This window comes from Gossypium arboreum, chromosome 8, assembly GCF_025698485.1.
Source record: "Gossypium arboreum isolate Shixiya-1 chromosome 8, ASM2569848v2, whole genome shotgun sequence".
Classification (NCBI taxonomy): domain Eukaryota; kingdom Viridiplantae; phylum Streptophyta; class Magnoliopsida; order Malvales; family Malvaceae; genus Gossypium; species Gossypium arboreum.
In genome coordinates, this window is record NC_069077.1 from 30,054,787 (window position 1) to 30,126,875 (window position 72,089).

Sequence of the window (72,089 nt, forward strand, 5' to 3'; positions counted from 1 at the left end):
TGTCCGACAATCGCGATGGTCTCGGGTTCGGGTGTTACAATTTTATTGGTATCGAGCCACGGTTTAGTCGATTCTAGGACTACCGTGATGTGTTTGGGGTCTAGCTATACATGCCATTAAATGATGAATCGATAGTGTGGTGATTTACGACAATTTGACTTTGTGTTGTTTATAGTAATGGATCCCGATCCCAACCGAAGCGATAGCTGATGATGTGGAGAGTGTGGCGCTGCTCCGCGCAAGGGACAGCGCCATGACTCTCAACCTATGGCCAGAATCCGAATGATGAGGCTAGGCAAGCCTTTTATAGTGTGATGAATGAATGGTTTAACCAATACATTCGAACTAACACTACTGTTCCACAACCTCCATTCCCGACAAATGCAACCCCGCACCTACAATACCTCCTCAGAATCGACCAAATAAGGTCAAGTAAGCCCCATCGATAGGATTCAAAACATGGGGCCACTGAATTCAAAGCTACGGATGATGATGATGCCGAAGCGAGCTGAATTTTGGTTGGACAACACTATCCGGTGCTCGATGAGCTATCTTGTACACCGATGAGTGCCTAAAGTGTACTGTCTCCTTGCTACGCGATTCCGCCTACTATTGGTGGAGTACTCGACTTGTGGTGCCTAGAGAGCAAGTGACTTGGGAATTCTTTCAAACCGAGTTCAAAAAAGTATATCGATCGAGATTCATCGACCAAAAGCGAAGGAATTTCTTGATCTTAAGCAAGGTTCTATGTCGCCATCGACTACTGAACGAAAATTTGTGAGGCTTAGCCGACGCGCGAGAATGCATTTCGTCCGGCTATTATGTGTAAACGCTTCGAGGATGGGCTGAATGATGATATAAGGATGTTCGTTGGCATTCTCAAATACGAGAGTTCGAGTACTTGTTGAGCGAGCTTGTAAAGTCAAGAGCTTAGAAAGGAGAAACAAAAGCTGATGTGGAACCGGAGAATTCGAAGAGGTCCTTGGGAAAGTCTCTTCAACAGCATCAAGAGATTTCGAGATGATGTGAGCCGGTCTAGAGCGCTTCGGCTTTTCTAGACGAGGACGCGATCGACCTCCTGTGACCACACGAGTCACTTCGATCGCCAATGGTGGAAATGATCGCGAGAGGGTGGAGTGTCTGCATTGTGGCAAATGGCATTTGGGGAGCTGTTGGTTCCGTGATCGCTCTGCTATAAGTGTGGATCGGTGACCACTTTATGAAGGATTGCCCGAGGATGCTTGAACAAAATGTAAGTCGATTGAAACCCGGTGCTACCATCGCCGAGGTAGGCCACCTAGAAATGTGGGCAATGTTAGTGGCGGTCGAGAGGATCTAGAGATGCTACCATCGATCCGAGGCTCAGGCTCTGCTAGGACTTATGCCACGCTGCACGCCGAGGATGCCGCCTCTCCGGATGTCATTACCAGGTACTTTCACTCTTTTCAATACTAATGTGATTGCTTTGATTGACCTCGGTTCTACTCATTCTTATATATGTGAAACCTTAGCATCCAAGAAGACTTTGCCTATTGAGTCTCTTCGAGTTTGTAATTCGGTGTCAAACCCTTGGGTCATTATGTGCTTGTCAACAAAGTGTGCAAGAAAAGTCCCCTAGTGTTCCGAGGTTCTTGTTTTCCGCCGGACTTGATGCTTTTGCCGCTCGATGAATTCGACGTTATTCTTGGTTTGGATTGGTTGACCATGCACGATGCGGTTGTAAATTGCAAAAGCAAGACTATCGATTTGAGGTGCGCGAATAACGAGATAATTCGAGTTGAGTCTACGGACTTAAAGGGTTGCCACCGTAATATCGCAATGTTGGCCCAAAATATGTAAGAAAAGGGTGCGGCGCACCTTGCGACGTGCTTTCGATGACAAGGAATCGAAAAGAAACCCAAATCTGCGCGTGGTTTGTGAATACCCGGATGTTTTCCTCAAGAATTGCCGGTTTACCACATTGCTCGGAAATAGATTTTGGCATCGAATTGGTACCGGTACCACTCCAATTTCGATAGCTCCGTATCGTATGGCACCAACGGAATTAAAGGAGTTGAAAACTCGCTTGCAAGAATTGGTGGATAGAGGTTTTGCTCGCCGAGTTGTTCACCTTGGGTGCGCCGTGTTGTTTGTGAAAAGAAGGATGGAACCATGAGGTCAGTAGATCGACTATCGCCGACTTAATAAAGCGACGATAAAGAACAAATATCCGCTACCACGTATCGATGACTTGTTCGATCAATCAAGGAGCCTCGGTGTTCTCGAAAATAGATTTGAGATCGGGCTATTATCAATTGCGAATCCGAGATTCGGACGTGCCCAAGACCGCCTTGAGCGAGATATGGTCACTATGAGTTCCTAGTGATGCCGTTTGGGCTTACTAATGCCCTACGGTATTTATGGATTTAATGAATCGGATCTTCGCACCATATTTGGATCGATTCGTAGTCGTTTTCATTGATGACATCTTGGTCTATTCAAGAAATGAGACCGAACATGCTGAACACTTGAGGTTAGTGCTGCAAATTTTACGGGATAAGCAATTATATGCTAAGTTCAAGAAGTGTGAGTTCGGTTAAGAGAGGTTAGCTTCTTGGGTCATGTGGTATCTGCGACGGTATTCGAGTCGACCAAAAAATTTCAGCCATACTTAATTGGAAGCCTCCAGAAATATTACGAGGTTCGAGCTTTTTGGGGCTTCTTAGGTTATTACCGACGATTTGTAAAAGGTTTCTCAACGATAGCCACGCCGATGATGAAGCTACTCCAAAAGGATGTTAAATTGAATGGATGGAGAAATGTCGAAAAGTTTCGATCAATGAAAACTTATTTGATGAAGCCCCAATTCTAGTGCAACCCGAATCCGACAAAGAGTTTGTCATCTATAGTGACGCCTCCCTACTTGGGTTAGGTTGTGTATTGATGCAAGAAGGTCGAGTTGTGGCCTGTCGTCCGAGGCAATTAAAGCCACACGAGAAAAATTATCCGACCCATGATCTCGAATTAGCTGCCATCGTATTCGCCTTAAAGATTTGGCGACATTACTTATTTGGTGAGAAGTGCCATGTGTACTCGGATCATAAAAGTCTCAAATATTTTATGACCCAAAGAGACTTAAATCTGTGACAAAGACGTTGGCTCAAGCTGTTAAAGGATTATGAGCTGGTCATTGACTATCACCCCGGAAAGGCGAATGTGGTTGCGGATGCCTTGAGTCGTAAATCATTATTCACTTTACGAGCAATGAATGTGCACTTGTCTGTTCGATCCGACAGTGTGTTAGTAGCTGAATTGAAAGCCAAACCACTATTGATGCATCAAATTCGAGAAGCTCAGAAAGTCGACGATGAGTTGGCCGCAAAACGGTTTGAGTGTGTTCGAACAAGGACTCGGAGTTTCAAATCGATGATGACGATTGTTTGAGGTTCAAAAGTCGTCTGTGTTCCAAAGAATTGAACTCATTTCGATAATTCGAATGAAGCCCATTGTAGCCGAATGGCAATCCACCGGGAGTACGAAGATGTACAATGATTTGAAACATCGGTTTTGGTGGCATGGTATGAAACGAGACATCTCCGACTTTGTTTTGAGATGTTTAATATGTCAACAAGTGAAAGCGGAACATCAAGTGCCTTCAGATTACTTCACCAATCACGATACCCGAGTGGAAATGGGATCGAGTCACAATGGACTTTGTATCCGGACCGCCATTGTCGTGAGTAAGAAGGATGCGGTTTGGGTCGTGGTAGATAGATTGACTAAGTCGGCTCACTTTGTCCCCGTGACGTCACGGATTTTTCAATGGACAAATTAGCCAATTGTACGCTTCTCGATTGTGAGATTGCACGGGTGCCTATTTCCATCGTGTCGGATAGAGATCCGAGATTTACCTCGCGATTTTGGAAAAAGTTGCAAGAAGCTTTGGGTACCAAGTTGCATTTCAACACCGCCTTTCACCCCCAAACCGATGGTCAATCCGAGCGGATAATTCAGATACTTGAGGATATGTTGAGATGTTGCGTCCTCGAGTTTAGTGGTTCATGGGAACGGTATTTGCCGTTGATTGAATTCGCTTACAACAACAACTTTCAATCAAGTATTAAGATGGCACCCTACGAGGCTTTGTACGGTCGTAAATGCCGTACACCATTGTTTTGGACTGAGCTCGGTGAAAGCAAGATTTTCGGGGTGGATTTGATTAGAGATGCTGAATGAAAGTGAAAGTAATCCGTGAAAGTCTCAAGATAGCCTCCGATCGTCGAAGTCGTCGCGCGATCTGAAGCGTAAGGATATCGAGTATCGATGGGTGATAAAGTGTTTCTCAAGGTATCGCCTTGGAAAAGATACTCGATTCGGTAGTAAGGGCAAGTTGAGCCCGAGGTTTATTGGGCCATATGAGATATTCGAGCGAGTCGGTCCAGTGGCATATCGTTTGATTTTGCCCCCTGAACTCGAAAAGGTTCACGATGTCTTTCATGTTTCGATGCTTCGACGCTATAGATCCGATCCATCGCACGTGATTAGTCCATCAGAAATTGAAATTCAAGCTAATATGAGTTATGAGGAAGAACCGATTCGTATCCTATCACGGGAAGTGAAAGAGTTGCGAAACAAGCGGGTTCCGCTAGTGAAGGTGTTATGGCTCAAGCACGGGATAGAAGAAGCTACTTGGGAAACCGAGAACTCTATGAAAGAGCGATACCCAACCCTATTTACGGTAAGATTTTCGGGACGAAAATTTCTTAAGTGGGGAGAGTTGTGACACCCAAAATTGACCGTAGTCGGAATGTGGTTTCGGGACCACAAAACCGAGGCATAAAAATAATTTAAAATTTATTTTGATGCCTATAATATGTGTATGCTCATGTATGACATTTTTTGATGATTGATTTAGTGTTATAAAGGTGAATTTCACTAGAAAGGACTTAGTAGTGAACTTTGAAAGTACGATAGGGAAATGTGTGATGACTAATTAAAGCATGCATGCAAAACAATGGACTTGCATGTCAAATTCCCCTTTTTATAGGTGGTGGGCGGCCATGACCAAGAAATATGGGCTAAACATGTCATGAAACATGTTTTGTTGGGCATTAGGGAGAAATAATAAACAAATAAGCATGGGTAAGAAAAGAATGAAAAAAAAATGTGTGTGTGAGTGTGGTATCTCCCCCATTGCCATGAGTTGTAAAGGAAAAAAGAAAAAAAATTGTTCATCCTTTCTTTGAGCCAAAACTAAGGGGGAAGAAGAGATTTTTGCTTCATTTTATTTGTTTAGAAGAGATCTAGAAGGAGATTTGGCTAAACTTGCACCAAGATTAAGCTCAAGAGCTTAGAGGGCCACAATTGGACAAGGGGAAGGAAAAAGTGATCGAATAGCCGTAAAAGCCGTTCGACAACATCCGAGGTAAGTCCTCAAGAAGTGACCCTACTTGAATTATGTGAAACGAAATATGGATGTGTAATGATTATCGATTTATGTGTGTATAAGTATTTGAATGATACCCGGGCTAAGTCCCGAAGGCGATTATGCTAGTGATTACCTTTGTGTTTGAGCCTTAGTAACGAAAATGAAACATGAATGTCTAATGATTATTGATGTATGTGTGCATGAGCAATTGAATGATATCCGGCTAAGTCCCAAGACATTTATGCTGAAATTATATCCGGGTTAAGACCAAGGCAATTGCGCTTAGTGGCTACATCCGGGCTAAGACCAAGGCATTCGTATGCGAGTCGTTCTATCCGGCTAAGACCAAAGGCATTCGTGCACGTGGTTATATCCGGTTGTATTCAAGAAGCTTGGGCTGGAGGTGAGTGTTGGCTGCTGTAATAAATTCCATTAGTACGCTCGAAAAGCTCAAAGAATAAGGTATGATTATATGTGCATTGGAAAAGTCAACATGCTTGAGCAACATTCGCTCAATCGACTAACGAATTTCAGCTATTGAATTGGTTGATACCCTGTGAAAGTATATAATGATGAAGTGTGAAGTAAGAATGATTATGTGAATGTGTACTAATGAAATGATGCATTTGGCTATGTGAATGTATTGCTTTAATTAAAGCTGATTTTATTCCTTGAGACTTACTAAGCATAAAAATGCTTACCCCGTTGCTTTGGCTCTCTGTTTTATAGATTTTGCTCGATAGCAATCGGATTCGGGATCATTAAAGTCGAAGTCATCTACACTATCAAAGCCTCCATTTTGGTATAATTTTTGGTTGAACTTTGAAATGGCATGTATAGGACTACCCCTTGTCGGTTCAATTGTGTTGTGATGTATATGTGTACGGCCATGCGAAAATGGCTCGTAAAAGTGAAGTACGAACTTAGACTATTTGCGGTTTGTATATATATATATATGGTGTCATGATGTGATTATGGATTGGAAATGGGAGTGTTGGTCACATGATCAGCCATTGGTATGGTTAAAATGATCATATGTGAACCTATGTATGGCAAGACTAGTTGGTTCATGGAGACTACAAAATAGGTAAGACCTACCTTAAAAACAGATGCTGCCAGCTGCAGTGACGTGAATGTGAAAAATCACCAAAATTTGTAGGAATGGTATTAAATAGTGAATAAGCTATTTAAATGAACCTTGATGAGTCTACTTTCATATGGAAGAAACGAAACAGTCATAGGAGTCACATGTTAAGAGATATTAAAGCTTTCGTGAGACAGGGCCAGAACGGTTTCTGGGTCCCCTGTCGCAACTTTAAAAATTTACTATAAATTATCCAGAAAAAATTAGGAGTCATGCCTTATATGTACAGATTCCATTTTGAGTCTAGTTTCATTAGAAACAAACGGTACCAGTATTAAAGCCCTGTACAGAGAGATATTCAAGTTGTAACGCACAAAGGTCAGAGCAGTCGATCTCTGTAACATGGGTGACTTTAACTAATAAACTGTACCAATTGGCCCGACCAAAAATTATAGAAATAAATCCATGGATGGATATATGAGTCTAAATTCAGGGAAAATTTACGAAAACAGTTTCTGAGTTTTGAAACTCGAGATATGATTTTTAAGGCGACAGTGATGCAGTTTTCCAGCCTGACTGGAAATGTCAAATTGATGGGCGAAACATGTGGATTTGGCTTGTTAACCCCTCGTGTCCGACACCGGCGATGGTCTCAGGTTCGGGGTGTTACAGGATTTAAGCCAGATGCGAGACAAAGGAGAAAGGAGCTGGAAAAAAAGCAAGAAAGAAGGAGAGTACAATTAACGGGGGAGGAAATCAAATGGGAGCCAATGATATTCCCCCATGTATCAAAAACTTTTGTGTCTGGAGGAATCATTCATCCCGAGAGAGGAACACCAATGAAGGGAGCCATAAAAGAAAGGTTGGAAAGCTTGGACATCAACGCCACATACAACGAAGAGACTGGAAGAGAAAATTTGTCGGGCATTTGCCCCTACATACCTAGAAGTGTTCTGGATAACTGGACTGTGGAAGAGATTCCTGTAGTTTTTAGAACTGATTCCGAGTAATGTCCAAAACACACTTATTGCTCTAGGCCTAGGAGTAATAAGAATCTTTTGTGAAATAGTCTGATGTTTAAAAACCTTATTTCAATGAAATGCACGGTTATTATAATTTTGAGCAGATGTTCTTTCATTCTTTCAATTTCATTCATAATCATATTATACAAACGATTACTTTCGGATTCTTTTGTTCTTCGAACATTCTTCTAAATATTCTTTCATTCTTCATTCATAATTATTCCATAAGATAAGTGTTCTTGACTTCTTTTGATTCTTTGTATCTTCCTTCATCCTCATAACAGGTCCGCAGATATCAATGATACGAGTGACACTGCTAGTGGCTCAGAATCTCCTTTTGAGCGAGATATGTGTATGGAGGATTCACAGGATTTTGAAAATGACCAAGGCTGTAACCTATCTCCTGATTTGTTGAGGATGGTAGAACAAGACAAGAAACAAATCCTACCTCACAAAGAATCAGTAGAAATTGTGAGCCTAGGAGAGGGACAAGAGGTGAAGATCGGAACTTGTATAACCATGGAGATGAAGCGAGACCTTATTGAATTACTTCAAGAATTAAAAGATGTCTTCGCATGGTCAACCAAGATATGCCCGGGTTGGACACTGATATCATGGTGCACCGACTCCCTATAAAGGAAGAATGTAAGCCAGTTCAGTAAAAACTCTAAAGAATGAGGCCCGACGACCTGCTAAAAATAAAAGAAGAGGTAAAATACTCAGATTGGGTAGCCAACATCGTCCCCATCCCTAAGAAAGATGGAAAAGTGCAAATGTGTGTGGACTACAGAGATTTGAACCAAGCCAGCCGAAGGATAATTTTCCACTGCCTCATAACGACATGCCACTCACTGTTTTCATTTATAGATGGTTTCTCCGGATATAACCAGATCAAGATGCATCCTGAAGACATGGAGAAAACCACATTTGTAACCATGTGGGGCACGTTCTGCTACAAGGTGATGCCGTTTGGGATGAAGAATGCGGGGGCAACATATCAAAGGGCCATAGTAACCCTGTTTCACGACATGATGCACAAAGAAATTAAAGTTTATGTTGATGATATGATCGTAAAGTCCCGAACTAAGAAGGAGCACGTACAAGTCCTGAGGAAGTTGTTCTTAAGGTTAAGGAAGTTCCAGCTAAAACTCAATCCAGCCAAATGTACTTTCGGAGCCAAGTCTGGAAAGCTTCTCAGATTCGTGGTTAGTGAAAAAGGGATTGAGATTGATCCTGACAAAGTCAAAGCCATACAAGAGCTATCTCCGCCGTGTACCCAGAAAGAGGTTCAAGGTTTTCTAAGAAGATTAAATTACATTGCTCGGTTTATTTCACAATTAACCGAGAAATGTGATCCTGTCTTCCGCCTCCTCAAGAAACACAACCCAGGTGAATGGGATAAAGAATTCCAAAAGGCTTTCGACAAGGTTAAATAGTACTTATCCAACGCTCCGGTGCTGATTCCACCTAACCCCGATAAGTCATTGATACTGTATTTAGCAGTATTTGAGAATTCCATGGGGTGCGTACTGGGTCAGCATGATGAGTCAGGAAGGAAAGAAAAAGCTGTTTACTATCTTAGTAAAAAGTTCACGGAATGTGAGACAAGGTACCCGCCGATAGAAAAGTTGTGTTGTGCCCTAATTTGGACAACCCGAAGGTTGAGGCAGTACATGTTGTATCACACTACTTGGCTCATCTCAAAACTGGACCCTTTGAAGTACATGATGGAGTCGACGGCTTTAAATGGAAGGATGGCCCGATGGCAGATTCTGCTCTCTATATTCGACATAATTTATGTGAACCAGAAAGAAGTAAAAGGGAGTGCAATAGCAGATTTTCTAGCCAGTAGAGCTTTGGAAGACTACGAGCCTTTGAACTTCGATTTCCCAAATGAAGACCTGATGTGTGTTGCGACCACTGAAGAAGGTGCTCTGGAAGAACTTTCTTGGAAACTAAACTTCGGTGGGGCATCAAATGCCGTGGGTAATGGAATCGGGGCAGTCTTAGTATCTCCAAATGGAGATCATTATCCATTCACCAGTAAATTGGATTTTGATTGTACGAATAACATGGCAGAATATGAAGCATGCATAATGGGTATCCGTGCAGCCATAGAACACAAGAGTAAAGTGTTAGAGGTGTATGGAGATTCTGCGCTAGTGATTTATCAACTCAAGGGAGAATGGGAGACTAGAGACCCCAAGTTAATAGATTATCAGAAACTGGTCCTTGAATTGGTTAAAAAGTTCGATGACATTACCTTCCGCTACCTTCCACGGGACGAAAATCAGATGGCCGATGCTTTGGCCACCTTAGCTTCCATGATCATGGTGAACAAACAGGAATATGTCAAACCCATCCAGATGAGCATTTATGAAACTCCGGCCCACTGTTACAATGTTGAAGAAGATGAAGAAAAAGGTGATCACCCTTGGTATCACAATATATCGTAATACGTGAAGAATCGTGAATACCTGAGCCAGGCAAGCGAGAATGACAAAAGGACGCTAAGAAGATTGGCTATTGACTACGTCTTAGATGGAGAGATCCTATACGAAAGAAGAAAGGATCAAGTGCTATTAAGATGCGTAGACGCTGTGGAGGCTAAGAAAATCTTGGAAGAAGTCCATGAGGTCATCTGTGGGACACACACTAATGGCTTTACAATGGCCAGGCAAATTATGAGATTCAGATATTATTGGTCCATAATAAAAGGAGACTGTGTCAATTACGCCAAGAGATGTCATAAATGCCAAATCTATGGGGACAAAATTCATGTGCCTCCTTCACCGCTGCATGTCATGACTTCTCCATGGCCTTTCTCTATGCAGGGTATGGATGTGATTGGACCAAGATCACCAAAAGCTTCCAATGGCCATCGGTTCATCTTTGTGGTTATCGACTACTTCACCAAATGGGCAGAGGCCGCTTCATATGCCAATGTTACAAAGTCAGTCGTGAGTAAATTCCTAAAAAAAGAGATCATATGTCGATATGGAATGCAAGAGAGGATCATATCTGACAATGCATTAAACTTGAACAATAGTACGATAGCGGAAGTCTACAATCAATTTAAGACAAGACATCACAACTCGTCACCACATCACTCAAAAATGAATGGAGTAGTGGAAGCGGCCAATAAAAACATTAAGAAGATTGTAGGGAAGATGACTATGACCTACAAAGATTGGCATGAAAAGTTACCATTTGCTCTCTTTGCTTATCGAACATCAGTCAGAACCTCGACTAGGGCAACGCCTTTCTCTTTGGTCTACCGAATGGAAGCGGTTTTGCCAATCGAGGTTGAGATCCCATCCTTTCGAGTGTTTTCAAAATTAAAGTTGGATGAAACAGAGTGGATCCAGTCTCGGTATGATCAATTGAACTTGATTGAGGAAAAGAGGCTAAGAGCTATCCGTTATGGTCAGATGTACCAAAAATGAATGATGCAGGCATATGACAATTCGCCCTAGAGAATTCTATGAGGGAGACCTATTTTTTAAAAAGATCCTTCCTATACAGAAGGATTTTCGAAGAAAATTGATGCCTAATTAGGAGGGGCCTTACGTGGTGAAGAAAGCTTTCTCCAGAGGAGCATTGATTCTAGCCGAGATGGATGGTAGAAACTTGCCCAATCCTGTAAATTCAGATTCCGTCAAGAAGTATTTTACCTAAATTTTACCTAAAGAGGGAGAGGCCAAGGCAAAAACCCGCAAAGGGCACCTTGAGTCCCTAAAAAAAATGGAGAGGCCAAGGTGAACACCTGCAAAGGGCACTTTGAGACCAAAGGGGTGTTTGAGTTGAAAACCCGAAAATGGGCAGCTCAAATTTTGAATATGGAGCATGTGATAGTCTTGTCCTCCAAAAATCAAAAAGAGGGAAGAATAGTACATCTGGGAGCATCAAAAAAATACGCGGGATCTCCTGAACACACATTTAGTTCGAAAGAGCCTTTCAGAAATCGGAATAGTGAAGCTCGTGCTGCGATATCTTGGGCACCTTTCTTCTCATTTTATTTTTTGCCTTAGAAGATTTGCTATCCTATTTAATGTATTCACTTCGAGTTTTTGCTCAATAAAATTCCATCTTGACCATTATGATAGTCTCTTTCAAGCAATTTGTTGAAATCGTAATTTTTGGACTTATAATATTCACACAAAAGAAGTTATGCATATTACTCTGGAAGGTCTCTAATAGTACAAGGACCTGAAACAGGGTCACTAGTCAGGACTAACCAGGTTCAAAAGTTGGAAATATTGGAAAAAGAATAGTCCAAATTATGGCTACTTTTTCAAATGTTCTGTCAAGGGTAACGGCTAAGCAAGAAGATGCGATAGCACATTAATGATAGAACCCAGATGAACTATGAGCAATGATGCCTTAAGCTTTTAAAAAGGAATCACTCCCATGACATTTCTACATTCATAATCATTCATCTAGTTAGGAGCATTTGACTCATTTTGATCATGGCATCCTAACTACTTGGCATAAGCATAGGCCTATGAAGCCGATTTTGTAGATCTTGTGTCCCTGAAATTGCAGTGGAGCAGATCGAAGTCGGCAGATCTTGTCTTCCTGAAGTTACAGTGAAGCAAATTTAAGCCACCATCCTATCTCCCTAAAGTTGTAGTAGAGTAGGCTGAAATTGTAAATCTTGTTTCCCTGAAGTTGCAGTGGAGCAGATTAAAGACGGGGAATCTGGTATTCCTGAAGTTGCAGTGGAGCAGATTAAAGACGGGGAATCTGGTATTCCTGAAGTTGCAGTGAAGCAAATTTAAGCCACCATCCTATCTCCCTAAAGTTGTAGTGGAGTAGGCTAAAATTGTAGATCTTGTTTCCCTGAAGTTACAGTGGAGCAGATTGAAGACGGCGAATCTTGTCTTCCATAAGTTGTAGTAAAGCAGATTTAAGCCACCATCCTATCTCCCTAAATTTGTAGTGGAGTAGGCTGAATATTGTAGATCTCGTCTCCAGTGAAGCAAATCGAAGAAAACAAGCCTTAACCCTCTAAGTAGTAGGGTAACAGGCTGAATATTACAGATCTAGTCTCCCTGAAGTTGCAGTGGAGCAGATCGAAATCACAATCCTTATCTCTCTGAAGTTGCAGTAGAGCAGGATAAAAACACGCGAACCATGTCTCCTTGAAGTTGCAGTAGAGCATATTGAAGTTACTTGAAGAAAAGAAGCACCAAAGAAGTCATGATTCCACGAAATCGGGAAAAATTAGCCCTTTTTGCAGTCTTTGCTCTATTTTCGTTACACGACAATGAGCAAAGAGGTGTAGCAATAAGGCCCAATTTTGGCCTGGGCACGTGCAAACACAAAACAAACAAAAACCAAAACGAAAAATACAGAAATAAAAACCCAATAAATATTATTAACAGTCCATCAGTCCAAAATTACTATAATGGCCCATAGCCCATTTAAAAACAAACCCAGACCTAAAGTTACAAGGCCCAAATGGCCCAAAAGACTTTAGAAACAGAAACCTTAAGGTTTCTCTCCCTTTCGCCGCAGCCTTCAGCCGCCGTACAGCCCCAACGCTGCTCGTGTCTCCACGATAACAAGCTGTACGCCACCCTCACGCCTAGTGCCAGCGCCACGGACCCGTACCTGTAAAAGAAGACAAACAGAGCAGCATCAAATGGGAAATAACGAAAGAATTGTATTTTTGTATTTTTGATTTTCTTTCTTTTCGGCTATAAAGCCAGGGTCTTTAATCTTTGTAACAGCTTACAAAAAACGCAACATAGACACACAGATATGCATATTGAATAGAGAAAAAAGCAATCAAAACATTTAAAGGTGATTTCAAGCACCTTATATTTCGGTTCTTCCAATCTTCTTCTTTCTTTTTCTTTTCACTTTTTTTTAGTATAACGAAATAAGATAGCGATTTTACCTTGCGAAAGTACCATGGATTTTGTCTGCTTCATTGAAATTGGAGTATAGAAAGGATTCCACGGTCGAAACTGTCACCCTTTGAAGCCCGAATCTGTTCGTCACTGTTGATAGGAGCAAATCAGTGCTTAGGAAGACAGTTTTAGGGTCGAACGGCGGATGGAATAAGGGCAAGCTATTAGGATTTTCAATTTCCCCTTTTGTTCTGCCGAAATGCCTTGATTTCTAGGCTGATTTTTCCTTTAAATGGATGGCACGAAGTGACGCTGTTTCATGCAAGGCTCAACAGCCTTGAAACGACATCGTCTCAAAAAGGAGGGGTTAGGATCTGCGTGTCGACCCGTTGGGTACGCCGGATCCGTACTTCTTTGTTTAAAAGGGTTAATTTCGTGATAGGTCCTTCCTCCTTGCGTGGTCATTCAATAGCATACCTTTTTTTATTTATTTCTTTTAATTTAGCCCCGAAATTTACGCTTGTTTGCAAAAGGATTCGTGCTAAACACTGCGTTTTGGGAGTTGGGTTATTTCCAGCTTGAGTCCCCACGCATCTTCGCGCATGGCATATTGGTCCCTATTGTTATTTTTGTTTATTTTTGAATTATCCCTTTGCTTTAGTTTAATTTTAATTAAGTTTTTTTTTTGTTTTATAACCCCTTTTTTATTCTTAATTAATTATTTGTACTTTTTAAACAACTTTGGTAATTATTACTTTGTCATTGTAAAATTTTTTTTTCATAATGTCATCATCACATTTCGCATATTTTATATAAATGTTTATTTTCTTTTTATTATCATACATATATGTGACAGCCCTAAATTGACCCTAGTCGGAAAGCGGTTTCGGGACCACTAAACCGAGTCACCAAAGTATTTGAATATGATATTTATTGTTTAAAATATGTGAATATGAATGTGTGAAAGTTTTAAGCTTCGATTTAGTCGATTGCATGTGAATTTAGTTAATAGGACTTATGTGTGACACTTTTGAAATGTGATAGGTTAATCTATAAGGACCTATTAATGCATGTTGTATAAGTGATGGGTTTGCATGTCAAATTACCCAAGTTTTAGATAGTGGCCGGCCATGCAATGGGATTAAAACATATTATAAACATTTTGTGTTAATGTATTGTGTTAAAAATAATAAAATAAAAGGTTAGTAATAAAGTAATGAAAAGGGAGGGGTGATGAAAACAAAGTTGTTTCATCCATGCTCCTCCATTGCCGTGACTTGAGGAAGGAAGAAGAAGAGGATTCTCTTGCTTCATGTTCGGTTGGTTGATGTTTAGGAAGAGGTATGTTTGATGATTATTCCATAAAACTCATGCATATTTTTAAGTTGTTAGTTTGAATTCTACCTAGCCCATGGTTTAAATTTTTGCTATTTGAGGGAGATGATACTCGGCCATGGAAGTTGCCTTCCTTAGTTGGTGTTTGATGTTGTGGTGATGAGGCTTGAAGATGGTTGAGTTTGAGTGCTTAACAAAAAGGATTGGATGTGAGAGTGTGTGAGAATTAGAAAAGGATGGGTCTTAGCAACTTCATGAAGTATTCGGCTATGGTACTAGAATGTTGTAATTTTGTTTAAACTTAGAATTATGTAGTTATATGGTTAGTATAGGTAGGGATGACCGAATATGAGAGCATGAATAGATGAAGAGTTTTGTAATTATAAAAAAAAAATTGTTAATTGATATGTGGTAAATGTTAAGTGTTGAATGAAATAGGAATGATATCATATTGGAATAGGTGTATTCGGCCTTTGATTAGGTATGTAGATGATAGTGATAGATTGATGTTGCACCTTCGGCTATAGGTAAGCATATTGATGATTCTATCTTAACTTAGATAATCGGCTAAAGGAGAATATTAGCTAATATGTTGAATTTGATTCATGATTTCATATATATGACTCTAATGTCGATATATATATGGGCTAAGTACCTTGAATTTCTCTTGATATTCAAGATGATTAAATCAATTTATTTGTTAAATTAAGCTCAAGAGCAAAGGGAACTAAATCGATAAAGGGAAGGAAAAAGTAATTGAATAGCCGTTGGAGTCGTTCGACAACATCCGAGGTAAGTTTCCGAGTAATGGAACTTAGTTTATGATTTGTTTAAGTCATGACACATAAGCATAACAAATAAACGGTGATGTAATAATTCTATTTGAGTTATATATTGAGGTAACTAGTTTATACTTATGACGGGCAGTCGAATGCGTATAGAGATCATGTTATAAAGCAAATCAAAATCATGCTCTTTGTATGTGGCTATTGAGCCGAAAATGGTAATGATTGATAAGTGTCTTGTGTTTGAATTCTAGTTATGAAAATGAAATATAGATGTGTCATGATTTATTGATATGTGCTTGATTATTCGGATGATATCCGGGCTAAGTCCCGAAGGCATTTGTGCGAGTAGTTACTATATCCGGGCTAAGTCCCGAAGGCATTTGTGCGAGTAGTTACTATATCCGGGCTAAGTCTCGAAGGCATTTGTGCTAGTGACTACATCCGGGCTAAGTCCCGAAGGCATTTGTGCTAGTGATTACATCCGGGCTAAGTCCCGAAGGCATTTGTGCTAGTGACTATATCCGAGCTAAGACCCGAAGACATTTGTGCGAGTTGCTATATCCGGCTAAATCCCGAAGGTACTTGGGTTTGGAAGTGAGTGATCTTGCTGTAATAATTTCAATTAATACGCTCATAAAATCCAAACGATAAGGTATGTTTCGTATATGCATCGGAAAGGTTGATTCCTTTTAAATAGTATTCGCACAATTGATTAACGAACTTCTGGCCTTTAGTTAGGTTTGATTCCCTGTGTATGAATATAATGGTTGAAACGTGAAATTTTGTTCGTTAGCTATCGGACTTGGGAGTGTCAAAGTCGAATTCGTCCACACTATCTAAGCCCCTTTGGTACTCTTTTAGTTGAACTTTGATAGAGGCATGTATAGGACTGACCTTGTTGTTAATTAAGTACCTTTTCGTAATGTATATATTCGGTTGGCCATGTGAAAATGGCTTATATATTTTGAGCATAGCGTTATAATCATTTTGTATATATATGGTTAATGAGAGGTGTGGAATTGCTTGGCAATGATTAGCCATTGGAATGGTTAATCACGATCATATTGGGTGCTATGTATGTCAAATGGCTAGTTGAATCATGGAAACTATGAAATAGGTGAAATTTGCCTTAAAATAGATGCTGACAGCAGCAGTAATGTGAGTTTGAAAAATCACTAAAAATAGTAGAAATGTAATTAAATAATGAATAAATTATGTAATCGCATATTGACGAGTCTATTTTCATATGGAAGAAGCAAAATGACAATATGAGCCGTATTTTATGAGCTGTTCAAGTTTTCGTGAAACAGGGCCAGAGCGATTACTGGATCCCCTGTTCTGACTTTGGAAATTCACCATAAATTAACCAGAGATAATTAGAAGTTGTGCCTTATATATACAGATTCCTTTTTGAGTCTAGTTTCATTAAAAATAAACTGCATATGTATTGGAGCCTTGTACAGGGAGATATCTAAGTCGTAATGCATGAAGGTCAGAGTAGTCGAACCCTGAAACAGGGGAGAATTTAACTAATAAACTGTACTAATTTGCATGACCAAAAATTCTAGAAAAACATTTGTAGATGGATATACGAGTCTAGTTTCAGGAAAAATTTAGGGAATCAGTTTTCGAGTTTTGGAACTCGAGATATGATTTTTGAGGTGACTATGACGCAGTTAGCCAGCTTGTCTGGAAATTTTAAAATGAACTGTGTAAATAAATGAATTAAGTCCGTTAACACCTCGTGTCCGACTCCGGCAACGGTCTCGGGTACGGGGCGTTACAATATATGTATACTTTATAATAAAGTTAATATTATTTCATACACATTATGTTTTTTTGACTCTATCTATGCATTTTAACATATATTTTTGTTATTCTAATATGTTTTGTATATATGTTTTATGTAAAATTTAAATTATTTTATACTTACTTATATTAGTACATATATTTGATTTACATACATTATTAAATCTATACATTTTATACATATAATTTTCTTCATATATATGTAAGCATATTCTTCAATCTATTATATAATTTATAATAAAATTAATTTAATCTTGTATGTATTTGTATGTTTTACAAATAATTATTTTTAAAAGTTATTTATATATATACATATATGATTTGTAAATCCATTATGTTTTAAAAATTATATTTTATTATACATTATTATTATTATTATTATTTATACCTTATACATAATCTAAAATTTTGTTTATTACATGTAAATTGTCGATTTTAGACCAAAATTCTTTAATACTTTGCATATCATTCGATTTGAAAATATTCATCCTATAACATATATTTTAGAGATTGTGTGTATACATCTTTAGTTTGTTCTTACAAATGGTTTTGAATTCAACAATGTATATATTGTGTAATTTATGTATTCATTTATTCGTCATTATTTTAAAATCGTTTTTATATCACATTGGTTTCTAATTATTATCTTGTTTTTTTATATTGCATTAATTGTTTTATATCATGTTATGTACATTATTGGGGTTTATTATCGTGTGTGTTGTTTAGGTTATGTTGAATTGTTATATTATTATTTTCATCATTGTATTATTATATCAATTATTTCCCATGCATTATTGTAATCGGGTTACATTTTTAGGTTACATATACTTAATTATTAGTTTGTTAGTTGATTGTATCTCATGTGTCCATTATCCCATATCATCATTTCCCACTTGGTTTGTGAAATGTGGTTTTATAAGGTCTAAATCTTTAAAATTAGTTTCATTTTATTTCAAGTAAAATTAACACGTTTTAAGCTAATTTTGTACCTATTCATCCAAAAATTTTTAAAACGAAGGTGAATCGTGCCCTATCGTGCTGGGTTACGATTTCCCGTTTGTTCAAAACAATAAAATATTCCTTTGGAATTTCGCTTATGTCTTTAAAAATTCTGCAAAATGAAGGTAATGTTCGACGTTTGGCAATTCGGGGAATCGTGCCCTATCGTGCTAGGTTGCGATCTCTTGTTTGTTCCAAATAACTGAATTTTCCTTTAGAATTTCACTCATTCTGAGATAAGGCAATGTCCGATATCTTGAAATTCGAGGAGTCGTGCCCTACTGTGCTGGGTTTCGATTTTCTCGTTGGACTAAATAATTGGGCATCCTTTTGCGGTTTTCAACATATAAATTTTTGGAAGTCAAAATTTATCATGTTTTTGAGGGTATAAAGGATCGTGTCCTATCGTGCTGGATGTGATGCTATATTCCTCTGAAACAAAAGGATTTTGATGACCAACTCGGGTTATTCAAATGTTATCAAAAGGGACCACATTTCAAAAACATTTTTAAATCTCAGACATAAGGACAGTATCTAATCAATTTGGTACCAGTTTTGGGCATAATGAGGGTGCTAATCCTTCCTCATACGTAACTGACTCCCGAACTTGTTTTCTCAAACTTCGAAGACCAAAATCATTATTTTAGTAAGCTAAAATGTTTTATTAAAGTGACCAAACTTATTAGGTGATCCAATCACACCTAAACAAAAAAGATTGGTGGCAACTCCATTTCCGTTATTCAAAAAGTCGATCCCCCATTTTTTCATTAATTTTAAAATTTAAAACAAAAAAAATGGTTTCGACAGAAGTATTTATGGATGATTTCTCGGAATTTGGTAACTCTTTCCATCTCTGTCTTAAAAATTTAAAACGAGTTTTAATAAGATGTGAGGAAACGAACCTTCTGCTTAACTGGGAGAAATGTCACTTCATGGTTCAAGAAGGTATTGTATTAGGACATAAAATGTAACACTCCTAACCCGTATCCATTGCCGGAATAAGGTTATGAGGTATTACTTGACTGAACAAAACTTCTATAAGGTCAAAGATACTTACCAGACATAAATTATCAACAATGCAAAAATGTCTTATTGATTTTCCATAAGAGCTCTTATAAATTTCCAAAATGACTCACTATCAAAACATAACCGAATATCTAATAACAAATTAACTACTATTAAGTTATAACTAAAACATTTCACCACATTAGTTCAATTATAAGGCTTCTCTAAACAAAATGAGCAAGCCATCTTCGCATGGCTATAATGTATACAAAGTTGAAATATCATTCTACCTATAGTCTATCCTATACATGCCTTAAACCATGATGATATACAATCTTCTCAACTCACATAAAGACTCGATAGTGTGATGATATCTCCGGCCCTTCCAACTCGAGCTAAAGTATAAACCTATGAGAAATGGAAAAGAGAACACGGAGTAAGCTTGAATGCTTAGTAAGTTTTAAGCAGTGCAAACAATTAATTTACTTATAGATCGATTATTCAAATTTTCAAGAAATTGTTCCCAGATAATTGCTATTTTGACCAAGTATCCATGAACATAATGCATATTTAGCAAATTCACCTCACTTGAATCTGAACTCAATTAAAACTAAATATTGAAATCACAAATAAGATCATGAAAACTCGAAAAGCATCTCATTAACAAGTTTTAACCATGTTTGCAACAAAATCACAAATTCACTACAAGCTGTCTTCCTGAGCAATAGCCACTAAATTATTTATAACTGGAGCTAAGAAACTCCAAATCAAGTTCTGTTAATTTTCCCTGAAAATAGACTCATATATCTTCCATCCATCAAGTTTTCAGAATTTTTGGTTTGACCAATCAATACTAGATTCTTTTTGAAGTTTCCCTTGTTTCAGTTTTTGACTATTCTTACCACTCTTCACTACGAATAAAATTTCTCATTATACAGAATTCAAAATATGTTATTGTTTATTTCATTTCAAACTAGACTCATTAAGGAGTCTAATAATATAAAATTTATCTTATAACCATTTTTTTACCATTTATAATGATTTTCTGAAAACAGAACAGGGGACCTCGAAGTCATTTTGACTCTATTCCACGCCACTTCAAATATCTCATTATTGGCAATTCTTTTGCTCACACTGTTTCTTTTATAAGAAACTAGACTCATTAAGATTTCATGACATAATTTATTCAGCCTCTAACTCAACCCCCACAATTTATGGTGATTTTCCGAAATCACATTACTGCTGCTATCCCAAGCAGATTTATTACCCATTCTTGCATTCATATTATTTAACATGAATATCACCAAATCAACCTCATATATCCTTTTACCATAACCGAATACACATATACACATATGAGATTTTCACATATACTTCTCATTTCACACTCATGATTCAATTCCGATCAATCTAACATATAAAAGTATATAATACATACCTGACCAACTTAATGTATTTGACATATCCAATGGTAGTTTACTATGAACATTCGAAATCATAATCTTACTCCAATCATCGGCATTAAGTCTACTAGGTTTAAAACCCAAATCCAATCACCACCACAAAGCATGCGGGACTTTAAGCCCGGATATAATACCAGCACAAAGCCTGCGGCACTTTACCCCGGATATAATACCAGCACAAAGCCTGCGGGACTTTAGCCCGGATATAATACCAGCACAAATGCCTGCGGGACTTTGCCCGGATATAACACCAGCACGAATGCCTTCGGGACTTAACCCAGATATATATATTATATCGAGAGCTAAGCATATTTACCCACATGATAATTCGGCTCATATAACATATCACATTTGTACTTCACTTTCTTTATTCGAGTATGAGCACATAACGAAAACATACTTTTCAATATAACATCGGTTCAACACTTATACGCAAGAACACATAACCATCTATTTGTCTCAGCTTAACTTCTACTATCCATTTGGTTATATGCCATATACTCAGTCTATTTATCATACTTATTTCATTATATCAATTATCTAATAATTGTAATTACTCAAAACTTACCATGTATATCTTTGAACAGTTGCGGATAGGCTATTCGATTGCTTTCTCCTTTCCCCTATCAGATCTAATTTCTCTTTGATCTTGAGCTTTCTTAGGTTTCAATTGACCGAAAGTCTTCCCCTTTCTCTTCCTTTCAATTCGGCCCACAAGAACAAAGATGAAGCTTTGTTTTCTTCACCCATATTTTCACTTATTTCTTTATTCATTAATTCCTTTTGTATATTAAAATGTTAATAAACAATTTAAATAAATAAATGAATGCATATAATATGTGTTAATCATTATCATGGCCGGCCACTATCTCTAAATGGTTAAATAGACATGCAAGTCCACCTTTTTAATAACATGCATAAATAGATCACCTTAAAAATTACCCATCACATTTCACAAATGTCTCACTTAAGTCCTATTTAAAATTTTCACATACAAATGACAAAATCAAAGCATGAGATTTCACAAATGCATTTACACATATAATAGGCATAGAATTTAATAGTTAATTATTTTAAAGACTCAGTTTGTGGGCTGAAACCACTTTCCGACTAGGGTCAAAATAGGGTCATCACAACTCTCCCCTAGGATTTTCGTCCCCAAAATCTTATCAACAAAAATATTTTCCATTCTGAAAATGTTTTCAAAAATTTCGGAATCACAAATTTCCATTCATCACTTGTATCTCTTTTTGCCAACAATCTCTAAACTTTAATTCACACTGACAGATCACATTGGCAGATTATATTCTGAATATCTCAGCAACTTTGTCGACCGGAATTTTGTACATACTAAACTAAAGACATAGATTCTTCCTTGTTAAAAGATCGATCATGACCCAATGACATTTCTTTTTCAGAAGACAAATAAAATTTTTATTCGGTTTGGATATCAATTCTGTCTCATAACCACTTTTATAACATCATTGATTGCTTTTATTCCATTTACACAAAATTTCAACTCTGACAGATAGCAACTTGTCATCTGAATATAGTTCTGAACACAGTCACTTATACACTTGATCCATATATCTGTATTATTTATTTTAACTCAGATAAACAAACATTTCACAATCGGAGCTTATATAAAAGTCCTTTAACCCATCTGAATACCTATTCCATATAAGAACAATAATAACATTAACAGAAATTTTATATGTCCAGACATCCATAATCGAATAACTGTTACTCTGAACTCATTTTGAACTATCACATCTCAATATACTTTTATTCCTTGGTTCAAGAAACATTCAAATTTTTTCCTCGAATACTCGAAACTGTCAAATATGCAACACTAACACAACCACAATCATCTCTAATCATCAGCCGAATAGTTCTTTTTATAATAACTTTAACATTTGTCTCTGAATCTTTAACAAATTCAATCATAAATATAATCTGAGGTAAACCACACAACTGAATCAATCTTGTCTAACAAATAATAACTTTTCAAGATCACTTTTCTTTGTGCATGTCTTAACTCTTCAAATATACATTCTATTAGATCTCTTCAGATAACTAACCAAAATTCATTATCACTGCATAACTCGAAAGAACATAACACTCAATCTTTAACTTACTGATATATAAGTGAAAACCAATCCATAGGTCTGAGCTGAATTCTCTATCATTCAGACCCTTATTTATGGCCATTCCTTTCATAAGAATCAGAGAAATCCAAATATATAATCATTATAAACATAATTGTTTCAGATAAAATATATATATATATACACTTTAGAATTGAGCCATATCTGATTATTCATATAATAAAAATGAAAAGAAAACCAGAATACAGATATCCAAAATACAATGTCGTATTAGAAATCCTAGCATAGAATCTCCTAGAACATAGAAATAAATATCAAAATAACTCCTCAGAGAATACCAGGAGAAGACTATAATTAATAACCTTGAAAGTTCCTCTATAACAGAAATAACACATTCTTCAACATTTTTATAAGATGGAATGCAAATCAATAGAAACAGAAGAATAACCTCATATGAATTTATCCCCGAATTCATTCTGATCATACTACAATGAATTCTCAAACAGAGGAATACGATGATACCGATTATAAACCAATCAAAATAGCAATACTTTTATTAAACATCGGAGTCAAATAACATTCTCATTTTATAGCTTTTTCATCAGAAAAAGGAACAATCACACATGTGTCTCTGAGAATAAAAAACATATAGAATATTCAAAAGAAATCATCGAAATTCACTTGACTGTAATTATCCAATTCAGACACTCTTACTATTCATTCGTCATTTCGAATTCCATTCTATTTCATTCACTAATAAAAACCACTCAGGAAGAATTCCCAACAGATACATACTTAGACATTATATCTGATTGAATTAAATTACCAGACCAACTTTCTTTTACTAATGACAATATTCAATCTGAAGAACCTTCGAGACATTGTACAAGTCCTTCCAGCCTTAATTCATTGCCAACTCGTTCTGAACTTTGCTTACTTTATCATTATCTCACTATTTAACTCTTTAATCTTTCTTTGCAAACTTGTTCTATTTCGTTCCATTGAAACCTTATAATCATATCACTGGTAAGGGGGTGAGGTCGTTAAGCCTCGAAAGGGAGTTTCATATTCGAATACACAGATAAATTCATCACTCATCATCATAGTATTACACACTTTGATTCAAACACTTCATTCAAACATTTCAATTTTTTTTTCATCCTGTTACAAACACATTTTCACATATTTCAGTTTAACATGCAACTTTATTTCATGTGAGTATTAACAGAACATAAGTGAAATTATCACGATTCAAATTTTCATTTCTATTACTCAAATTACCAAATAATTTTTTTATCAAATTTCCACATTTAGTCTTGATCATTTGTCAATATTTATCACATTGAAAAATGTCTTACGGTTTTGAGTACGTCACTTACTTGATGCCATAGTCCAACTATGGTATTATACTAACTTTGCTCTACCCATGTTGATGCCTATTTCCGATAGGTCTTATACTAGCTCATCTGTCTCATGTATTGCCATGGTCCAACCATGGTCTTTTCCGTCAATTAATTATTGAACGATCGTACTCATTCCTAGCGTTCTACCCAATTTGATCTTTCATTACCATTTACTTTATACAATCTCATACATATCTTTACACTGATGCACACATATCATAAGATTCTTTTCATACCTTTTCAATTCCATCATATCACATATATAATACAATCAGTTCAATATCAATTTCAGATCAATTAATAATAACTCGGTTGGAACACATCATTGCCTGAGCAAAACAATTTATAAGAGCCGGGAGACCTCACACTATCACACTTTACGTACGGCATGTATAGTTAGACTCTTACACTTGCTATGTTAGTCCGAGAACCGACTAAACCATAATTCTGATACCAGTAAATGTAACACGCCTAACCCGTATCTGTTGCCGGAATAAGGTTATGAGGTATTACTTGACTGAACAAAACTTCTATAAGGTCAAAGATACTTACCAGACATAAATTATCAATAATGCAAACATGTCTCATTGATTTTCCATAAGAGCTCTTATAAATTTCCAAAATGACTCACTATCAAAACATAACCGAATATCTAATAACAAATTAACTACTATCAAGTTATAACTAAAACATTTCACCATATTAGTTCAATTAAAAGGCTTCTCTAAACAAAATGAGCAATCCATCTTCGCATGGCTATAATGTATACAAAGTCGAAATATCATTCTACCTATAGTCTATCCTACACATGCCTTAAACCATGATGATATACAATCTTCTCAACTCACAAAAAGACTCGATAGTGTGATGATATCTCCGGCCCTTCCAACTCGAGCTAAAGTATAAACCTATAAGAAATGGAAAAGAGAACACGGAGTAAGCTTCAATGCTTAGTAAGTTTTAAGCAATGCAAACAATTAATTTACTTATAGATCGATTATTCAAATTTTCAAGAAATCGTTCCTAGATAATTGCCATTTTGGCCAAGTATCCATGAACATAATGCATATTTAGCAAATTCACCTCACTTGAATCTGAACTCAATTAAAACTAAATATTGAAATCACAAATAAGATCATGAAAACTCGAAAAGCATCTCATTAACAAGTTTTAACCATGTTTGCAACAAAATCACAAATTCACTACAAGCTGTCTTCCTGAGCAACAGTCACTAAATTATTTATAACTAGAGCTAAGAAACTCCAAATCAAGTTCCATTAATTTTCCCTGAAAATAGACTCATATATATTCCATCCATAAAATTTGCAGAATTTTTGGTTTAAACAATCAATACCAGATTTTTATTGAAGTTTCCCTTGTTTCACTGTTTGACTATTCTGACCACTCTTCACTACGAATCAAATTTCTCATTATACAGAATTCGAAATATGTTATTGTTTATTTAATTTGAAACTAGACTAATTAAGGAGTCTAATAATATAAATTTTATCTTATAATAATTTTTGTACCATTTATAATGATTTTCTGAAAACAGAACAGGGGACTTCGAAGTCATTTTGACTCTATTTCACGCCACTTCAAATATCTCATTATTGGAAATTCTTTTGCTCACACTGTTTATTTTATAAGAAACTAGACTCATTAAGATTTCATGACATAATTTATTCAGCCTCTAACTCAACTCTCACAATTTATGGTGATTTTCCGAAGTCACGTTACTGCTGCTGTCCCAAGCAGATTTATTACCCATTCTTGCATTCATATTATTTAACATGTATATCACCAAATCAATCTCATATATCCTTTTACCATAACCGGATACACATATACACATATGAGATTTTCACATATACTTCTCATTTCGCATTCATGATTCAATTCCGATCAATCTAACATATAAAATTATATAATACATACCTGACCAACTTAATGTATTTGACATATTCAATGGTAGTTTACTATGAACATTCGAAATCATAATCTTACTCCAATCATCGACATTAAGTCTGCTAGGTTTAAAACCCAAATCCAATCACCACCACAAAGCATGCGGGACTTTAAGCCCAGATATAATACTAGCACAAAGCCTGCGGGACTTTAGCCCGGATAATACCAGTACAAAGCCTGCGGGACTTTAGCCCGGATATAATACCAGCACAAATGCTTGCGGGACTTTGCCCGGATATAACACCAGCACGAATGCCTTCGGGACTTAACCCGGATATATATATTATATCGAGAGCTAAGCATATTTACCCACATGATAATTCGGCTCATATAACATATCACATTTGTACTTCACTTTCTTTATTCGAGTATGAGCACATAACGAAAACATACTTTTCAATATAACATCGGTTCAACACTTATACGCAAGAACACATAACCATCTATTTGTCTCAGCTTAACTTCTACTATCCATTTGGTTATATGCCATATACTCAGTCTATTTATCATACTTATTTCATTATATCAATTATCTAATAATTGTAATTACTCAAAACTTACCTCGTATATCTTTGAACAGTTGCGGATAGGCTATTCGATTGCTTTCTCCTTTCCCCTATCAGATCTAATTTCTCTTTGCTCTTTAGCTTTCTTAGGTTTCAATTGACCGAAAGTCTTCCCCCTTCTCTTCCTTTCAATTCAGCCCAGAAGAACAAAGATGAAGCTTTGTTTTCTTCACCCACATTTTCACTTATTTCTTTATTCATTAATTCCTTTTGTATATTAAAATGTTAATAAACAATTTAAATAAAAAATGCATATAATACGTGTTAATCATTATCATGGCCGGCCATCATCTCTAAATGGTTAAATAGACATGCAAGTCCACCTTTTTAATAACATGCATAAATAGATCACCTTAAAAATTACCCATCACATTTCACAAATGTCTCACTTAAGTCCTATTTAAAATTTTCACATACAAATGACAAAATCAAAGCATGAGATTTTCACAAATGCATTTACACATATAATAGACATAGAATTTAATAGTTAATTATTTTTAAAGACTCGATTTTGTGGGCCCGAAACCACTTTCCGACTAGGGTCAAAATAGGGCTGTCACATAAAATTTCTAGTAAAGGGATTGAAGTGGACAAACCTACAATAGAAACAATCGAAAAATTACTCCCGCCTAGTTCGGTTAAGGCTATTAAAAGCTTTTTAGGACATGCTGGTTTTTATAGAAGATTTATTAAGGATTTTTCTAAAATAGTTAAGCCTTTGACTAAATTGCTAGAAAAATATATACCTTTTAATTTCAATCAGGAGTGTTTAGAAGCATTTAATACTTTAAAGGATAAATTAATTAATGCTCCAATCATAATTGCACCTGGTTGGAACTTACCATTTGAATTAATGTGTGATGCGAGTGATTTTGCAGTAGGTGCAGTATTGGGACAGCGAAAAGACAAGCATTTTCAACCTATCTATTATGCTAGAAAAACTTTGACAGCTACATAAGAGAATTATACTACTACGGAAAAAGAATTGCTAGCTGTGGTTTTTGCATTTGATAAATTTCGATCATACCTCATATTGTCTAAAGTTGTTATTTACACTGACCATTCCGCCCTTTGCTACCTTTTAACTAAAACTGGTGCAAAACCTCAACTCATTTGATGGATTCTCCTATTGCAGGAATTTGACTTGGAAATTCAGGATAAGAAAGGAGTTGAAAATCTCGCGGCTGATCATTTGCCCAGGCTTGAGAACTCTAATACCAAAAAACTAGATGAAGTTGAAATAAATGATTCGTTTCCTGAAGAACAATTTTTCGCTATATCTGACTCCTAGGTACCTTGGTTTGCAGAATCGCAATTTTTTTAGCCGCTAACATTATCCCACAAGGGTTAACACACCAGCAAAAGAAGCAATTCTTTAATAATATGAAAAACTACTTTTGGGACGACCCTTTTCTTTTTCGCAGATGTGCAGATCAAGTCATTAGAAGATGCATTACAAGATTAGAAACATAAAAAATATTAGAGCATTGCCACTCAGGGCCAACTGGAGAACACTATAGTGGAAATAATACCGCACATAAAATGCTTGAATCAGGTTTTTATTGGCCCTCGTTATTCAAAGACGCTAACAGGTACGTTACTTCATGTGACAAATGCCAACGGACAAGTTACATATCTAAACGTGATGAAATGCCTCAAAATTATATGCTTTCATGTGAAATATTTGACATTTGGGGTATCTATTTCATGAGCCCATTCCCCAGTTCATTTGGGAATAAATACATCTTAGTAGCAGTTGATTATATGTCCAAATAGGTGAAGCCCAAGCTCTACCTACTAATAATGCTAGAATGGTAATACGTTTCCTTAAGAAACTCTTCTCGAGATTTGGAACACCTAGAGCAATTATTAGTGACAGGGGCACTCATTTTTGTAATACCCAATTTGAAAAAACTCTTAAGAAATACGGAGTTCATCATAGAATAGTCACTCCATATCATCCTCAAACTAATGGACAAGTTGAAGTAGCAAACTGAGAAATCAAACAGATCCTTGAAAAAACAGTAGAATCAAACAGAAAAGATTAGGCAATGAAAGTAGATGATGCCTTATGGGCTTACAGAACTGCTTTTAAGACTCCTATAGGGACATCACCATACAGACTTGTTTATGGAAAAAGTTGTCATCTACCATTCAAACTAGAGCATAAAGCTTTTTGGGCTATTAAATTTCTAAACCTTGATCCCGAACTTGCAGGAGAAAATAGGTTGATGCAACTGAACGAACTTGATGAGTGGCGAGCCAATGCATACGAAAACTCATGCCTATACAAGAAAGCAACAAAGCGGCACCATGAAACTCGTTTAAACCAACAAAAACAATTTGAAGTTGGAGATCTTGTCCTACTATACAACTCAAGACTCAAATTGTTTCCTGGGAAACTTAAATCACGATAGTCAGGACCTTTTGTAATTCAATCTGTTCTTCCATATGGCACAATAGAGGTAAGTCACCCATCACACGGTACTTTCAAAGTAAATTGACATCGTCTCAAACTTTATAATGGTGAGAATTCTAAAGACGATGGAGACGAGCTACGACTCCACAAACCGCCTTGAATAAACCAACAAGGTAGCAGTCAAGCTTAGACTATAAACAAGCGCTTTTCGAGAGGCAACCTGAGTACTAATAGTTTCAAATTATTTAAATTTCAATTTTTAAACATCTTGGTCACTAACAGTGTCTTTGAGCACAGGTTCCCAACTCTACACGGTAGATCACACGACCATGCTTCAGGCCGTGTGACAACCACAGACGGAAACAAGGCTGTGCGATACGGCCGTGTGAAAATAAGGTAAAAGTTATCTTTCCTAAAACGGGATGCGATAAGTGGCCACGGGCGTACGACCTAGGCGTGGTCAAATCTACCAAATGAACACGGGCATGCGACAAGCCTATGTCTAGTACCCGTAGATAACACTGTCAAAATAACACGGATGTGTGCAGAGCTACATGACCGTGGGAGAAGCGAACCACATCACATACTGTCGTGTAACATGATCATATAGCCACACAGCCTAGACACACGGGTGTGCTCGAAGGCCGTGTGATGACATCTTACTTCACGACAAACACGGGCGGGACACGATCCATACGGGCGTGTGAATCGGCTGTGCCACTTGAAAATTAGATTATCTATCTTATTTTATTGTTCTTTTATTAATTTTTGAAGATTTTTTTGTTTTTAAACACAGCTTATGTTTATGATTACTATCAAATTAGGCCCCCAATTCTCCTTTTGTCCTTCAAAATCATGTTTGTCCTCCAGCTTCATTTACAACAACTCGCTCTCGCTAATCCAGGAATTTCATCCATTTTTAACTCAGAAAGTTTCACTTTTCTCCCTATCTTATGAACTTACACTTACATTTGTCAAAATATCTATCTTTGTACATTGAGAACAATGTACATCTTAAGTGTGGGGGGGTATTCATTTCACTATCAGAAAAATCCCTGAATGATTGCCTTGCTCCCTTAAAAAGCTCTTATATCATGTTTAGGATAAATTTTGATTGATTCATGACTTTTATTAGTATATCTTGAATTAAAACATAAGCATTTATGCATTGATTGTTTAAACTTTAATATATTAGAGAATCAAGCATGATAAGTTGATTTTTTTAAGAATTTTAAATTTTAGGTTGTTTCCCCAAAGTTTAGGTATTACTTTGAGTTGGAATTCACAAGTTTTAAACATAAAAAAGCCATAATTTTGTGAGATTTTTGAGCCTTTTGAGCATCTATTAATTCTTTCATGCTCACTTTTATTATTGCTTTGAGTCGTCAAGATTGAACTGTTATTCTAGAACTTGCTTGATTATGCATGTCAAGACCACACCATTTGATTTGATATGTCAAAATGATTAAGGCAATTAGGATTAACCCACTTATGCCATGAAAAGCCTACCTCCACGATTAACCCCCAGTGAACCCCCTTGAACCTAACAAGCCATTTCTTGTATTACCCTTAATATTAACCCTTAACCCATAATTGTTGAAATCCCCTAAATTAAATTTGATCCCTATTTTTGTCAAGATTTGAATTGAAATAGTTTCTCAGCTATGTCTTGTTCTTAATAGTTAGCCTATGTTATTTAACTTGTTCTTAAAAAAAAATTTATGTATACACATTAGTAGTAATCTTTTGTTTTTGAGCTTAAGTATCTAAATTTCATATTTTGAGAAGAAGCTTTGTTGTACGCAAGTATGATTAAATCTTTTTCTAGTTAAGTGATTTTTCAATTCAATTTCAATTCTAACCATTTCTTTCAGCTTGTGACCACACCCCCTAACCAAAGCCACGTTATAACCCTCTAAAGACATTTTGATTGATGTATCATCCTAATTTATAGTGGTGGAGATGTGATTTTCATGCAAGCCTATGGTAATGACTTTTCATTATTGACTATTGACTGCTTCATTTATTGTCCTTAAACACCTCGAGTGATTTGAGTGAATCTTTAGTGAGGATGTGAAACTCTGTGACATTTTGAATAAAATGTAATTACGTAGATGAGGGAAGACACCTATATTTTCATGATAAAGTGCTCAACTTGGAATGATTGAAACTTTGATGTTCTTTCAGTTGAATTTTCAATGTATGATTACCTATGGATTATTTTGAGATATTATCGATAGAAATTATAAGTTGAAAAGAATTTATTTTGATTATGAGTTGAGGATTTTGCTTGAGAGCAAGCAATTGCTTAAGTGTGGGGGTATTTGTTAAACCGTGATTTATACATATTTTTACCCCATGCTTAACACATTTTATGGATGATTTTTCCTTAGAATTGGTGAATTCGATGCTCCTAATGCCTTAATTTCATGTTTTATGCTTAGGAGAGAATAGGAGAGCGAAGGGAACGAGAAACGGGCCAAAAACAGAGAAAATGGGCCAAAGTACGAAATCAACACGGCCTAGACTTCCTCACACCGGTAGACCACACGGTCGTGTCAATTTGGCAGAATCGAAGCACAACTCAGACGGTGTGTCACACAGTCGTGTCCCTGCCGAGCCCAAGTTGAGTCCAATTCAGAAAAGGCTAATTTTGAGGGCTTTTAGACATTCCAAAGCCTATAAATAAACCCTAGAGGAGGAAGAAAAGGGGACACAGGGAGAAAGAGGCAGGGAACTGCTCAAGGGAAGCCGATTGATCCATCTCAGAAGCTGGATTCACCATCAAGACTGAAGATCTCCCCTCAATTTCCCTCCGGGAGTTTTGGGTTTTCTTTATGTTTTGTATTCATTATTCTTATGAGATTTTTTCCTTTTTTGTTATGAACTAAATCCCATAAATATCTAAGGGGAGTGAAACCTAAGACGAATCTTGTTATTATTTTCTGAATTGTATGATAAATATTTAACTTGTTCTTAATTATGTGTTCTTAATTCTTGTTTTGATATCCCAGGATACTGATTCAAGATAAGCTCTTATTCAGAGGAGGAATAGACCCTATCAAAGAGTACATTTGTCATAGTTAAGCTGAGTCAATTGCGCGCCAAGAGATATGGTGACAAAATTTTGCCATATTAGGGTGAAACCTAGTAAAGGGATCCATAGATCGAGTTAATGCAACCCTAGGGTGTTAATTAGAGAAAAGTCTCAATTATTCAACCTAGGGATTAGACGTTATTAGTCTTGAATAGGGATAATAACATAACTTAGGGATCTCTACGGAACAAGTTAAATGAATAAATCATCCGATTCGGAGTCAGAATAACAAGTGAAGTCTAGGTGGATTCTTCCGTAGGTATTGTTTTAATTCAATCGTTTTCCAAAAGTAATTCCCCAATTCTATTTTTTGTGAATTCTTCTTTTAGATAATTAGTTAGTTAAAGAAAACCCACTTATTCTTAGGCTAGATAATAAAAAGACAGTCATTACTAGTACTTTTATTTCCTTTGGGTTCGACAATCTGGTCTTGCTAAAACTATACTACTGTAAGATAGGTACACTTGCTTACATCGTATTAATAGTTAGTTTCATGAACGATTCATTATAAATATTTAGAACCTGTCACGAAAATAACGATCAATCGTTGTACATCTTAATACTTCCCGAGTGAACTGACAAAGGACTGTTATGTGCTTCTTGCAAAATGTTCCGAATAAGTTCATTGTCTTTGGGTACACAAACCCTATCTCTAAACATTAAACATCCGTCAAGACTAATTTGGAAATCTGACTCAACACCAGACTCACATTGAGCCCTTTTTGCTTGCAAGTCATCATCATTAAGTTGAGCATCATGAATTTCCTGCAAAAATGTCAGCCTAGCCTCTAGCTCGGCCAAAACTGACCCATCATCAAGCAATGACAGACGAGTATCCATGGCTCTCAAAGCATACAGGGATTTTCTACTCAATGCATCGGCGACCACATTCGCCTTTCCCGGGTGATAGTCGATAATCAGGTCATAATCCTTAATTAGTTCTAACCATCTCTACTATCTCAAATTTAATTCTTTCTGAGTTATCAAGTATTTCAAACTCTTGTGGTCTGTGAATATACTAAAAGTCTCGCCATACAAGTAATGCCTCCAAATTTTCAAGGCAAAAACAATAGCGGCAAGCTCTAGGTTGTGGGTTGGACAATTCTTCTTATGAGCCTATCACCTTGCCATCTTGCATAAGCACACAACCCAATCCATTTAAGGATGCATCACTGTAGACCACAAATTCTTTTCCCGCCAGTAGCACTAAAGCAGGAGCTTGATCAAGAATGTCTTTAACTTTTCAAAACTGTGCTGACACTTCTCCGTCCATTCAAACTTAATGTTTTTCTGTAGCAACTTTATCATCGGAGTCGCTATTACGGAAAATCCTTTTACAAACCTTCGATAGTAACCGGCTAAGCCCAAAAAGCTTCTAACCTCAGTTACATTCTTAGGTGATTTCCATTCATCAATTGCAGAAAACTTACTTAGATCAACTCGGATGCCTTCACCCGAAACTATATGACCCAAAAATCCAACTTCCTGGAGCCAAAACTCACTCTTGCTTAACTTAGCATACAGTTGCTTTTCCTCCAAGGTCTGCAACACAATTCTCAGGTGCTTCGCATGCTCTGTCTCATCTTTAGAGTAGATTAAAATGTCTTTATGGCCGAAAGATCCTATTCATTAGATCCATAAACATAGTCGGTGCGTTCGTCAGCCCAAACGGCATGACAAGAAATTCATAATGGCCATACCTCATTCTAAAGGCTGTCTTGGGTACATCTGAGTCTTTAACTCGCAACTGATAATAACCAGACCTCAAGTCTATCTTGGAGAATACGGTGGCTCCTCTCGACTGGTCAAATAAATCATCAATCCTTGGCAAAGGATACTTATTCTTGATAGTCACCTTATTCAGTTGCCGATAATTGATACATAATCTTATCAAACCATCTTTCTTCTTTACGAACAACACGAGGGCACCTCAAGGTGAAAAACTTGGCCTAGCAAATCCTTTATCCGTCAGTTCTTGCAACTGTGCTTTTAACTCCTTCAGCTCTGTAGGTGCCATTCTGTACGGGGCAATAGAAATGGGAGTCGTCTCTGGCACCAATTCAATACCAAACTCTATTTCCCTTTCAGGAGGTAATCCAGGTAATTCCTCCTGAAACACAACTGGGTACTCACAAACTATCGGCACAAACTCAATCTTCAATTCAGTTCCCTTAGTGTTCAATACAAATGCAAGGTAGGCTTCATATCACTTCCTCATATATCTCCGGGCAACCATTACCGTGATTACAACTGGCGACGAACCCAATTCTCTTGATTCTACCCGTAGAATCTTACCAACTGGCGTTTTAACTTAACATACTTACTACCACAATTCACTGTTGCATCGTGAAGGGCTAACCAATCCATACCAAGTATTACATCAAATTCATCAAATGGTAACAAGATAAGGTTAGCCGGGAAACAAAGACCTTCAATCGTCAATGGACAATTCTTATAGACTTTATCAACTAGAACTGATTTGCCTTGTCGGTTCGACACTCTAATAATATCTTCCGTATGTTAAACAGGTATGTTCATACTAGACGCCAATCTTATGCAGATATATGAATGCGTCAACCCTAGGTCAATTAAAGCAACAACACTTATATTAAAAAGAGAGAAAGTACCCGTAATAACATTAGGAGCAGCGGCTTCCTCTCGAGCACGTATTGCATACATTCTTGTCGGGGCTTGAACCTCTGATTTTACAGCGTCTTTAGTCACGACTCGACTGCCACTCCCAGGGTATCTCGGAGGTCTACCTCGTAGAATGGGAGCACTCGACTTCGGAGCTATTTCCACTTCTTTTTTGGCTCGTTCCAGGCAGTCTCTGAGAAAATGATCAAGAGAACCACATCTGAAACATGCGCCACTTTTCATTCGGCACTCTCCGAAGTGAAATATATTGCATGTCTTACACTTCGATTTTTGATCATCTACACTCCCTACACTAGTCACCACAGGGGAGGAAGACTTTTGACCTCGTCACTTAGACCTTCTTGATCTACCCGAATATCCCACTGATGAAGTGAAGCGTTCATGTTGGCTCCTAGCTTTCTTCATGGAGAACAAGAGTGTTTTACAACTAGGCCTCTTGCTCGCAACTCGAGCCTCTCTTTTAGCTTGTTTTCTTTCATTATTAAGTTCCTCGACCTTCTTGGCTCGATCAGCCAATGCGGCAAACTCCCGTATTTCCAAGATCCCAATCAACAACTTGATGTCCTCATTCAGACCTTCCTCGAAGCGTTTACACATTTTCGATTCTATTTGGACCCATTCAGTTGTGTACTGACTTAGTTGTACAAACTCTCTCTCGTATTCCACTACAGTCTTGTTACCTTGTTTGAGCTCCAGGAACTCCTTTCACTTCGAGTCCAAAAATCGTTGGCTAATATATTTCTTTCTAAACTCTGATTGGAAGAAATCCCAAGTAATATTCTCTTTCGGCACTACCGAGGATACAGTTTTCCACAAATTGTATGCAGTGTCCTTCAAAAGGGACATAGCACACTTCAAACATTCCTCGGGTGTGCATGACAAATCATCTAGCACCCGCGTAGTATTTTCGAGCAAGAACTCAGCTCTTTCAGCGTCATCATCAACTTTTGCTCTGAATTCCTTAGCCCCATACTTTCTAAGCTTATCTACAGGGGCTTTACCGATTCTCACTGGTGCCATACCTCGTGGCACATCCTCATCAGGTTGGTTAGGGGCGGGGGAGGTCTTGGTATATTGGGGCGATTTCTCAGATAATCCCCAAACCATTCATCCATCATATCAAAGAAGGTAGCTCGGGGCCTCTTCTCGGCCTTCTAACATCAGCCTTCTACTACTACTAGATACAGCTCGCTGTACAGAAGCTAGAGCATGGCTCTCGGCTCCTTCGGACTCATCTTATGCTCGATTGGAAGACATTTACTATATTCAAAACAATTTAAACAATTAGGAGACGTCACACTATCAACACTCGAATAATGGCATGTATAGCGAACTTTAACATCCTCTATGGTAGTCCTAGAACTGACTAAATTGTAGCTTTGATACCAATAAATGTAACACCCTTCACCCGTATCCGACACCAGGATAGGGCTCGAGGCATTACCGGAACTTTACACTTTCAATATACTAACTCAGGTCACAAAATTTCATTTCAATTTAAAACATTTCAATCATGAACATCTCGTCCCTTGTATATGCCTTCAAGACCTATAACATATCAAGAGGCAGTCTGGGACAAATACAGGCACGTTCGATTAATCTTGGGCTCCTCAAAAAATTTTCCTTAACATAAAGTGTCACACGCCCGTGTAGGTAGGCCGTGTGGACTCACACGCCTGTGTGACTTGGGGCACGCTCATGCCCTTCAGCCGTGGGCGACACTAACTTATCAACACGGCCATGGCACACGCCCGTGTTGCCCATCCGTGGACGACACTATCTTTTTAACACGGCCATAGGGCACACCCGTGTGGAATACCCGTGTACAACTTTGAGCTAAAATTTTAAGTGCAGGGGACACACGACCATAACACAAGCCCATGGGAGCGAACTATGCATCACACACGGCCTAGACCCACGCCCGTGTGTCTAACCATGTGGACTCTAATAGGCTATTTTCCAAGCCTTTAGTCACCCCTTTCTACCACTTGTGCTTAGTGGTTACCAAGTTTGAGAGAAAACATAATTTTACACTTGTAAATAATCTTAATGAAAATAGTTGTATGGAAACCTCATATCATTAGTTTCATACATAAATATTTATTTCCCCTTTAGTGTTTGGGTTCCCATGTTACTTTAATTCGTCAGAAATTGGCTCGTTCATGTGACTCATTGCTAATTGGTAATGACCCATCACTTGTAATTAAAACCATGCATAAAATCTTAGGTCATAGCCTACTTAAATTGAACAAATTTTCATGGCCATACACAAAGAGATAAACATATTTTTATATGCCTTTACTTGGCAAATCAAATGACACATCTATCAAAATACTCAAAAATACTATACATGCCATTGAACAAAATAAACAGAATCTTTATACAAAAGCTTGTTTAGTTGAAAGTGTGTTGACTCTCCAATTGTCTTCCAGTCCTTATGAGTCCTCGAGCTCTGTGAGACAGGGAAAAAGAGAGGGGTAAGCATTTACATGCTTAGTAAGCTTGAATAACCGGAAAGTAAACTTACCGAGTCATTAGCATACATCCATACTTAAATCATGAAATCATCCATTATGAAATGATTTCCTATCACATGCACTCAATCAATGAGTTAGTCACATAATCATGTATCATGTAATTTAACTAGATAAGCTCATCATTCAACATTTCATTCACATATGTATACCATGTTAATCTCGTTGAGTTTCTAGAAAATCTTGATGGAATACCCATTATCTGTCAATTCATACGAAAGATCATTTCATATATACACTCCCGCAAACCTCACATCATATGGCAGGATTACAAGTCCAGGCTAAATCCCCCATTATATGAACTCGTAGGATGATGTCGGGATTACCAGTCCAGGCTAAATCCCTTATTATGACAAACACCCTTAATGAGCTCGGATCTGAATTACCAGTCCAGGCTAAATTCAGACCTTAATCGAATTACCCGTCTGGGTTGAATCCATCATGCACACATATTCTTCGGGAGGCTTGATCATTCAAGGAACACCCGTCCGGGCTAGATTCCTTTTCATACTTGAGATCTTGGATTACCCATTAGGGCTAAATCCTTACTGCAACACATGCAGGATCTCAGTTCACATGTCAATGAGGGTTTATCCATCGAATTCCCTTTATCAACCTCAACCGAGATATTTTTCACATGTCATCATCAATATGCATTTCTATGAGATTTCATACCAATAAAAAATACAATCATCAAGCATTCTTAAATCATATAATTATGCATATTAAGGGCTTACTTTAAGTTATCCGAACTTACCTAGTATTTATTTCAGAGATATGTTTCAATTATTCCGAAACCTTGTGTTTACCACGATCAACCTCCGGAATTTGTTCCTCGGGGTCTATAACAGTAAAATTAACTCATTAATACCCCACACTATACATTTCAAGTTTAATATCTACCCTCGGTCTAAATGACCGTTTTGCCCCTAACCTTTCACATTTTTACGATTTAGTCCCTAAGCTCGTATAATGAAACACATGCATTTTCTATCTTACCCAAGCCTAGTCAAACACTTTTCCTTCTTATGGTAACCCACAGTTTCCATTATTTTCTCATTTCTACCACACATTTACATCTTTTGCAAAATAGTCCCTATAAGGGTTTCTCATGAAAATCAACTAGGAAAAGATGTTTAATACACATTCATCTTTTATATTCCTCCATAATTCATCAAAATACAAGCAACTCATGCGTGGGTAAATTTTTAAACATGAACCCTAACATGAAATATGGGTAGAAATGGAGAGAACAAGCTATCGGGATTTCAAAAATACAAATAGCATGAAAAACGAGGCTTGAGAGCACTTACTATTGAGCTTGGAAAGCTTGAAACCCTAGCTATGGAGAACCCCAAATTTTCGGCTAGATGAAGGAGAAAAATGGCTGATTTTGGCTTGATTTTTCCCATTTTAATTCATTAAAATGACAAATGACCAAAATGCCCTTATGCTGTTTCTTAAAATTTCATCCATGCAAGCCCATTTTTGTCCAAAAATTTAGAATTTTGGAAAATTTCTCTCCAAGACCTTATAATTCATAATCTAAAGCAATTTCATACAAATTGCTTCTAGAATCCAAGTTTTGCAATTTATTCAATTTAGTCCCAAATTTCCAACTGGACACCTTATACTTAGAATTTCTTCATGAAACTTTAACACATGCATATAATCATATTCTAGGCCTCATAATAATCATAAAATAAATATTTTGATCTCATATTTGTGGTTCCAAAACCACTATTCTGACTAGGCCCTATTTCGGGATGTTACATTCTTGTTAAGTGAAAGTACGTGATCATTTGATTGGTGTGCTTTAATAAGGTATAATTTAGTAGTCTCACATTAAAGATTAAATTGTTAGATTCAAATGTGAGATAAATATGCTTTGATATGTTATTACATAGTATGCAAGATTCGTATAATGACCAGGTATAAATGAGATGGTTATAACTAACTTGGTAATAGGTATATGTTTATGTATCTATTTGCGCATATAATGAATTAACTTAACTATGATATAGTATTCGTCTGTGATATTATATTATGGGTAGATAATGTGTTTTGAAATATGCATGCATGTAATTCTATGAAGCATATACGAATATTATGTTACCAAATTTGTATTTCGATAAGGGTTAATTGTGTTAGCCGAATTGAGGAAAGGTGGATATAATTATGTATTGAACCTAAATGGTGTGTTTATGTTAAAATTCTAGCTGGTTTATTTGAGTAGTACAAATGTTTGTGCTGAAGGTTGTATTATATATATTTATATTCATGATTTGTAAATGTTATAGATGAGTGAACAAATGTTACCATGCAATATTTTATTTTATGAAATGAAATGATGTGTACTTGTTTGCATAGGACATGCATGACATTTACATGATTTTTAAGATATATTTATCATTAGCATTATTTAAAATTCATAAAAGTTTTGTAAATTAATATATATTCTTGGTTAGAAGTAAATGTTTAATATTCACAAGTTATTATTGGCATTGTTGTATATAAAACTCGAGTTTATTTGTAATATTGAATCAAATTTTGATAATTATGATATATGAATTTTTGTTAGATATTTAAAAATAAAATTTGATCTGAGTTATATTTTGATCGATAATACCTCGTAACCCTAATTTGGCGATGGATACGGGTTAGGGTTGTTACATTTTATTGGTATCAGAGCTACCGTTTAGTCTGTTCTAGGACTAACATAGCGTATGCAAGTTTAACTATACATGCCATAATTATATACTGTGATAGTGTGATGACTTCTGACATTTGAAATGTGTTTTCATATAGTAAATGGATCCCAACAGAGTTGTAGTTGATGATGTCGAGAGTGTAGCGCCTGCTCCCGTGCAAGGGACAGCGTAGGCTGATTCTCGACCGACTTCGAGTAATCAAGAAGGTGAAGCTAAACAAGCCTTCTATCAAATGATGAATGATTGGTTCACGCAATATATCCAAACTAACCCGGCTGCACAACAACCTCCACCCCCGATTAATCCATCTTCCATGCCTGTTGTACCTCAAGTAAGTGATCCGTTGTGATTAAATAGTCCACCTGTTGATAAAATTAGAAAACATAGAGCTAAAGCCACTGATGATAATGATGCTGAGCGGGTTGAGTTCTGGCTTGATAATACCATCCGTGTGTTTGATGAGTTATCCTGTACTCCTGATGAATGTTTAAAATGTGCTATATCCTTGCTTCGAGACATAGCATATCACTGGTGGAACACCTTAGTATCAATAGTTCCGAGAGAGCAGTGACCTGGGAATTCTTTCAGACTAAGTTATGTAAGAAATATATCAGTCAGAGATTTATCGATCAGAAGTGTAAAGAATTTACTGAGCTGAAATAGGGTCGGATGACAGTGACATAGTATGAGCGAAAATTCGTGAGACTCAGTCGGTATGCCCGAGAGTGTGTTTCCACTGAAGCCATAATGTGTAAAAGATTTGAAGATGGGCTGAATGAAGATATTAAATTATTAGTTGGCATACTTGAGATAAAAGAGTTTGTGGTACTTGTTGAGCGAGCCTGCAAGGCTGAAGAGCTCGGGAAAGAGAAAAGAAAGGCTGACTTTGAAGCTAGAGATGCAGGAAAAAGGACATCCAGTAAGTCATTCCAGTCGGTATCAAAGAAGTTTTGACATGATTTTAGTCGTTCTAAAGCCACTTCAGGTTACTCCAAACGGGATCAGAATAGACCACCAGTGAGCTTGAGAGCTACCTCAGTAGCGAGTGTGGGTAGTATTATATCAAATCAACCTGAGTGTAAACACTGTGGTAAACGACATCCCGGCACTTGCAAATTGCATGATCGGACCTGTTTTAAATGTGGAACGATAGATAATTATATTTGAGATTGCTCAATGTTAGTTGAAAAAAATCTAGTGCAGAATACGAGATCGGGTAATACTGTAGCTCGAGGTAGACCACCCAGAAATGCTGGTAATATGAGTGGCTGTGACAACCCGAATTAGGGCCTAATCGGAATAGTGGTTTCGTGACCACAAATCCGAGATAGAAATAATTGTTTTATAATTATTTTGGGGTTTATGATATGATTGCATGATTGTGTGAAAATTTCGTGATGAAATTCTATGCCTAAAGTGCTTAAATTGAAAGTAGGGACTAAATCGAATAAGTTGCAAAATTTGCATCCCGAAGTTTTAGTATGAAATTGTTTTGGATTATTAATTAGGAGGTCTTAAATAGCAATTTGACCAATTTTAAGTTCATGGACAAAATTAGGACATGGAAGGAATTTTGAAAGTTTAGTAAGGAGGGCATTTTGGTCATTTGGATATTAAATGAAATAAAATGGGAAAAATAACACAAAATTGATCATCATCCTCCTTAGTTGCTGCCGAATTCTCCCTCTCTCCATAGCTAGGGTTTCTTCAATTTTCAAGCTCCATAGTAAGTGATTCCAAGCCCCGTTTTTAATGTTCTTTACGTTTTTGGAATCCCGGAAGCTCGATTAAGCTTATGCTAGTAATAATTTAACCTAGGGTTCACATTTGGAAAAATACCCATAGGTGAAATTTGTGTATTTTGATGTTTTATGATAGAATATGAGGTTTTAAATTATGTTAAATAACTTGTGCTACTCGGTTTTAAGTGAAAACGAGTAAAACAGCATAATCGGTAAAAATACCTATTGTTCATAACTATATGATAGAGTGAGAATTTGATGTTGTTGTAGAAGAGAAAATGTTCAGCATATCATAAAATATAAGCATAAGGGCTGAAATTAAATTCCCGAGCCTAGGGGCAAAATTGTAACTTTGAAAAGTTAGGGGGCAAAAATGTAATTTTTCCATGATGTGATTTTTGGATTGAAATAAATAGTATGAGTATTAAATGAGCTAAATGTGTTATTATAGATCAAGAAAGACGCGGAATTGATCTCGAACGGGGGAAGGAAAAAGTTTTGGACTAAATTGCAAAATTTCCACATTTTGCACCAAGGTAAGTTTGTATGTAAATATTACAATAATTTCATGTACATTCTTATATTTCAGCCTATTATATAAATATACTAGCTGATGTTAAAATATAAATCGACTATTGGAAGAATGGAAATAAATATAGAGAGAGATCCCGGTTGAACATTGGAGAGATCGAATGAAATAGAGGGCGTAGCTAGGTCACATGTATGATGCTGAGTGCACATCATGTGTACAAGAAAGCTACGAGACACCCTGTAGTAGCTAGGTCACATGTGTGATACGAGATGTATCCCATGTAGACAAGAGAGCTACGTGAAAGATAAATGTAGCTAGGTCGCATGCGTGATTCCAAGTGAAGGACACCATGTAGACAAGAGAGCTACGTGAAAGATAAATGTAGCTAGGTCACATGCGTGATTCCAAGTGAAGGACACCATGTAGAAAAGAGAGCTACGAGACAAATCGGTTGGGTCGCATGAGTGGTACTAAGTGTTCACCATGTGTACAAGAGAGCCGAACTAAACGAAGTATGATGGTGGGGTGTGTCTTTGAAACCATTAAATATCGAGGATTGATCCGAATTGTTCAACGGGATGGTTTTGTGGTGATATTGTGGTTTGGACCTACACTTATGGTGAATGAAATGTGGTGAAAATGATTTGTGGTATATACATATATAAGATAAAATGAGGTTAGCATAAAGAATGTGTGAAAGAGTGAAATTAGCATTAAAACTGTTTTTAGATGGTAGCAGTGACGTGATTTTGAAAAATCACCAAAAATAGGAGGAATATAATTAGAGGTTGAATGAGATGTTAAATTAAATTTTAATGAGTCTACTTTCATATAAAAGAAACAGAGCAAGCAAAGGAATTCTATATTTTGAGATATTTACAATTGTATGTGACTTGCTCAGGATGAATACGTGATCCCCTGTTCCAATTTTGAAAAATCATTAAAAATTGTACAAAGCAAATTAAGAAATATAGTTTACATGCCTAAATTCCTTATTGAGACTAGTTTTAAATGAAACAGACTTCAGGGTTGTTTGAATTGTGTACTGAGAGAAATTAAATTTGTAGTGAACAGAGGTCAAATCAGTCAAGCTGTGTAACAGGGGAAACTTTAACTAATAAACTGTACTAATCGGCTGAACCAAAATTATAGAAAAAATTAACAAAAAGCTTTATGAGTCTAGATTCAGGAAATTTTACGGATTTGAATTTCGAGTTTTGTAACTCGAGTTATGATTTATTTAGTGAATATGACGCAGCAGAGACAGCTTAATCAAAGTGGAATGAATAGTGAAGTTAAAGTAGATATACTTGAATTGTTGTGTAAACATGTTAGATTTTTTTAATTAGTATTTACATACTTACTTACTAAGCTATAAGCTTACTTTGTTTCTCTCTTTGTCTTATAGTGTTCTTGACTTGCTCGGAGTTAAGGATCGTGAAGATCTACCCGCACTATCATACTTTAGGGTATTTGAACTAAACGTTTTGAATTATGGCATGTATAGTAGGCTTAATTATTTTGTTACGTGTCATATTTGTCTAGGTTTAAAATATTAGTTACAAGATTTCGACCAGCTAATTTGTACAAGCCATTAAAGTTGGCTAATATTGTTCAAGACATATATTATACGATGCACTATCAAATTGGATGACATATTTATATTTCGGTTATGTTTAATGGTATGTGTTATGTTACGTAATACCTTGTATCCTGTTCCGGCGATGGTAACGGGTAAGGGGTGTTACATTTAGTGGTATCAGAGCTATGGTTTAGTCGGTTCTCGGACTAATAAAGTGTGTGTAAAAGTCTAGCTATACATGCCATAAAAATATTGTGATAGTGTGGTGACTCCTGATTATTCTAAACTGTGTTTTGTTTTAATATAGTAATGGATCCTGAAGGAACTGCGGCTGATGATGCTGCTAGTAATGCGCCGGCTCCCGCACAAGGGACCGCGCCTATGGAAAGTAGACCTGAGACATTGAGACAAGGAGATGAGGCTCGGGATGCCTTTCTCCAAATGATGAACAATTGGTATACTGAATTTATTCGAGCAAATCCAAATGCTCAACCTCCTCCACCCCTCCTTTACCTCGATTTATTCTCAGAGTCAGCTCAAGGTATAGATTTGGTAAGAATGAACAAGCCTCCGGTTGACAAGATTCGAAAACAAGGGGCCGAAGAGTTTAGAGCAAAGGTCGATGATGATCCTGAGAAAGCGGAATTCTGGCTTGAAAATTCTACCCGTGTATTTGATGAGCTCTCATGTACACCGAGGAATGCTTAAAGTGTCTTTATCACTTTTGAGAGATTCGCTTACCACCGGTGGAAGACTTTGGTTGCAGTGGTGCCAAAAGAAAAAGTTACTTGGGATTTCTTCCAGAAGAATTTAGAAAGAAATACATAAGTCGGCGATTTATTGATCAAAAACGGAAGGAGTTCCTTGAATTGAAGCGAGGGAAAATGTCTCAGTAGCAGTATGAACGCGAATTTGTAAGACTCGACAAGTATGCCCAACAATGTGTGTCCACCGAGGCCATTATGTGTAGAAGATTTGAAGATGGGCTGAATGAGGACATTAAAGTGCTTGTAGGAATTTTGGAGTTGAAAGAATTTGTAGTATTGGTTGATCGAGCTCTTAAAGTCAAGAATTGAACAAAGAAAGAGGAAAACACGCTATTGAGGCCCGAGATGTCGAAAAAGACAGATAAGCAAGCCATTTCAATCTCAACCAAAGAGGTCCAAAGAGACAAACCTCGAATGACAGTTTCAATTGGGGATTCACACGAGATCGTGGTAAAGCATATTCGAGGTCTAAATCTCAAGCTACTTGGTGGCAAGTGTGGGTAATGTGCGACCTAGAAAGCCCGAGTGTCGACAATGTGGCGAGCAACATTATGGTGAGTGTTGGGGACCAAGCGAGCTTGTTTCAAAAAGGTTTCTCGCGAGCATTTTATTAGAGATTGTCCGGAGAAAGTTAAAGAAGAAAGATTTCAGAGTGCTAGATGAATACCACCGCTAGTAGAGGTAGACCACCGAGAAATCTTGGAGGTGGGACTAGTAGTAAAAGCGTGATGAAAGATTTAACGGCAAGATCGTAAGCTAGAGCACTGCTAGAGCTTATGCTATACGTGCCCAGAAGATGCATCATCTCGATGTTATTCTTGGTACATTTTCTCTATGATACTATTGTTATTGCATTGATTGATCCCGGGTCCACTCATTCCTATATTTGCATGAATTTAGTATCCAATAAAAAGTTGCCTGTTGAATTTACTGAGTTTATGATTAAAGTGTCGAACCCCTTAGGCCAATATGTGCTAGTTGACAAGGTTTGCAAGAATTGCCCATTAATGATTCAAAGTCACTGCTTTCCTACCAACTTGATGTTGTTACCATTTGGTGAGTTTGACATTATCTTGGGAATGGACTGGTTAACATTGTATGATGCTAAGGTAGATTGTAAACAAAAGACACTAGAGTTGAAATGTGAAAATGGAGAAATTCTGTGGGTTGAAACAGATGAATCAAATAAATTGCCTATGGTGATTTCGCACATGTCTGCACAGAAATACATGAGAAAAGGGTGTGAAGCTTATCTGGCTTATGTAATGAATATTGAGTTGCCTCAACTGAAATTTGAATCAAGATCGATAGTCTGTGAGTTTCGGATGTATTTCTGAGGAATTACAGGTTGCCTCCGAACAGAGAGATAGATTTTGCCATTGATTTGTTGCCTGCATCGCACCGATCTCGATTGCTCCATATAGAATGGCTCGATGAATTAAAAGAATTGAAGGCTCGATTGCGGGAGTTAACGAGACAAGGGATTTGTGAGACCGAGTTTCTCTCCTGGCTGCTCTGTATTATTCAGAAGAAGAAGGATGGTTCAATGAGACTTTGCATTGATTACCGCCGACAATAAGGTGACTATAAAGAACAAGTATCCGCTTCGAGGATTGATGATTTATTCGATCGGTTAAAGGGGGCCACAGTGTTTTCAAAGATTGATTTGAGGTCCGGTTACTACCAAATGAGAGTTAAGGAGTTAGATGTGCGAAAACCGCCTTTAGGACAAGGTATGGACATTATGAGTTTCTTGTGATGCCTTTCGACAACAAATGCTCCACTATATTTATGGACTTAATGAATCGGATCTTCCTACCATATTTGGATAAGTTTGTAGTAGTGTTTATAGATGACATTTTAATTTATTCTCGAGATGAGTCTGAACATGCCGAACACTTGAGAACTATATTGCGATCTTGAGAGAAAAGAAACTGTTTGCCAAGTTTAGTAAAAGTGAGTTCGGGTTCGTGAAGTCGGATTTTTGGGGCATATAGTCTCGGTGATGGTATTCGGTGGATCCAAGCAAGATTTCTGCGATCGTTGATTGGAAACCGCCAAGAATGTATCCGAGGTTAGAAGCTTTTTAGGCTTAGCGGGTATTATAGACGTTTTGTTGAAGGATTTTCGATGATTGCCTCTCCTATGACTAAGTTGTTGCAAAAGAATGTTAAGTTTGAATGGACTGATAAATGTCAACAAAGTTTTGAAAAATTGAAAGCACGATTGATGAAGCACCAATTTTAGTACAGCCAGTCGGAAAGAAGTTCAGTAATTTATAGTGATGCATCATTGATGGGCCTTGGATGTGTGTTGATGCAAGAGGGTAAAGTGGTAGCTTATGCTTGAGACAGTTAAAACCGCATGAGAAGAACTATCCTACACATGATTTGGAACGGCATTGTTGTTTTTGCCTTGAAGATTTGGCGACATTATTTGTACGGTGAAAATGCGAATTTTTACTGATCACAAAAGTTTGAAGTACTTGATGAATCAAAAGGATCTGAATCTGCGACAATAAGATGGCTTGAATTATTAAAGGATTATGATTTAGTGATTGATTATCATTCGGAAAAGCAAATGTAGTTCTTGGCGCTTGAGCGAAATTTCTTTTTACTTTGAGAGCCATGAACACGGGTTAGCATTGTCGATGATGGGTCAATCTTAGCGAGATGAGAGCTAAACCGTTATTTCTCCAATTGATTTGTGATGCTCAAAAGAATGATAGTGAGTTGCGGATCAAGAGAACTCAATGTGAATCGAGTTACGACTCGATTTTCGAGTTGGACCAGATGACTGCTTGATGTTTCGAGACAGGATATGTGTGCGAAAAATGATAAATTGATTGAAAAATATTACATGAGGCGCACAATGGTGTTTATCGTTCATCCCGGTAGCACAAAATGTATAATGATTTAAAGAAGTCATATTGGTGGCTAGGTATGAAAAGGACATTTCGAATTTGTAACCAAGTGTTTGATCATCAACAAGTAAAAGTTTGAACATCAAGTGCCTTGAGGATTACTTCAACCGGTAATGGTGCCCGAGTGGAAATGGGACAAGATTACCATGGATTTTGTAACCGGTTTGCCTTTAACTCCTAAAAAGAAGGATCTTGTTTGGGTAGTGGTTGATAGATTAACAAAGTCAGCCCACTTTATACCGATGCGTCTGATTACTCACTTGATAAATTAGCGAATTATATATTGCTAAAATTGTGAAGTTGCACGAAGTACCTATGTCTATAATATCGATAGAGATCCAAGATTTACCTCGAGATTTTGGAAAAAGTTACAAGAAGCTTTGGGTACAAAATTGAACTTTAGTACCGCATTTCATCCACAAACAGATGGTCAAGCGGAAAGAGTAATCCGGTACTCAAGATATGCTTAGATCTTGTGTTTTAGAATTTGGAGGTAGTTGGGAGAAATATCTATCTTTGATTGAGTTTGCCTACAATAACAGCTTATCAATCAAGTATACAAATGGCACCGTCTGAAGCCTTGTATGGTCGTAAGTGTCGAACTCCTTTATATTGGACCGAGCTTAGTGAGAAATGATTCATGGAGTTGATCTATTTAAAGAAACCGAAGAGAAAATAAAAGTAATTCGGATTGCTTGAAAGTCGCTTCAGATCGACAAAAGTCATATGCGATTTAAAAGAAAAGAGATTGAATTTCGTGGGTGATAAAGTGTTCTTGAAGGTGTCACCATGGAAAAGATTCGAGATTTAGTCGAAAAGGCAAGTTGAGTCCGCGTTTTATTGGGCCGTCACGAGATTCTTGAGAGAATTGGACCATGGCATATCGGTTGGCCTTACCGCAGAGTTAGAAAGAATTCATAACGTGTTTCATGTATCAATGTTGCGACGTTATCGTTCGATCCTTCACATGTGATTTCCCAACGAAATTGAGATTCGATCGGATATGACCTATGAGGAGAAACCAATAAAGATTTTGGCTCGAGAGGTTAAGCAGTTAAGAAATAAAAGTATAGCTTTAGTGAAAGTATTGTGGCACAGACATGGGATAGAAGAGGCTACGTGGGAACCCGAGGAAGCTATGAGGAAACAAGACCCAAACCTCTTTCGGGTAAGATTTTCTGGGACGAAAATCTCAAAAGGGGGAGAATTGTGACAACCCGAATTAGGGCCTAATCGAATAGTGGTTTCGTGACCACAAATCCGAGATAGAAATAATTGTTTTATAATTATTTTGGGGTTTATGATATGATTGCATGATTGTGTGAAAATTTCGTGATGAAATTCTATGCCTAAAGTGCTTAAATTGAAAGTAGGGACTAAATCGAATAAGTTGCAAAATTTGCATCCCGAAGTTTTAGTATGAAATTGTTTTGGAATATTAATTAGGAGGTCTTAAATAGCAATTTGACCAATTTTAAGTTCATGGACAAAATTAGGACATGGAAGGAATTTTGAAAGTTTAGTAAGGAGGGCATTTTGGTCATTTGGATATTAAATGAAATAAAATGGGAAAAATAACACAAAATTGATCATCATCCTCCTTAGTTGCTGCGAATTCTCCCTCTCTCCATAGCTAGGGTTTCTTCAATTTTCAAGCTCCATAGTAAGTGATTCCAAGCCCGCTTTTAATGTTCTTTACGTTTTGGAATCTCTAAGCTCGATTAAGCTTATGCTAGTAATAATTTAACCTAGGGTTCACATTTGGAAAAATACCCATAGGTGAAATTTGTGTATTTTGATGTTTTATGATAGAATATGAGGTTTTAAATTATGTTAAATAACTTGTGCTACTCGGTTTTAAGTGAAAACGAGTAAAAGCAAGATAATCGGTAAAAATACCTATTGTTCATAACTATATGATAGAGTGAGAATTTGATGTTGTTGTAGAAGAGAAAATGTTCAGCATATCATAAAATATAAGAATAAGGGCTGAAATTAAATTCCGAGCCTAGGGGCAAAATTGTAATTTTGAAAAGTTAGGGGGCAAAATGTAATTTTTCCATGATGTGATTTTTGGATTGAAATAAATAGTATGAGTATTAAATGAGCTAAATGTGTTATTATAGATCAAGAAAGACGCGAATTGATCTCGAGCAGGGAAGGAAAAAGTTTTGGACTAAATTGCAAAATTTCCACATTTTGCACCAAGGTAAGTTTGTATGTAAATATTACAATAATTTCATGTACATTCTTATATTTCAGCCTATTATATAAATATACTAGCTGATGTTAAAATATAAATCGACTATTGGAAGAATGGAAATAAATATATAGAGAGATCCGGTTGAACATTCTGAGAGATCGAATGAAATAGAGGGCGTAGCTAGGTCACATGTATGATGCTTTGAGTGCACATCATGTGTACAAGAAAGCTACGAGACACCTCAGTAGTAGCTAGGTCACATGTGTGATACGAGATGTATCCCATGTAGACAAGAGAGCTACGTGAAAGATAAATGTAGCTAGGTGCATGCGTGATTCCAAGTGAAGGACACCATGTAGACAAGAGAGCTACGTGAAAGATAAATGTAGCTAGGTCGCATGCGTGATTCCAAGTGAAGGACACCATGTAGACAAGAGAGCTACGATACAAATCGGTTGGGTCGCATGAGTGGTACTAAGTGTTCACCATGTGTACAAGAGAGCCGAACTAAACGAAGTATGATGGTGGGGCGTGTCTTTGAAACCATTAAATATCGAGGATTGATCCGAATTGTTCAACAGGATGGTTTTGTGGTGATATTGTGGTTTGGACCTACACTTATGGTGAATGAAATGTGGTGAAAATGATTTGTGGTATATACATATATAAGATAAAATGAGGTTAGCATAAAGAATGTGTGAAAGAGTGAAATTAGCATTAAAACTGTTTTTAGATGGTAGCAGTGACGTGATTTTGAAAAATCACCAAAAATAGGAGGAATATAATTAGTGGTTGAATGAGATGGGAAATTAAATTTTAATGAGTCTACTTTCATATAAAAGAAACAGAGCAAGCAAAGGAATTCTATATTTTGAGATATTTACAATTGTATGTGACTTGCTCAGGATGAATACGTGATCCCTGTTCCAACTTTGAAAAATCATTAAAATTGTACAAAGCAAATTAAGAAATATAGTTTACATGCCTAAATTCCTTATTGAGACTAGTTTTAAATGAAACAGACTTCAGGGTTGTTTGAATTGTGTACTGAGAGAAATTCAATTTGTAGTGAATAGAGGTCAAATCAGTCGAGCTGTGTAACAGGGGAAACTTTAACTAATAAACTGTACTAATCGGCTGAACCAAAAATTATAGAAAAAAATTAACAAAAAGCTTTATGAGTCTAGATTCAGGGAAATTTTACGGATTTGAATTTCGAGTTTTGTAACTCGAGTTATGATTTATTTAGTGAATATGACGCAGCAGAGACAGCTTAATCAAAGTGGAATGAATAGTGAAGTTAAAGTAGATATACTTGAATTGTTGTGTAAACATGTTAGATTTTTTTAATTAGTATTTACATACTTACTTACTAAGCTATAAGCTTACTTTGTTTCTCTCTTTTGTCTTATAGTGTTCTTCGGCTTGCTCAGGAGTTAAGGATCGTGAAGATCTACCCGCACTATCATACTTTAGGGTATTTGAACTAAACGTTTTGAATTATGGCATGTATAGTAGGCTTAATTATTTTGTTACGTGTCATATTTGTCTAGGTTTAAAATATTAGTTACAGTACTCGACCAACTAATTTGTACAAGCCATTAAAGTTGGCTAATATTGTTCAAGACATATATTATACGATGCGATATCAAATTGGATGACATATTTATATTTGGTTATGTTTAATGGTATGTGTTATGTTCGGTAATACCTTGTATCTGTTCCGCTGACGATAATCGGATAAGGGTGTTCTGATGGCGATCGAAAGGGACTAAAGATAATGCAGTCAGATCTGAGGCTCGTGCACCTGTGATAGCCCTAAAGTGACCCTAGTCGAAAAGCGGTTTCGGGACCGCTAAACCGAGTCACTAAATTATTTGAATATGATATCTATTGTCTAAAATATGTAATTATGAATGTGTGAAGGTTTTAAGCTTCGATTTAGTAAATTGCATGTGAAATTAGTCGATAGGACTTATGTGTGACACTTTTGAAATGTGATAGGTAAATCTATAAGGATCTATTAGTGCATGTATTCAAAGGGTGGACTTGCATGTCAATTTCCCCTTTTAATTGCTAGTGGCCGCCATGACAAAGGGTGATGGGCAAAACATGTCATAAAACATGTTGTGACAATGGTGTATGTTAGAAAGAATAAAATAAGGAGTATGGGTAATAAAGAAATGGGAAAAAAAAAGAATGGTGTGAGTGTTCCCCCATTGCAGTGAATTGAGGAAAGAAGAAAAAAAAGTGTCCATCATTTTCACTTCTTTTGGCTGAAAATTCTAAGGAAGAAAGAAAACAAGTTGTGTTCTTTGGTTCTTCTTGGCGATTTGAGAGGGGAAGAAAGGAGTGAAGCAATCGGTCATCTTAGGTCGATATTAAGGTAAGGAAGTTGATACTAGTTCTTGAAATCCTAGTTGATTTTGAGTGAGATATCAAGTTATTGTTGGTAACCCATGTTGAAATTGTGATTTTGGAATAAGTAAGGTTTTCGGCTATGGAGATTAATAAGGGTGATGGTTGTGTTTCATGCTAAATCTTGATGATTATGAGTTCCTTTCTTGGGTCTAACTTAGATCCATGAAGTATATTTTTATTTGGTGTTGTTGGAAGTATCGGCCATGGTATATCCATAAGCATGATTTATGCTTATTGCATGATAGGTAAGATTTGTGTTTTGGATATATGTTTATATTTGGTTATAATCAACTTGTGATGCGGCTCTTGCACATATATATATATATATGTTTGCACATGATGTATTGGTATGACAATATACTATCTCAAGGTATATATTTACATATGATGATGTTTCGGTTATGAAGTAAATGATTGATGCGTATTGAGTTACAATATGTAATGCGTTAGTTAGTAAAATGTATGCCATTTATGTGTGGTATTAAGTATATAATTGGCCTCAACATGGACATGCATATTCGGCCACATGAGGTGGATTGGTGTGCATGCATTCGGTTAGAGGCAAGCATATTGATGCCTATTCTTGGCTTAAATAATCAGCTAAAAGAGAGTGTGGACTATTGTGTTGAGTTAGATTCATGATTTCGTACATATGTGACTTTAATTTCTAATGAATATATATGGGCTAAGTACCTTGAGTTCCTCTTTTTAATACTCAAATGATTAAATCAATTTAATTGTCAATTTAAGCTCAAGAGCAAAGGGGAACTAAATCCAATAAAGGGAAGGAAAAAGTGGTCGAATAGCCATCGAAATCGTTCGACAACATCCGAGGTAAGTTTTCGAGTAATGGAATTTGGATTATGATTTGATTAGATCATGTTTTAAGCAAAATCAAAATCATGTTCTTTGTGTGTGGCTATTGAGCCGAAATTGCAAATGTGATAAGTGTCTTGTGTTTGAGTTTTGCTAATGAAAATGAAATACGAATGTGTCATGATTTTTTGATAATTGTGCTTGGTTATTCGAATGATGTCCGGGTTATGTCCCGAAGGCTTTGTGCTAAGTGACTATATCCGGACTAAGATCCGAAGGCATTCATGCGAGTTACTAATTCCGGGCTAAGCCCGAAGGCATTTGTGCGAGTTACTAAATTCGGGTTAAGTCCCGAAGGCATTTGTGCGAGTTACTATAACCGGGCTATGTCCTGAAGGCATTTGAACGAGTAGCTATATCCGGTTAAACTCCGAAGGTACGTGATTCGGGAATGAATGAACTTTCTGTAAAAATTTTAGTTAATACGCTTGTGAAATCCCAACAATGAGGTATGTTTCGTATGTGCTTTGAATTAGTTGAGCCCTTAGAAATAAGTATTCGCTTAGTTGATAAATGAGCTACCGGCCTTTGGCTAAGTTGATCTTTGTGTATGAATATAAGGGTTGGTAATGTGAAGTAAGTATGATATTGAGAATTTGTGCATATGAAATTATCTGTTTAGCTTCAAAAATACTATACTTTGGTTGTGTCTAAATTCATGACTCAAACTTACTAAGCATTAAATGCTTACTCCGTTTCTTTGATTCTCTGTTTTATAGATTTTGGTTCTTCAGTTATCGGACTCGGGATTTTTGAAGTCAAAGTCGCCCACACTATCAAAGCTCCTTTTGGTATATTTTTGGTTGAACTTTGAAATGGCATGTATAGGACTACCCTTTTGTTGTAGGTCATGTACCTTTTGGTTTTGTGTAAATTTGGATAGCCATGCGAAAATGGCTTAAGTATACTTTGGGCATGGTATTATAATCATTGTATGTTGTTCATTAAGAGGTATGGAAATGTTTGGAAACGATTAGCCATTGGGATGGTTAATCATGATCATATTTTGTGCTATTTATGTTAAAGGGCTAGTTGAATCATGGAAACTATGAAATAGGTAAAGCCTACCTTAAAGACAGATGCTGACAGCTGCAGTGACATGGATGTGAAAAATCACTTAAAATAGTAGGAATGGAATTAAATAGTGAATAAATTATTTAACCGAACCTTGACGAGTCTATTTTTATAGGAAAATAACGAAACAATCATATGAACAGTATGTTAAGAGATATTTAAGTTTTCATGAGACAGGGCCAGAACGGTTTCTGGAGTCCCTGTTCCGACTTTGGAAATTCATTATAAATTTACCAGAGATAATTAGAAGCCATGCCATATATGTACAGATTCCTTTTCGAGTCTGGTTTCTGTAGAAACTAACGGCATCAGTATTGAAGCCCTGTACAGGGAGATATCCAAGTCGTAATGCGCAAAGGTCAGTGTAGTCGATCCCTGTAACATGGGGGACTTTAAATAATAAACTGTACTAATTGGCCGGACCAAAAATTCTAGAAAAAAATCTGTAGATGGACATATGAGTTTATTTCCAGGGAAAAATTACGAAACTGATTTTCGAGTTTTGGAACTCAAGATATGATTTTTAAGGTGACAGTGACGCAGTTAGCCAACTGCCTGGAAATTTTTTAAAATGGACTGTGAAAATGAGTGGTTTAAGCCCATTAACCCCTCGTGTCTGACTCCGGAAGCAGTCTCGAGTACGGGGTGTTACAGTTTTATTGGTATCAGAGCTACGGTTTAGTCGATTCTAGGACTACCATAATGCGTTTGGGTCTAGCTATACATGTCATTTTATGTGATTATTTGATAGTGTGGTGATTTCTGACATTTGCAAATGTGTTTGTTTATAGTAATGGATCCCGATCCCGACCGAGCGGTAGTGATGATCTTGAGAGTGTAGCGCTGCTCCCCAGCAAGAAGGGACAATGGCGGCAGATTCTCAACCTATTGCTAGCAATCCGAATGATGAGGCTAGGCAAGCTTTTTATAGCGTGATGAATGATTGGTTCAACCAATACATTCGAACTAATACGGTTGTTCCACAACCTCCATTCCCGACAAATACCACCCCCGCACCTACAATGCCTCCGGTAACTGACCAAATAAGGTCAAATAAGCCCCCAATTGATAGAATCTGAAAACACGAGGCTACTGAATTTAAGGCTACGGATAGCGATGATGCCGAGCAAGCTGAATTTTGGTTGGACAACACTATTCGGGTACTCAATGAGCTATCTTGCACACCCGATGAGTGCCTAAAATGTACTATCTCCTTGCTACGTGATTTTGACTACTATTGGTGGAATATGTTGACTTCTGTTGTGCCTAGAGAGCAAGTAACTTGGGAGTTCTTCCAAACCGAGTTTCGAAAGAAGTATATCGATCGAGATTCATTGACCAAAAGCGGAAGGAATTTCTTGAATCAAACAAGGTTCCATGTCGATTCTGACTATGAATGAAAATTTGTGAGGCTTAGCCAGATGCATGAGAATGCATTTCCTCGTAAGTCGTAATGTGTAAACGTTTCAAGGATGGACTAAATGATGATATAAAGTCGTATGTTGGCATCTTGGAAATCCGAGAATTTGTAGTACTTGTTGAGCGAGCTTGCAAGGCCGAGGAGCTCAAGATGGAGAAAAGAAAACTGATGTGGGAGCAAGGGAGTTTCAGTAAGAGGTCTTGGGAAGCCCTTCCCACGATCATTGAAGAAATTTAGAGATGGCTTGGGCCGGTCTAGGGACACTTCGGGCTTTTCTAGACGACATCGCGATCGACGCCCTGTGAGCACACGAGTCACTTCGATCGCCAGTGTTGGAAATGACCGTCGAGACAGAGCGGAATGCCAGTATTGTGGTAAATGGCATTCGGGGAGTTGTAGGTTCCATGACCGCTCCTGTTACAAGTGCGGGTCAACCGACCACTTTATCAAAGATTGCCCGAGATTGTCTGAACAGAATGTAAATCAGAGTGGGAAACCGGGTGCTACCATTGCTCGGGGTAGACCATCTAGGAATATGGGTAATACTAGCGGCGGTCAGATAGGATCTAGAGATGCTACCACCAGATCTGAGGCTCGTGCTCCTGCTAGGGCTTATGCCATACGCGCACGCGAGGATGCTTCCTCGCCAGATGTTATTACCGGTACTTTTACTCTCTTTGATACTAATGTGATTGCTTTGATTGACCCTGGTTCTACTCATTCTTATATATGCGAAACCTTAGCATCCAGTAAGACTTTACCTATTGAGTCTACTGAGTTAGTAATTCGGGTGTCAAATCCATTGGGTCGTTACGTGCTTGTTGACAAAGTGTGTAAGAAATGCCCCCTAGTAATTCGAGGTTCCTGTTTTTCGGCGGACTTGATGCTTTTGCCGTTCGATGAATTTGATGTTATTCTTGGTTTGGATTGGTTGACCGTGCATGATGCGGTTGTGAATTGAAAAAGCAAGACTATTGATTTGAGGTGCGCAAATAACGAGATAATCCGAGTTGAGTCTACGGACTAAAGGGTTGCCAATGTAATATCGCAATGTTGGCCCGAAATATGTAAGAAAGGGTGCGAAGCATACCTGCGTATGTACTTGATGACAAGGAATTGGAAAAGAAACCGAATCTGTGCGGTGGTTTGTGAATACCGGATGTTTTTCCAGAAGAATTACCGAGTTTACCACTTATTCGGGAAGTAGAGTTTGGTATTGAGCTTGTACCTGGGACTACGCCAATTTCGATAGCTCCGTATCGTATGGCACCAACCGAGTTAAAAGAATTGAAAGCTCGGTTGCAAGAGTTGAAGGATAGAGGTTTCGCTCGACCAAGTTTCTCACCTTGGGGTGCACCAAGATTGTTTGTGAAAAGAAGGACGGAACCATGAGGATGTGCATTGACTATCGTCACCGAATAAAGTGACGATAAAGAATAAATATCCGTTCGCATATTGATGATTTGTTTGATCAACTAAAGGAGCCTCGGTGTTTTCAAAGATAGATTTGAGATCGGGTATTACCAGTTGCAAATTGAGATTCGGATATACCCAAAACCGCTTTAAGCGAGATACGGCCACTCGAGTTCTTAATGATGCTTGTTTTGGCTCACTAATGCCCTCGCGGTATTTATGGATTTGATGAATCGGATTTTCGACACGATTTGGACCGGTTCGTAGTTGTGTTCATTGACGACATCTTGGTCTATTCAAGAGATGAGACCGAACATCTTTGAGCACCGAAATTAGTGTTGCAAATTTTACGGGATAAGCGGTTATATGCTAAGTTCGATAAGTGTGAGTTACGGTTAAGAGAGGTTAGCTTCTTGGGTCACGTGGTATCTGCATCGGTATTCGAGTTGACCCGAGCAAAATTTCAGCCATACTTAATGGAAGCCTCCAGAAATATTACCGAGGTTCGAGCTTTTTGGGACTTGCTTTACTACCGACGGTTTGTAAAGGTTTCTCGATGATAGCCACACCCATGACGAAGCTACTTCAAAAAGATGTTAAGTTCGAATGGACGGAAAAATGTCAGAAAAGTTTTGATCAACTGAAAACTTATTTGACGGAAGCTCCAATTTTAGTGCAGCCCGAATCAGGCAAAGAGTTTGTCATCTATTGTGACGCCTCCCTACTTAGGTTAGATTGCATATTGATGCAAGAAGGTCGAGTTGTGGCCTATGCGTCGAGACAATTAAAGCCACATGAGAAAAATTATCCAACCCATGATCTCGAATTAGCTGCCATCGTATTCGCCTTGAAAATATGGCGACATTACTTATTTGGTGAGAAGTGCCATGTATTTTCGGATCACAAAAGTCTCAAATATTTGATGACTCAAAGAGACTTGAATCTGCGACAAAGGCGTTGGCTTGAGTTGTTGAAAGATTATGAGCTGGTCATTGATTATCACCCGGGAAAGGCTAATGTGGTTGCGGACGCCTTAAGCCGGAAATCACTGTTTGCTTTACGAGCAATGAATGTACACTTGTCTATTCTACTCGACAATGTGTTAGTAGCCGAATTAAAGGCCAAACCATTATTGATTCATCAAATTCGTGAAGCTCAGAAAGTTGACGATGAGTTGGTTGCAAGACGGGCTGAATATGTTCCGAATATGGAATCGGAGTTTCAAATTGATGATGACGATTGTTTGAGGTACAGAAATCGGTTGTGTGTTCCAAGAAATTCAGAACTCATTTCGATGATTCTGAACGAAGCTCATTGTAGCCGAATGTCAATTCACCGGGAGTACAAAATGTACCACGACCTAAGACGTCGCTTTGGTGGCATGGTATGAAACGAGACATTTTCGATTTTGTTTGAAGTGTTTAATATGTCGACAAGTGAAGACGGAACATCAAGTGCCTACGGGTTTGCTCCAACCGATCATGATACCGAATGGAAATGGGATCGAGTAACGATGGATTTTGTATCCGGCCGCCAAAGTCGGCAAGTAAGAAAGATGCGATTTGGGTCGTTGTTGATAGATTGACTAAGTCGGCTCACTTTATCCCGTGACGCATGGATTTTTCAATGGATAAATTAGCTGAATTGTATGTTTCTCAGATTGTGAGATTACACGGGGTACCTATTTCTATCGTGTCGGATAGAGATCCGAGATTCACCTCACGATTTTGGAAGAAATTGCAAGAAGCTTTGGGTACCAAGCTGCATTTTAGCACCGCTTTTCATCCACAAACAGATGGTCAATCCGAGCGAATAATTCAGATACTTGAGGATATGTTGAGATGTTGCATCCTCGAGTTTAGTGGTTCATGGGAACGGTATTTACCTTTGATTGAATTCGCTTACAACAATAGTTTTTAGTCAAGTATTAAGATGGCACCTTACGAGGCTTTGTACGGTCGAAAATGCCGTACGCCATTTTTTGGACCGAGCTCGGTGAAAGTAAAATTTTCGAGTGGGTTTGATTAAAGATCTTTGAGCGAAAGTAAGAATAATTTGTGAAAGTCCAAGGCAAGATCGATTGTCGAGAAGTCGTCGCGGATTTAAAACGAAGAGATATTGAGTATCGTGGGAGACAAAGTGTTTCTTAAGGTGTCGCTTGGAAAAGATACTCGATTTGACCGTAAGGGCAAATTGAGTCCGAGATTCGATTGGGCGTATGAGATCTCCGAACGAGTTGGTCCGATTGCATATAGGTTGCTTTTACCCCCTGAACTCGAAAGGATCCACAACGTTTTTCATGTTTCGATGCTTCGATGTTACAGATCCGATCCTTCACACGTAATAAACCCCTCCGAGGTCGAAATTCAAGCTGATATGAGTTATGAAGAAGAACCGATTCGTATCCTAGCTCGTGAAGTGAAAGAGTTACGAAACAAAAAGGTTCCGTTAGTAAAAGTGTTATGCCTCAAACACGGGATGGAAGAAGCTACTTGGGAACCCGAGAACTCTATGAAAGAGAGATACCCAAACCTATTTACCGGTAAGATTTTCGGGGACGAAAATTTCTTAAGTGGGGGAGAGTTGTGATAGCCCTAAAGTGACCCTAGTCGGAAAGCGGTTTCGGGACCGCTAAACCGAGTCACCAAATTATTTGAATATGATATCTATTGTCTAAAATATGTGATTATGAATGTGTGAATGTTTTAAGCTTCGATTTAATAAATTGCATGTTAAATTAGTCGATAGGACTTATGTGTGACACTTTTGAAATGTGATAGGTAAATCTATAAGGATCTATTAGTGCATGTAATCAAAGGGGTGGACTTGCATGTCAATTTCCCCCTTTTTAATTGCTAGTGGCCAGCCATGACAAAGGGTGATGGGCAAAACATGTCATAAAACATGTTGTGACAATGGTGTATGTTAGGAAAAATAAAATAAGGAGTATGGGTAATAAAGAAATGGGAAAAAAAAAAGAATGGTGTGAGTGTTCCCCCCCCATTGCCGTGAGTTGAGGGAAAGAAGAAAAAAAAAAGTGTCCATTTTTCACTTCTTTTGGCTGAAAATTCTAAGGAAGAAAGAAAACAAGTTGTGTTCTTTGGTTCTTCTTGGCCGAATTGAGAGGGGGAAGAAAGGAGTGAAGCAATCGGTCATCTTAGGTCGATATTAAGGTAAGGAAGTTGATACTAGTTCTTGAAATCCTAGTTGATTTTGAGTGAGATATCAAGTTATTGTTGGTAACCCATGTTGAAATTGTGATTTTGGAATAAGTAAGGTTTTTGGCTATGGAGATTAATAAGGGTGATGGTTGTGTTTCATGCTAAATCTTGATGATTATGAGTTCCTTTCTTGGGTCTAACTTAGATCCATGAAGTATATTTTTATTTGGTGTTGTTGGAAGTATCGGCCATGGTATATCCATAAGCATGATTTATGCTTATTGCATGATAGGTAAGATTTGTGTTTTGGATATATGTTTATATTTGGTTATAATCAACTTGTGATTCGGCTCTTGCACATATATATATATATATATATGTTTGCACATGATGTATTGGTATGACAATATACTATCTCAAGGTATATATTTACATATGATGATGTTTCGGTTATGAAGTAAATGATTGATGCGTATTGAGTTACAATATGTAATGCGTTAGTTAGTAAAATGTATGCCATTTATGTGTGGTATTAAGTATATAATTGGCCTCAACATGGACATGCATATTCGGCCACATGAGGTGGATTGGTGTGCATGCATTCGGTTAGAGGCAAGCATATTGATGCCTATTCTTGGCTTAAATAATAGGCTAAAAGAGAGTGTGGACTATTGTGTTGAGTTAGATTCATGATTTCGTACATATGTGACTTTAATGTCTAATGAATATATATGGGCTAAGTACCTTGAGTTCCTCTTTTTGATACTCAAATGATTAAATCAATTTAATTGTGAATTTAAGCTCAAGAGCAAAGGGGAACTAAATCCGATAAAGGGAATGAAAAAGTGGTCGAATAGCCATCGAAATCGTTTGACAACATCCGAGGTAAGTTTTCGAGTAATGGAATTTGGATTATGATTTGATTAGATCATGTTTTAAGCAAAATCAAAATCATGTTCTTTGTGTGTGGCTATTGAGCCGAAATTGCAAGTGTGATAAGTGTCTTGTGTTTGAGTTTTGCTAATGAAAATGAAATACTGAATGTGTCATGATTTATTGATAATTGTGCTTGGTTATTGAATGATGTCCGGCTAAGTCCCGAAGGCTTTGTGCTAAGTGACTATATCCGGACTAAGATCCAAGGCATTCGTGCGAGTTACTAATTTTGGGCTAAGCCCGAAGGCATTTGTGCGAAGTTACTAAATCCGGGTTAAGTCCCAAGGCATTTGTGCGAGTTACTATAACCGGCTATGTCCCAAGGCATTTTAATGAGTAGCTATATCCGGTTAAACTCAAGGTACGTGATTCAGAATGAATGAACTTGCTGTAAAAATTTCGTTAATACGCTTGTGAAATCCCAACAATGAGGTATGTTTCAGTATGTGCTTTGAATTAGTTGAGCCCTTACAAATAAGTATTCGCCGGTTGATAAATGAGGTACCGCCTTTGGCTAAGTTGATCTTTGTGTATGAATATAAGGGTTGGTAATGTGAAGTAAGTATGATATTGAGAATTTGTGCATATAAATTATCTGTTTAGCTTCATAAATACTATACTTTGGTTGTGTCTAAATTCATGACTCAAACTTACTAAGCATTAAATGCTTACTCCGTTTCTTTGATTCTCTGTTTTATAGATTTTGGTTCTTCAGCTATCGAACTCGGGATTTTTGAAGTCGAAGTCGCCCACACTATCAAAGCTCCTTTTGGTATATTTTTGGTTGAACTTTGAAATGGCATGTATAGGACTACCCTTTTGTTGTAGGTCATGTACCTTTCGGTTTTGTGTAAATTTGGATAGCCATGCGAAAATGGCTTAAGTATACTTTGGGCATGGTATTATAATCATTGTATGTTGTTCATTAAGAGGTATGGAAATGTTTGGAAACGATTAGCCATTGGGATGGTTAATCATGATCATATTTTGTGATATTTATGTTAAAGGGCTAGTTGAATCATGGAAACTATGAAATAGGTAAAGCCTACCTTAAAGACAGATGCTGACAGCTGCAGTGACGTGGATGTGAAAAATCACTAAAAATAGTAGGAATGGAATTAAATAGTGAATAAATTATGTAAATGAACATTGACGAGTCTATTTTCATAGGAAAATAACAAAATGATCATATGAGCAGTATGTTAAGAGATATTTAAGTTTTGGTGAGACAGGGCCAGAACAGTTTCTGGAGTCCCTGTTCTGACTTTGGAAATTCATTATAAATTGACCAGAGATAATTAGACGCCATGCCATATATTTACAGATTCCTTTTCGAGTCTAGTTTCTGTAGAAACAAACGACATCAGTATTGAAGCCCTGTACAGGGAGATATCCAAGTTGTAATATGCAAAGGTCAGTGTAGTCGATCCCTGTAACATGGGGGACTTTAACTAATAAACTGTATTAATTGGCCCAACCAAAAATTCTAGAAAAAACTCTGTAGATGGACATATGAGTCTAGTTTCAGGGAAAAATCACGAAACTGATTTTCGAGTTTTGGAACTCAAGATATGATTTTTAAGGTGACAGTGACGCAGTTAGCCAACTGCCTGGAAATTTTTTAAAATGGACTGTGAAAATGAGTGGTTTAAGCCCGTTAACCCCTCGTGTCCGACTCCGGAAGCGGTCTCGGGTACGGGGTGTTACAGCACCTGCCAAAGTCTATGCTATTCACGCGTGAGAGGAGGCTTTATCCCCAGATGTTATTACTGGTATAATCACTCTTTATGATACTAATGTAATTGCATTGATTAATCCTGGTTCTACTCATTCTTATGTGTGTGAGACATTAGTATTCAGCAATACTCTACCTGTTGAGTCTATTGAGTTTGTGATTAGAGTGTCAAACCCCTTGGGCCGGTGTGTTATGGTTGATAAAGTGTGTAAGAATTGTCCCTTGATGGTTCTAGATCTGTGCTTTCCGGCTGATTTGATGTTGCTGACATTTGATGAGTTCGATATAATTCTGGGTATGGATTGGCTGACTTTACATGATGTAGTTGTGAACTGCAAAATAAAGACCATTGATCTACGGAGCCAGAATGATAAAGTTATTTGGATTGAATCTAGTGATTTGTATGGATTACTAGTAGTGATTCTTCAATGCTAGCTCAGAAGTATGTGAGAAAAGGGTGTGAAGCTTATTTTGCCTACGTGCTCGACAGTAAAGCGGCTGAAAGAAACATTGAATCAGTACCTATTGTATGTGAGTATCTGGATGTGTTTCCAGAAGAATTATCGGGTTTGCCACCTATTCGGGAAGTAGAGTTTGGTATTGAATTAATGCTTGGGACGACTCCGATAACTATAGCTCCGTACAGAATGGCACCTACAGAATTAAAAAAATTGAAAGCTCAGTTGCAAGAATTGATAGATTGAGGTTTTACGCGACTGAGTTTCTCTCCGTAGGGTGCACTTGTGTTGTTTGTGAAAAGGAAAGACAGAACTATGAGAATGTGAAAAGGATTGACGATCTGTTTGATTAGCTGAAAGAAGCTACGGTATTTTCGAAGATAGATTTGAGATTAGACTACTATTAGTTGCGAGTAAAAGACTTCGATGTGCCAAAGACTGCTTTCAGAACGAGGTACGGACACTATGAGTTTTTGTTTATGCCTTTCGGACTCACTAATACAGCTGTTGTTTTTTATGGATTTTATGAATTGGATCTTCAGACCGTATCTGGACCAGTTTGTGGTTGTGTTTATAGATGACATTTTGATCTACTCTCGTGATGAAGCTAAACATGCCGAACATTTGAGACTTGTGTTGCAGACTTTGTGAGATTAGCAGTTGTATGTGAAATTCAGTAAATGTGAGTTCTGGTTAAGTGTAGTCAGTTTTCTGGATCATGTGGTATCAACATCAGGTATTCAGGTTGATCCGAGCAAAATTTTATCCATACTTGATTGGAAATCTCCGAAGAATGTTTCTAAAGTCCTAAGCTTTCTGGTACTTGCTGGTTATTATAGACGGTTCGTGAAAGGTTTCTCTAGGATTGTAGCTCCGATGACAAAGCTATTGTGGAAAGATGTTAACTTTGAGTGGTCAGAGAAGTGCCAGAAAAGCTTTGATCAGTTGAAAGCTCTTTTGACCGAAGCTCTAGTGCTAGTTCAACCAGAACCGGGTAAAGAATTTGTTATTTATAGTGATGCATCTTTGAATGGTTTGGGTTGTTTTCTAATGCAGGAAGGCAAAGTTATAGCTTATGCCTCGAGACAGTTGAAGCCACATGAAAAAAATTATCCGACATACTACTTGGAATTGGCAGCTATTGTGTTTGCATTAAAGATATGGAGCCACTATTTGTTTAGTGAGAAATGTCATGTTTATTCTGATCACAAGAGCCTGAAATACTTGATGACTCAGAAAGATTTGAATTTAAGACAACTTCGATGGTTAGAATTGCTAAAAGATTATGAGCTTGTGATTGACTGCCACCAGGGGAAGGCTAATGTTGTTGCTGATGCTTTAAGACGAAAATCATTTTTTGCTTTGCGTGCAATGAATGCGTATATGGCTATGTTTGATGATGGTTCGATAGTAGCTGAATTGAAAGCAAGACCATTATTTATTCAACAAATTTGTGACGCCCAGAAGGTTGATAATAACTTGATTGCAAAACGAGCTCAGTGTGAGACGGATGCTAAATTAGAATTCAGAGTTGATACTGATGACTGTTTGAGATTTAGAGACCGAATGTGTGTTCTAAAGAATTCAGAGTTGATTCAGATGATTTTGAATAAAGCTCACAGTAGTCAATTGTCTGTTCATCCAGGTAGTACAAAGATGTATAATGATCTGAAACAACTTTACTGGTGGCATGGTATGAAACGAGACATTTCTGACTTTGTTGGAAGATGTTTAGTCTGCAAACAAGTCAAAGCTAAACATCAGGTGCCGTCAATATTACTTCAGCCTATCATGATACCTGAGTGGAAATGGGATAGAGTTACGATGGATTTTGTATCTGGACTACCATTGACACCAAGCAAGAAAGATGCAATCTGGGTTGTTGTTGATAGATTGACTATGTAACACCCCGTACCCGAGTCCGTCACCGGAGTCGAACACGAAGTGCTAACAGACATAAATATATTAATGTTCACAGTCCATTTAAAAATTTCCAGCCAGTTGGCTAACTGTGTCACTGTCACCTTAAAAATCATATCTTGAGTTCCACAACTCGAAAATCAGTTTCGTGATTTTTCCCTGAAACTAGACTCATATATACATCTACAAATTTTTTTCTAGAATTTTTGGTAGGGCCAATTAGTACATTTTATTAGTTAAATTCTCCCATGTTACAGGGATCGACTACACTGACCTTCACGCATTACAACTTAGATATCTCCCTGTACAGGGCTTCAATACTGATGCCGTTTGTTTATATAGAAACTAGACTCAAATAGGAATCTATACATATATTGCATGACTCCTAATTATCTCTGGTTAATTTACAATGAATTTACAAAGTCGGAACAGGGAATCCAGAAACCGTTCTGGCCCTGTCTCGCGAAAACTTCAATATCTCTTAACATACTATTCATATGATAGTTTCCTTACTTTCCTATGAAAATAGATTCATCAAGGTTCATATACAAAATTTATTCACTATTTAATTCCATTCCTACTATTTTTAGTGATTTTTCACATCCACATCACTGCAGCCGTCAACCTCTGCCTTTAAGGTAGATTTTACCTACTTCATAATTTCCTTGATTCAACTAGCCCTTTTAGCATACATGGCACAAAAGATGATCACGGTTAACCATTCCAAGGGCTAATCGATTCCAAACATTTCCACATCTCTTAATGAACAACATACAAAATGATTATGATACCATGCCAAAGTGTATATAAGCCATTTTCGCATGGCTATCCAAATTTATACAAAATCAAAGGGTCTATGACCAACAAACGAAAGAGTAGTCCTATACATGCCATTTCAATGTTCAACCAAAATTTGTACCAAAAGGGGCTTTGATAGTGTGGGAGACTTGACTTCCAAAAATCCCGAGTCCGATGGTGACGAGCCAAAATCTATAAAACAGAGAACAAAGAAACGGAGTAAGCAATTTATGCTTAGTAAGTTTTGAGCAAGGGATTCCAAAGACAACAAAAGCATAGCATTCATATAGCTAAACGGATAATTTCATATGCACACATTCTCAATATCATACTTACTTCACATTACCAACCCTTATGTTCATACACAAAAGATCAACTTAGCTAAAGGTGGTAGCTCGCTTATCAACCGAGCGAATACTTATTTGTAAGGGCTCAACTAATTCAAAGCACATACTGAAACATACCTCATTGCTGGAATTTTACAAGCGTATTAACTGAAATTTTACAGCAAGATTGCTCATTCCCGAATCATGTACCTTTGGATTTTATCCGGATATAGCGACTCGCTCAAAAGCCTTCGGGACATAGCCCGGTTATAATAGCTCGTACAAATGCCTTCGGGACTTAACCCGGATTTGGGAACTCACACAAATGCCTTCGGATCTAGTCCGGATATGGTCACTTAGCACAAAGCCTTCGGGACTTAGCCCGACATCATTCAATAACCATGCACATTTAACACTAAATAATGACACATTCAGATTTCATTTTCATTAGCAAAACTCAAACACAATACACTTATCACTCTTGCAAATTTCGCTCAATATCCACACACAAAGAGCATGATTTCGATTTGCTTAAAACATGATCTAATCAAATCATAATTTAAGCTCTATTACTCAAGAACTTACCTCGGATGTTGTCGAACGATTTCGATGGCTATTCGACCACTTTTTCCTTCCCTTTATCGGATTTAGATCCCCTTTGCTCTTGAGCTTAATTAAATAAATAAATAAATCGATTTAATCATTTGAGCATCGAAAAGAGGAACACAAGGCACTTAGCCCACATTTATACATTAGACATTTAAGTCACATACATGTGAAATCATGCATCAACTCAAGATATTAACCCACACTCCTTTTTAGCCGATTGTCCTAACCAAGATAAAGGCATCAATATGCTTGCCTCTAACCGAATGCATGCACACCAATCCATCTCATGTGGCGAATATGCATGTTGATGTTGAGGCCAATTACATATTTAATACCACACATAAATGGCATACATTTTACTAACTAATGCATTACATATTGTAGCTCAATATGCATCTATCATTTACTTCATAACCAAACATCATCATAAGTAAATATATACCTTGAGATAGTATATATGTTATACCAATACATCATGTGCAAACATATATACATATAGGTGCAAGGGCGAATCTCAAGTTGATTATAACCAAATATAAACATATATCCAAAACACAAATCTTACCTACCATGCAATAAGCATAAATCATACTTATGGATATACCATGGCCGAATGCATCACAACACCATACCATTTCAATTTTGGTCATGGTTAAACAAAGAACTTAATGTCTCACTCAAAATGCTAAAAAGAAAATCCAAGAGTCATCAACCCACCATCACATATATCATTAACAAGCTTCATATTTAGCATGCAATGGCATTAACACAAAAGCCACCTTGGCGAATATCATCCCCATGACATAGCAAAGATTTGAACCATGGGCTAATTAGAACCCAAGCTAGCAACTAAAACATGCATGAATCTCATGGCACAACCTCAAACATACCTTAATCTAGACACAAGTATGGCCAAACCTCCTCCTAATCCTCTTCCAAACCAAGCATGAAGCAAGAACTCCTTCCTTCTTCCTTAAAATTTTCGGCTCAAAGAAATGAAAAAGGATGAACAACAATTTTTTTTTCTTTTTTCTTCAACTCACGGCAAAAATGGGGGTAACACTCACACATTCTTTCTTTTTTTTTTTTCCATTTCTTTATTACCCATACTCATTAATTTATTTTTTCCTCCCATGATGCACCAACATAACATGTCTATGACATGTTTTGCCCATAATCCTTTGCCATGGCCGCCACTATCAATTAGGGGAATTTGACATGCAAGTCCTCCTTTTGATTACATGCACTATTAGGTCCTTATAGATTAGCCTATCACATTTCAAAAGTGTCACACAAGTCCTACTAACTGAATTCACATGCAATTGACTAAATCGAAGCTTGAAATTTTCACACATTCATAATTACATATTCTAGACAATAAATATTACGTTCAAACATTTCGGTGACTCGATTTAGCGGTCTCGAAACCACTTCTCGACTAGGGTCAATTTTGGGCTGTCACAGACTAAGTCGGCTCATTTTGTTCCGATACGTACAGACTACTCACTATAAAGCTGGCTGAATTGTATGTTTATCAAATTGTGAGATTACACGGTGTGCCTATATCTATTGTTTCGGATAGAGATCTGAGGTTTATATCGCGGTTTTGGAAGAAAATGCAAGATGCACTAGGTACGAAATTACATTTTAATACTGCTTTCCATTCGCAAATAGATGGTCAGTTTGAGCAAATCATTCAGATACTTGACGATATGTTGAGATGTTGCATTCTCGAGTTTGAAGGTACGTGGGAACAATACCTACCTCTGATTGAATTTGCGTATAATAACAGCTATCAATCGAGTATCAAAATGGCACCTTATGAGGCTTTGTATGGTCGTAAATGTCATACACCATTGTACTAGACTAAGCTCAGTGAAAATAAGATACACAGGGTTGTCTTGATCAGAAAAATTGAACAGAAAGTGAAAGTGATCTGTGAAAATTTGAAAGCAGCGTCAGATCATCAGAAATCTTATGATGACTTGAAACGTAAAGATATAGAGTTTCAAATCAGAGAAAAATTCTTTTTGAGAGTCTCACCATGGAAGAAAATACTCAGATTCAGTCGTAAAGGCAAATTGAGTCCGAGGTTTATTAGGCCGTATGAGGTAATAAAGAGTATTGGGCCAGTTGTTTACAGATTCTTGTGCCACCTGAGTTAGAAAAGATCCACAATGTATTCCACACTCCAATGCTTAGGAGGTATCGATCTGATCCTTCACATGTGATTAGTCCGACTGAGATTGAAATTCGGCCTGATATGACCTACGAAGAAGAACCGATTTACATTTTGACTCGTGAGGTTAAAGAGTTGTGGAATAAAAAGATTTCTTTAGTTAAAGTATTGTTGCATAAGCATGGAGTTGAGGAAGCAACATGGGAGCTAGAGAATGCAATGAGAGAACGTTATCCGAACCTATTCACCGGTAAGATTTTCGGGGGTGAAAATCCCTGAGGGGGGAGAGTTGTAACAGCTAGATTTAGACCCTAATCAGAACGGTGGTTTGGAGACCATAAATCTGAGTCATAAAAATATTTTAAAAATATTTTTTTTGTTTATTTGGTGTGAATTTATATCTGATTTAATTTTGTCGTTTAGGTGTTCGATTAAATAAAATGACTTAATCGCGTAAAATAAAATTTAAGTGGTAACTTGTATAAGGGCCAAATTACTAATGGTTTTCTAAATTGGAGTCTTTATGATAAAATTAATCCATTATATATGATGTTGGATGGTAATGGACTTGGGTTATAAAATATTATTATTTCATTAAGGGTAGTTAGGTAAAATAGTAATAATTTAATATATATGTTAATATATCATAAGAAAATAAGCCATAAACACATTGTTTTTCTTTGTTCTTGCACTGAATATAAACAAAAGAAAAAGAAAGAAAACTAAGCTAGGGTTCGGCATACATTCAAGCTCAATTAAGGATTTTTGTTCGGTTTTTGATAATTTCTACGTTTTTGAGATTGTTGCTTAATAATCTTCAAGACCCATGCCTTAATTTTTTATTTTGATGAATATTTTGAATTGTGCCATTCTTGATAACTTGTGATTTTTGTTGTTTGATGGTGAAAATTGAAATATATGTTTTAGATTAACATGTTTTGTATTGGAATTTTTTATGATTTTGAGTAATTAGACTTAATTGCAAAAAAAAATTTGAAGGACTAAAATGTGAAATAAATTGAATATATGGACTTGTTTGGGAGTGGGTAAAATTCAGCCTAACATAAGCATAGGGAAATTTTGTGTATTTTGTGTTTTGTGCAATAGGGACTAAATTCTAAAAATTGTAAATGTTAGGGGTAAAATGGTAATTTGCCTATTTATGTGTTTTTGGACTAAATTGAATGAAAATATGTTTGAATGAGCTTAATTTTAATATGTTTAGATCAAGGACCAAAGAAATCGAATTTTTGTCTACTAGCTGGCCGATTACATTTTGTATCGTCCGAGGTAAGTTTATAAGCAAATGGACATGTTTATTGGTAATTTAATGTTATATTTACATGCTGTTATGAAATGTTAGAATTAAAATATACTATGGCCGAATATGTTTAAATTTGGCTATGACACTTCCAAGTTCGATTTGACCGAGATACGACGTCCGAAAGCGCCATATGAACCTTAGGAATAGCTAGGATACATATGTCATGACATAGGATTCTGATATATGTGTGCGAGTAAGTCCATGGCATCGATTTGTGATTTTGATATGTGTTTACGAGTAAGACCCTGTCTGGGACAGTGGCATCGATATGTGGCTACATGTAAGACCACGTCTGAGACGTTGGCATTGTACTATTTATGTGATTATCCGAGTGTCCTATCCAATTTCGAATGACTCATTGGGAAAAAGTAATCATGTACGGATTGTATAATAGGAGCTAGATGGTCAGGTATGAGTTAACTTGATATCCATTTAAGATAAGGTAAGAAAGTACTATTATTATGTGTTGTAAATCATGTACAATGAAAATAAAGAATTCATGGGTACTGATATGTGTATTTGGCTTGTGAATGAATAATTTGCCTAACATTGAAATGTTATTTAATATGTGTATATAAGATTTGTATATTCTGCTACTTAAGTATTAAGTATACATGAGATGTTATTAGTTGATTCTTAAGTTGCATAAAAGAATAAATGGATGTGTAGTTATTATGCCTATTAGGTTTGTAAGTTAATTTATATTACTTTAAATTACTATATATGTATTCGGCATAGGTGGTTGATAATGTTAATGCATTTTGTTTAGTTAATATGAGTTAATTATGATAATGAGTTGTTTATTTGCTTATGACTTACTAAGCTGCGGCAGCTTACTCTGTGTATTATGTTACTCTGTTTTATAGATTTTGGAAGTCAGCTACAAGCTCGGGGATTGTCAGCCAAGTTCATCACACTGTTTACTACTTTGGTACCTTTAAGCTAAACTTAAATTATGGCATGTATAGGCTAGCTTTGGGGTTAGTTATTTTGGCGATGAATGTATATATTAGCCATGAAAAAATGGCTTAACCATCTTGTTTGGAATCGGTTTTGTTTGCTTATGGTTTGCGTTTATTCTAGCTATGGTATTTTATGCTACAATGAGTAATATTTGTGATATGTGCTTGGTTGTGTATTGTTGCTTAGTGACTTGGATGTGGTGTGAACATATTGGCCGTAACATGTATACCTAGGATATATATATTCAAAGGTTTTGAATATGATTCTTGTTAATTGAAAGTATGTGATCATTTGGTTGGTGTGCTTTAATAAGGTATAATTTAGTAGTTTCGCATTAAAGATTAAATTGTCAGATTCGAATGTGAGATAAATATGCTTTGATATGTTATTACATAGTATGCAAGATTCGTATAATGACCAGGTATAAATGAGATGGTTATAACTAACTTGGTAATAGGTATATGTTTATGTATCTATTTGCGCATATAATAAA